Source organism: Aquarana catesbeiana, linkage group LG03 (genome assembly GCF_042186555.1).
Source record: "Aquarana catesbeiana isolate 2022-GZ linkage group LG03, ASM4218655v1, whole genome shotgun sequence".
Taxonomy (NCBI): domain Eukaryota; kingdom Metazoa; phylum Chordata; class Amphibia; order Anura; family Ranidae; genus Aquarana; species Aquarana catesbeiana.
The window spans coordinates 265,645,338-265,717,426 of record NC_133326.1 but is presented as its reverse complement, the minus strand read 5'-3'; the positions used below and the strand labels follow the sequence as shown (position 1 = coordinate 265,717,426).

Genomic DNA, 72,089 nt, shown 5'->3' with positions numbered 1-72,089 from the left:
CATTTCTGATGAACACATTTGCATCGCAGACAACCTGTATGTTTAGGGAGTGGTACCCCTGTCTGTTATGGTAGATGCGTTATCAGAGGTGGCAAAAAAGGGTACAGTCTAGGACACCCATGACATTGGTAATTCCAGCTACAGCATATAATTTGTTCTTAATCTCACCCCACTCCTGACGTGTGTTAGGCAGATAGATGTACAGTATTTGGGGGCAATTTGCCAAAAACCTTATAAACAAACGTGAGAAAGATGGCTGTGATACCACCATCACCTCTCCCATTACTATCTGATAGGAGGCCTTACCCAGAATGTGCAGGACAACCAGCAACTTGGTCATGTGTGGTATGGCATGACTACACAATGTGGGACACTGGAAAAAAGGTCTCAATTCCTCAAAGAGAAGCATAATCCTTAGAATCCATAATTCTTAGATAGACGAAATTAGGGGAACACTTCCTCTTCATGGAAATCATCCAGAAAGGTGCGCTGCTTAAAGTAACATGTATGCATGACAACCACCCTTCTTCTTTTCCTTACCCTCCTTAGAATGGCCTAAAACTCCAACAAATTGGCCTCAAATAGCTTCATTAGGGATGTAGGGAGAGGAACGTAATGTCCAGCTGCAAAATGAGGTCAGACTAGCCAAATGCTCATTAGAGTGCGATTAGATGCCCTTTTTTAAACATTTCCATGCCCTGCCCATTCAGGTGTGATGACCTAAGTCATCACTTCCATTATCACATGCATTTAATTATTTATTTCCTTCTGCGAATGGAGTTTAACGCCTGTTCATGCGGTATTTACCAAGTGTTTTTACCCCAAAACGGCATTGTGAATTAACAGTTACAGGATCACATGCGACATTTAGGGAAAATGTGTCTGGACAACTACATACTACATGCAATTTGGTTCTATGAATAGAGCCCAGTATTTCACAAACATTCAATCACATTTAATAAGCCATTTTCTGTCCAAAATGGACACAGGAACACACAGGGGTTGATTTACTGAAAATGGAAAGTGCAAAATCTGGTACAGCAATGCATGGTAGCCAATCGGCTTCTAACTTCAGCTTGTTCAATTAAACTTTGACAAAACTGGAAGCTGATTGGTTTCTATGCAGAGCTGCACCAGATTTTGCACCCTCCAGTTTTAGAAAAAAAAAAACAACAGAGTATATAGAGAATTTCTGATCTGTAATATGACCAATTCACCATGTTCTCATGATTGCCAGTTGCCAGTAGAGTAATTATATTCTCACACCTTGATGGTTTCTTGACCTAGAGAAAATTTAATTATGTGGGCTCAACCTTGTCCTTGTAATTGAAAATGGAAACATTTTGTTTTGCGGCAATGCACAGAGACATCCTTGATGAAAACCTGCTCCAGAGCACTTTTGGACCTCAGACTGGGGTGAAGGTTCATCTTCCAACAGGACAATGACCCAAAACACACAGCCAAGATAACAAAGGAGTGGCTATGGGACAACTCTATGAATGTCCTTAAGTGGCCTAGCCAAAACCCAGACTTGAACCCGATTAAACATTTCTGGAGAGATCTAAAAATGTTTTGCAAGCTCCTCAACCAACCTGATGGAGCTTGAGAGGTCCTGCAAAGAAGAATGGGAGAAACTGCCCAAAAATAGGTGTGCCAAGCTTGTAGCATCATACTCAAAAAGATTTGAGGCTGTAATTGGTGCCAAAGGTGCTTCAACAAGTATTGTGTATAGAGAAAAGGCTGTGAATACTTATGTACATGGGATTTTTTTCATTTTTATTTTGAATAAATTTACAAAGATTTCAAACAAACTTCTTGTTGTCATCATGGGGTATTGTTTGTAGAATATTGAGGAAAATAATGAATTTAATCCATTTTGGAAAAAGGCTGTAACAAAATGTTGAAAAAGTGAAGCTCTGTGAATACTTTCTGGATGCACTGTTTAAGTACCCTTCTTCCACCAATAAAAAATGAAACCTTGTCTTTTTTATTGGTGGAAGAAGGGTATTTATATAAATGTGTGCAATTTTTGATACTATTTTCCCCTGGTAACCTCTGGGGAAACCCTGGTTGAGAAACCCTGCTTTACCTAGGTTCACACTTCTGTGCTTGCGTGGGCAGGTCAGCCCATTCAAATGAATGGGTTGCTGTGCTCGGGTTTCTGCAAAAAAAGGTGCATGCACCTTTTCAAAAACACAACTGCAGGGAAATTTGTTTTTTGATGATTTTCCTGCAGTTCCCGCACCCGCAAATTCCCTGCGTGCTCAGATGCGTGGGGCTGCCAATGGCAGCCCCAAACAACTCCTAAGTGCAGCGTAATTTGGCTGTGGGTGGTTGCGGTTGTGGGAACAGATGTGATTCCCGCATCCACACACATAGGTGTGAAGATGAAAGACAAGATGCACCAATCTAAGTGCAGTATCACAATGTAACTTTAATATAGGTGTGAACCTAGCCTTAAAGTAATTTTTGCTGTGATATTTGGTGAAGTCATTGCTATGTCTTTGGACAGGTCTATTTTTTTTTTTATAGAATAGCCATTGTCATTCTCGGGTGTTCTTGAAAGTGTCACTCTGGTATCCATCTGTCAAACCTTCAAACTGATGACACCACTCTCCTAACAGCTCAAGTTCCATTCCTTTGTAAGAATACTTGTCTATTCCTAATCCCATTCTGTCTTGCAAATATTTGAGCCAAAGATATCTCTAAAAATAATTGTGAGTAAGGTATTCCCAATACATAAGACTTATGTTTCAACAAGGGATTAGACCATTGTGCTATGCATGGACATTGTATTATTTTTGGAATGATTGGCAGGTTAATGCAGAAAATGATGTACATGCTTGTATTCATACAAAAAAAGTCTAAAAAAATCTGAGAAAATGTATCTTTCACTATATGTAATGCAGTGGATTTACTAAATGCACAAAGACTGAGGACTTTGCAAGTACAGTTACTCCAGGGCTTAGTAAATGAGATGGAGCTCTGCTGACTTCCTTCACCCAATCATGTGCAAGCAAAAATGTATTTTTGTTATTTGCCTCGCATGTTATTGGGTATTCTTTGTAAAGTAAAGCTTTACCTTGTTAACTAAGCACTGGGGCAACTTGCAAATGGTCTAATTGCCTTAAAGTAGAACTATATGCACAACTTTGTTTGCATTTTGGAATGAGTAAGGCAGGATTATAACCCCTGTCAGTATTTTCTTTTGTTTTGTTTTTTGCCATCTCTGTTCTATTGGAAGATTTCCCCTCCATTACTTTTCTGGGGACAACCCAAACTTTGGGATTTACTTTTACTTTCAATTATAATGGTAAGCGAGGCAAATAGAGAGGGTGAATCTCCCTAATGGGGACACAGACAACAATAAAACTGACAGGTGTTCTAATCCAGTGGTTCTTATCCCTGTCATCAAGTACCCCCAACAGGCCATGTTTGCATTTTTTTCTTTATCTTGCACAGATGCTTTAAATCAGAGTCAATGGGTTGGTATTTTGGACAGCTATTTTATCTAAGAGAAATTCCCAAAACTTGGCCTGCTGGGGGTAATTGAGGATAGGGTTGAGAACCACTGTTCTAATCCACCTCTACTCTATCCAAAAAAAAAAAATTCCTTTAGAAATCAACTCCAATGATTTCCATATTTAGGTTTCTATGCATTACTGTTAAAGTGTTTGTTATGAGGGAGCGTGGCTACCGCGCTGCTGAATGGAAGCCTAATCCAGCAGCTCCTCCATCGCGCCAGGGATTTCATCTCCTAGAGGCGATATACAGTGCCATCAACGCCGCACTACTGTATCAAACCCTGTTACTGTATGGTGTGCCCATAAGGCCTTTATTAGAGGTATTCACATACAAATGTGCTCTCGTATCAAGAAGCAGAGGTCATCACGACTTGAAAAACTACTGGGAGACATTCAGACTCTTGAGTCCATCAACAAAACGAACCCATCCCAATCTACATGTACAACCCTATCCAAATTATGCACAGATCTGCGGTACCTACTCATAGAACAACACGACAAACACAATAGAGCTCTTAGATTGATGCAATACTCCTCGGGCAATACCCGGAGAACCACAAGGTGTCTGTATAAGAGAATAAATGAACATGTAACCAACATCAAAAATGGGTATAAAAAACATAGTGTTTCCAACCATTTTAGAACTCATCACCGAAAAAATCCATCCTTTTTAAAATTCTATGGTATAGACAAGGTTGTACCACACTGGAGGGGGAGTGATATGATCACCAGGGTTTCGCAGGCTGAAACCCGGTGGATCTTTGAGCTGGGATGTCTTGAGCCTGCTGGTATGAACATCGACATAGACCTGATTTTTTTTGTGACCGACTATTAAATAAGTATTTTTTTATGGTTTTGTCTTTCATACAATGTATTTGACCTAATAGTCTGATAGAGAGCCCCCCATATTTGAGGGTTCATCTTTTTATCAATTTTTAGGTCACTCTAAGAATTTGAATTTGACCTATTGGTCGGCAATGGCCCCTTTTTTTGAGGGTTAATTTTCTTATCCATATTCTGATTATAGTTGGTTTCGTAAGGATATAGATTGTTAGACCTAAAAAGAGAAGTATTAGTTTCCCCCAGTTTATGGGAAATGACATCCTTGTACATATATGTTTATACATATTTGTGCATGGTTCCTTAGCATAGAACATTTTTTGTTTGTTACAGTGGGGAGTTACTATTAATTTCCCACTGTAGGGGGAATAAAATTAATAACAAAACTAAAAATTAATAATAAATTCACACAGAAGTATAAGTTATTTTTATTTTATTTTTATTTTATTTTTAAATTAATTTATCATATGGTTCATTTTTGTATAAAAGAAAATCATTTTTTTATATAATTTTTAATGTTTGTGTGCACTTTTTTTAGGATACATAAACATATATTTCATATAATCATATATATAATCTTGGGGATTTAATAAACAGTTCTATAAAATAGTTTTATATATATATTTATATATATATATATATATATATATATATATATATATATATATATATATATATATATATATGGTTTATTAATGATCCGTGTATGTGTAGTTTATATGGGAAATGCTAACTGGTTGTATTTCCATAGCGTTCTTTTAAATACATATGGATATTGGTTTCGGATATGAGATACAGCAGGAAACTGCAGAGGCATGTGTGTATATACATATATAGTTTGTGGTCCACCTATGTGGGACATCAGGCTAGAAGAAAATGTCTGTATACATATATCCTTTTTATTAATTTATCACCATCTGTTTTTATTGAAAATATGATGTTTTATAAGTTTGCAGCTGAGAAGGCTAGCGGGGGTTTTTTTCTCTGCAAAGTATTTTTTTTCATTGCTTTGCAGAAATGGTTTCCCCAGGCAGCTGTTTGTTTGTTTTCTGACTAATCACAACAAAGGTAATACTATATAGGCTCCAGTAAAATGGCGCCGAGCCTATTTCCTGAAGACGCGTGCACAATGTGAAATATATTGAAAGGGAGGCTCGATATACTGTCACGAGTCCTCCATTCCTGGATCAGCTGGGACGCATGCCAAGACGCTAATCAAATACCCACAGAACACAAGGTATCGCTCAATCTCTGCTTTCCTTCTCAGCTGCAGCTTAGTCTGTTTCTTTCGTCCTGTACCTGCACACTTGTTCGGAAGTTTAGTTTTGTTGGAATAAAGACATTTTACACTATCCAAGTTTTGTGGCTATTATGGGGAGCCACTTTTTGCAGATTTGGCTGATGCATTGATGCCCCGAGGCTCAGATATATAAGTCATACATAATTCCTGCGGACTGGTGATTGGAGTCTTTCTGACAATTTTTTCAAAAAAGAGTCACTACCTATTGCTATCATAGGGGATAATTACATTCCCTGAGATAACAATAAAAATGATTAAAAAAAAATGAAAGGAACAGTTTAAAAATATAATAAAAAAAGCAAAATAAATAATTAAAAAACAACAACAAAAAAGCACCCCTGTCCCCCTGTGCTCATGCGCAAAGGCTAACGCAAGGGTCAGTCTGGTGTCATATGTAAACAGCAATTGCACCATGCATGTGAGGTATCACCGCAAAGGTCAGATCGAGGGCAGTAATTTTAGTAGTAGACCTCCTCTGTAAATCTGAAATGGTAACCTGTAAAGGCTTGTAAAATGTATGTAGTCTGTCGCCGCTGCACGTTTGTGCGCAATTTTAAAGCATGTTATGTTTGGTATCCATGTACTCGGCATAAGATCATCTTTTTTTATTACATCAAACATTTTGGCAATATAGTGTGTTTTAGTGCATAAAAATTTTAAAAAGTGTGTTTTTTTCCAAAGAAATTGCGTTTGAAAAATCGCTGCGCAAATACTGTGTGAACAAAAATTGCAACACCCACCATTTTAATCTGTAGGGCCTTTGCTTTAAAAAAATATATAATGTTTGGGGGTTCCAAGTAATTTTCTTGCAAAAAATATATATTTTTTCATGTAAACAAAAAGTGTCAGAAAGCGCTTTGTCTTCAAGTGGTTAGAGGAGTGGGTGATGTGTGACATACCCCAAAGCACCCTCCCCATGTTGAGGGCATGTGGCCTGGTACGGTTCAGGATGGGGGGTGCTCTCTCGTCCCCCCTCTTTTCCTGCGGCCTGCCAGGTTGCGTGCTCGGATAAGGGTCTGGTATGGATTTTGAGGGAGACCCACGCCATTTTTTTTTTAATTTTGGCGCAGAGTTCCCCTTAAAATCCATACCAGACCTGAAGGGTCTGGTATGGATTTTTAGGGGGACTCCTACGCCATTTTTTTAATTTGGCACAGGGTTCCCCTTAATTTCCATATCAGACCCAAAGGGCCCGGTGTGGATTTTAGGGGGACCCCCACGCAATTTTTTTTTTTAATTTTGGTTCGGGGTTCCCCTCAATATTCATATCAGATTCAAAGGGCCTGGTAATGGACTGGGGGATAATCCCATGTTCTTTTTTTCAATAATTTTTATCTATACATCTTTATCTTTACAGGCATACTATAGACACCCCCCCAGGCACGATATTTAAAGGAAATTTTAATTTTTATTGTTTCACTGTAAGCATTAAAAAAATCACTGCTCCCGAAAAAACAGACGTTTTTAAAAAAAAATTTTCATTGATACATGTCCCCTGGGGCAGGACCCGGGTCCCCAAACACTTTTTATGACAATAACTTGCATATAAGCCTTTAAAATTAACACTTTAGATTTTTCATGTTAATGTACCATAGACTTTAACGGTGTTCCGAATTTTCCCGAACACCGCATATTGTTCGGTGTTCGCACTGTTCGTATTGTTCGGCCCGAACTTATGCTCGGGCCGAACCGCTTGCCCATCCCTAATAATGAGCTAGTATGCAGCGCATACTAGCTCATTATGAAATACTCACCTTATAATGAAGCCACAGCATCTGATCCTGGTCCATGCCGAGGGAGCTGACATGTTCCCTCTGTATTTCTTCCGGGTTCGCGGCTCTGCCATTGTGAGTGGCCGGAACCACGATTATGTCACTCCTGCGCATGCGTGCGGGAGTCTTCTTCACGGCAGGGTCCGGCAGCATCTGCCAGACCTTCAGCCGGGCCTTCCGGGACGTCAGCGTCTGCATGCAAATTGAATATCTCCTAAACAGCACAGGTTTAGGAGATATTCATTTTACCTACAGGTAAGCCTTATTATAGTGGAGTTCCACCCAAAAGTGGAACTTCCACTCATTAGATTCCTCCCCCCCTCCGGTGACACAGTTGGCACCTTTCAGGGGGGAGGGGGGTACAGATACCTGTATATTACAGGTATCTGTACCCACTTCCGGCGTAGATAGCCGCAGAATCTGCGGGTATTTACGCCACATCCTGTCCCCCCCCCCCGCTGCCTGCTGGGAAACACACGGGTCCCAGAGGCAGCAGGGACCATTCGTATTGCGCTGCGCGACTCGCGCATGCGCAGTAGGGAACCGGGAAGTGAAGCCGCACGGCTTCACTTCCTGATTCCCTTACCGAAGATGGAGGCGGCAGCACCCGAGGACGGAGAGACGCTTCGGCCTCGGGTGCCGACATCGCGGGCGCCCTGGACAGGTAAGTGTCCATGTTTTAAAAGTCAGCAGCTGCAGTATTTGTAGCTGCTGACTTTTAAAAAAAAATTTTTCGGTGCCGCTCCGCTTTATAGGCTTACCTGTAGGTAAAAATAGAAAAAAGGGTATTACAACCACTTTAAGCTTTGCATAGAGTAGGGAAGGATTAAAATGCCCATAAAGTTTATATTGCTGTCTTTTCCCCTACTAGGTAGATTCACTCATTTTCTTTGTCTTTGTGACCACTGTCATCAAGAACGAAATCAATCTGAAATTGAAAGGTTTACAATGAAAGTTGTCCCAAGAGGTGAGGAACTCTTGAAATAAGCTTCAGGTTTTGGGGAACCATGATTAAACCAATTCATTGGGGGTCATTGGGGAAAATGTCTATTAAATTGGTCAGCAGTGGGAAGAATGCCCCCATAAAATTAGCTGATCACTGATGTCATGCTGCTGACTCTGCCAAGTGGAATTGGCCCTGGCTCTATGCAGGCTCCATTAAATAGGAGGTCAAGCAGTTACAGTTTAAGGAACCCCTAGCAATGTCTGGAGGAACCCTAGAGGTCCATGGAACCCTGGTTGAGACCGGCTGATACAGCTCCCTCACTTTGTAGAGATTCACTCTCACTTCCTGTCCTGGAGATTGATCAGGATGAAACAGGGGTTCTCCCCAATGGAAGACAGACACTAGAGGTTTTTCACCTTAATGCATTCAATGCATTAAGGTGAAAAACCTTTTGTAGTGAAGCAGCCCCCTTTTAATTTCCTGAACCCATCTTTCCATCAACAGGGATGAGCACAGTAGCTCCAACTGCTGCCTCGGGTCCTCATTGGATTGATATCAGCACAGCCATTTGCTCCTGCTGCTGTCAATCAAATCCAGTGACACAGGAGCCGGGGGTGGGGCTGAGTCCTGCTGTCTGTGTCAATGGATGCAGCAGCAGGACTCAGGAGCGCGCTCGCAGGGGTGTCCTATTGGAATTCGAGTGCCGCAGTGGCACTCATTGCAGGGAGGAGCCAGGAGCACTACTGGGGGACCCCGATAGAGGAGGATTGGGGTAAGTATAACATGTTTGTTATTTAAAAACAAATTACCTTTACAACCCCTTTAACTTTTCTTTACTCTGTCCAGAATATACATACACATATATATATATATATATATATATATATATATATATTTATAGTTTTTTATATATATATATATATATATATATATATATATATATATATATATATAAATGTTTGATTATATATACAATTTAATTAAGCATTACTCCTATATAGAAAATAGGGGAACTGAACATTCTTTTATGACCTTTTACTTTTTATAACTATTTGGAAACATTCAGTAGAAGTAGCACAATGTGAACATAGAACACATATAGATTCTCTTTTGATGTAATTTTTATGAATAAAGTTTAAAGCAGCCCAAAAGCGTGCCCTATGAGACTGACAGTTCAAAAGCAGGGACCTTAGGAGGCAACACTGACAACTGAACACTATCATAATAGTCAATCACTCACTGATAAAGTACTCATGTTATCACTCAATATACTTATCACCTTCCACAAGCATATGTTCTATTCTTTCCAGAAATATACTCTTGCATTTTTAGTGAGTTTGGAGAAATGGTTATATTCATAATGCTACCTTGTTTATCGTTTATTATTTTTTTTTTTGGACTTCTGTTCTACATAATCATAAACTTATACGGCTCCTTATGCAGTACTTCACTTGCAAATGCGGGATTACCTCTGCACTATTTATATAAATCTTGCAAAGCTCCACTTCTGATCACAAATAAGTTACTCTGTTCATCAGTGTTCCTTTCAAGAGCTCACAAGCTGTCACTCACACTTTTCATTTTTCTCTGAAGCATGTACATCAAGGAACCCTACTAACTCTCAGTAGCTGGCCTAATTCCAACACAGCTGGATAGGTACTAGCAACATGCACTACCCTGTATCCCACTAGATGGTGCTACAAAGTAGACAGATGCATATTTTTTTTTTTTTTTATGAAATGGATAATTATAAATCAGGTATTACTAATTAAAACACATAAATATGGAGCACATAGGACTGTTTAAAAAATTAAAAGCAAATAAACCTTTACTAGTTTTCACTTAATTCAGTTAGAATATAACAGAACGTTATGTATATCCATACTCTACACTGTATAGTTATTACATGCATAGATTACAATCTAATAAAGTAAAGTAATATTTAGCTTTTAAATGCTGCAGAGTTAAACATTAGTGGTTCCAGTGATGAAAACATTTTGTTTCACTCCAGTCTGAATTATCCATTTTACAGGAAAGAACAAAAATTAATGACCCCTTGTTTCCCAAGGTCCTGAATAAATTGCATGGTATTGATCTTTATACAAATGATCTGCTTCCTTAATTACAATGTATATCGGAAACTGGCTCTGCAATGAAACATTTTGCTATCCATTATTATCACAGAGGATGTATAAAATGCTGTAATATATGCAAGAAAAAAAAAGATATACAAAGCAACATATCTTATATGCATTTAAAAAAATGAAATGATGTAGCTTCTCCGAGTAATGACATCATTCCTTGTGGGAGTCATTAGCATTTATTAGCATTTATTGACTGCTGGAGCACATCAGGATTAATAGTCTAAAGGAAATATGTTTAAAGAACAGGACTTCCTGACCTATTTTTTTAGTTAAAAAAAATAGAAGGAGATATAAACTTAAATGTGCATGTAATTTAGGGCATAGACACATAATTTACATATTCATTTTACTTCTGCCTTTGTTTAAGCAATCTATGTTACCCACTGCAAATACTGGATTTTGTTTCCTTTTTTTATTTAAAGGAAACTTACATTGAGAGAAATATATAGTCTGCCACTGCTGACATCTTTTAGTGCAAAGACAGTTATTCAGAAAGTTATAAAGATGTATTACAGGTATGGGTATTTTATACATACTGTAGTTACATTGATCAAGCTTGGACCAATGTAACAATGTATATACCATACCTGTCTGATAACCCTGGAAACTAGAAATCATGGAAGTGTATACCACAACTGCACTGATCTTCACTTGTTTCCGGGCCCTGTGCTGAGTGGCTGCCCTGCCACATTTTGAACACAGGAGGTTGGCCACTCAGCACTGGTGCCTTTCAGACAACGCTTTGCATCTCCTAATGAATGCAAAGCATTCTCTGATTGGGTGAGTTGGAGAGGCAGGGTTGTAATGTCTCTCCTTCCACCTTGTCTAATCAGAGAATGATTTCCATTGCAAAATGAACTGCATTGCAAAGCATTCGCTGAACAGCATTTGTGCCGAGCAGTCACCCTTCTGTGTACTGAATGTAGCAGGACAGCTGCTCAACACCAGACCCGGAAGCCAGTGAAGATCACTGGAGTAACGGTGTCTACTACATTGATTTCTAGGGGGTCGGCCACACATGGTAGTCCATGGAACCATGTATCTCTGTCTAAAATATTCATACCTGGATTTCCTCCTTAAAGTATATAAATTATCTAAAGTTTTTTTCTTAGTTTTGGATAGAGCCAGAAAGGATTAGAATCCAATGGCGACTGCCCCCCCCCCCAGCCTGCATCATCTGTGTGGCCATGAACTGTGCGGGGTGCTGGACCAACAAGTCTCTACCATGTCCGTCACCCCCTCACAAGCACGTGACCACATCCAGAGGCCCCAACTAGCCAGTTTTTAATTCTGTCCTCGGGGTGCAGAGCACCAGCGAATTGGCATCGGCTTCCAGCTTCCCTGCCAATCAGGACAGGAAGACCCAGAACCTGGAAACAAGACTGGGTCAAGATATAAGATGCAGCACCGGGTGCCAGGGGAGCCGCATCAGCTGGAGGGCTTCGCTGTAGGGTGAGTGTAGTCCTAGAGGGGCCCGCCCAAGCCCCCCCCCCCCAAAATCCTCCAGCACCAGCCGCTACTGTTAGAATCCCTGTCAGGTTTTACTGCCATCCAGGGATCCTTGTCTTTCATTAAAGTAATTCCTGGTGATCCTATAATAAAAGTCCTTGTTCAGACACTTGCTTCCTCAGTGTGTCCCTGTTTCACAGTTACTCTCCTGCATTGTCACCCTATCACAAGTGCTGTTTCAACACACTACACAGTCATGGTCTGCTGTTGTCACTATCAGGAATGTTATGTAGTGGTCTCTGGAATGCATGCATGTAGATATGAAGGGGGAGATTTACTAAAACTAGTGCACACAGAATCTTGTGCAGCTGTGCATAGTAACCATTTTCCAGGTTTTATTGTCAAAGTGTAATTGAACAAGCTAAAGTTAGAAGTTGTTTGGCTACCATGCACAGCTTTTTAGTTTTAGTAAATCTCCCCCTAAGTGACTGCAAAAAAGCTTCAGGAAATCAGCAACAAACTACAGTATTTAAAAAAAAGGTGTAAAACAAATAGTTTGCTTAAAAAAAATGTAGTTGTCGATGGTGGGCAGTGCTTTACCAATCTAGATTTTTACAGCTACTTTAAGACACATTAAACATATAATCAGAGGAGATAGCTTCTTGTGAATGATTGCACATTTATAAATGTGTCACTGTCACCAGCTATAAATATTTACGTCCAGCTTCCACGTAATTACATGTTGTAGATGTGCAGTATTGTGTGCTTATGTTCAATGCATATTAACAAATTACGTGTGTCCCAAGTAACACAGCTGGGCAAATTAAGAAAATTACAGCAGGATGAATGTGGGTCAAAATCAAACAATTGGGCTTATTCAATAAAATAGTGTAAATAGCTTGGTGCAAACTGCAGTACCATAAGCAAGCAATCAAAACCTATTTTGTTTTTGCCTGGCTTCAATAAAATTAGATCTGATTGGTTTTCCTAGGCACTTAGCACATTGTTCCTTTTGCCTGTGAATTGAATGAGCATATTCATCTTTCCTATATGTTACACTAGCATTGAAGCACTATTAAATTGATACTAAACATATTCAAGGCATAGCTTTTGTTCCAAATTTCCATCACTAGTTCAAATTTTGAATTTGTTATTCACTTATGACTGCAGAGCTTTATTTTCAGCAGCCATTTCTCCAGTACCCAATGATAAACTCTTTTAGCTCATGCTTAAAGCCTACCATCAGGTTTCATTTTACTTTAAATTATTCATTTTGACCCAAATGTAATATTTCCACTACTAAGAAATTTGCCCCCTGTCAGCGCTGCATAAACTATATGCAGCTGATGCTACAAACAATATACAGCACTGTGTTCCAACAGCAGTACGGGGACTTTCTGTCCCATTCCCAGAACAAAATTGAGTCTTGCTGAGCACTGTTCAGTCATTCACAGGAAACTTTGCATTTTTATGACTAGATACAAGGAGACTGTGACATCATCCACCCACTTCTCCACCTCAGCCAATCAGAGGACTCCTTGTATTCATTCATAAAATACAAAGCTTCCTGTGAATGGTTCAGCAGTGCTCAGCCTTGCACAGCCAATGCTACATATTGTACAGTTTATAGAGTTGACAGCCACGTATATTAGTAATGGAAGTAGTTAATTTGAGCCAGCTTGGCCAAACAAAAAATTAAAATTAGGCTTTAAGTTTGCTTATTCTTGTGTTTAACCTCCCTGGCGGTATGATTATTTTGGATTTTAGGTGCTGAAAGCAGTACAATTATTTTGCATGGAAATTTGGCGTTTTATATTGTAGGTCTGTAATTCTTAACACTAACACACTTAAATCTGTCCAAACAAGAGTCTAGTAGATATCCTGGGTATGATAAAGTTTGAAACACAAAAACATAAATTATAATAAAATAAAAAAAAAATAATAATTAAAAAAAATAAAAATAAATAGTAATAAAATTAAATTCCACACGATTCACTATCGCTCAATTCTGCAAGTGTTCTAATTTACTATCGCTGTTTTCTAGCTGGTCTAAAGCCATTTTTGACGTAAAGGGACACTTTTTGGTTGCTATGGACAATCTCCAGTTTCCAGGCAGAAAGAACAGTAGATATAATATAAAACTGCATGCAGGGCATGGGCCAAAGCACTGGGGACAAAGGGGATGTGAAATCATTTCATACAGTACTGTATCGCTCAATTCTGCAAGTGTTCTAATTTACTATCGCTGTTTTCTAGCTGGTCTAAAGCCATTTTTGACGTAAAGGGACACTTTTTGGTTGCTATGGACAATCTCCAGTTTCCAGGCAGAAAGAACAGTAGATATAATATAAAACTGCATGCAGGGCATGGGCCAAAGCACTGGGGACAAAGGGTATGTGAAATCATTTCATACAGTACTGTAATCTGTAAGATTACAGTACTGTATGTGTTATGAGTTTACACTTTTTTTGAATTTGCCGCCAGGCTCCGTCCCCATGCATCGCGCCGCTCGCAGGGAACGGAGCCTGGCACAGAGAGGCTTCGGAGGAGGACGGAGCCCACGGACACTGCGGGGGACTTCGCAGGATCCCGGGGACAAGGTAAGGAGGCACCAGGATCCTGCGATGTAATCCCGAGTGTGGCTCGGGGTTACCGCTAATGGTCCTGAATTTTAACCCCGAGCCACACTCGGGAAAACCACCAGGGAGGTTAATGATAACACGAAAACCTTTGCAATTGTGCAAGCACATTCGAAGCCCTTTGTTTTGTTCCAAAAAAAAGCAAGATACTAGTATTCAAAAAGTTAATTTTGGAGCTCAAAATGGAAAGGAACACTTTACTGTATTGTTGTTTTGTGAAATCAAGGCACCAAAAACTGAAGACCCTAATGCTAAACTACACAAGAGGATAGATAAATCAGCATAGTCAGTTTGAGAAGAAAATGGTTGCTTTCTTATATAGTATATCCAAATACCAGCGTTGTTTACAACATTAAAAAAGTTGACTCTGGGATGCTGGCCTTGGAGGTAGATTTTCAAAGTAAAAGCCATATCTGAGGAGGGTAAATAAAAGGAAAAGATATTAATGACAACACATAGATATTGGATGGTGCAGGACTCGAAAGGAGTATTATTAACAGAGTCTGAAGTGTTTGGATCAAGTAGGTGTGAAATGTAGAACAAATAAAAGGATGCTGTTGGAGAGCATAGTGGACAAAATGTAACCGTATTGGGCTTCTTTGGTTACCATTCTAGTATATTCTATACTTAAATTATTCAAATATTATCCTGTAGCAGGATAATAATCCAAGGCATTTTTCCAATCTATGCAAAATCTATTTGAAAAATAAATCAGAGATCAGGGTCCTGACTGGTGGAGTGGCCAGCACAATTGACAGATCTCAATCCTATTGAGCTATTGCGGGAAGAGATTCACTGTAAATTCAGAAAAAAAATGCTCTAGGACAACAGCCCCCAACCTTTTTTGGCCCCCGGGACTGGCTGTGTGCAAGAAAATTGTGCCAAGGCCAGGGGGCACACGTGGGGGTAAGTGATTTTTTGCGGGCAATTTGTCAGGGCAATGGCTGGTGTTAGTGCTTCAATCATCCTGGCATCATGGTTGGTATGGTGTCAGGATGTTTGAAATGCATTATTTCTATCATTACAATGTAATTTAAAATTAAATAGTTAACTCACCATAATGCAGAATCAGTGGGAGCCTTGAGCGTGTCACTTGCCACCATCGCTTGTCACTTGCCACGTCACCTGCCACTATGCCTGCCACCAGATGGGGATGTCACTTGCCACTATGCCTGCCACCAAATGGGGATGTCACTTGCCACGCTGCCTGCTACCAGATGGGGATGTCACTTGCCAAGCTACCTGCTACCAGATGGAGATGTCACTTGCCACGCTGCCTGCCACCAGATGGAGATGTCACTTGCCACGCTGCCTGCTACCAGATGGAGATGTCACTTGCCATGCTGCCTGCCACCAGATGGGGATGTCACTTGCCACGCTGCCTGCCACCAGATGAGGATGTCACTTGCCACTATGCCTGCCACCAGATGGGGATGTCACTTGCCACTATGCCTGCCACCAGATGGGGATGTCACTTGCCACTATGTCTGCCACCAGATGGGGATGTTACTTGCCACTATGCCTGCCACCAGATGGAGATGTTACTTGACACGCTGCCTGCTAGCATCATGGGGTTTGTCACAGTTACCTGGCTGCCACCCAAAAAATATCAGTTAGTCATTAACTCATTTACATGTAAAATCAAGCTCCCCCAGCATTGCGGAGTACTTGCAGCCAAGTACAATGCTGTCAGCCTCTCCTCAGCATGGATAAACTAGCTGCAGGTGAAACACAGGCACATGCGAGGGAGAGATGAGAGTAAGGGCGGGCGGTGAGAGATGACGTCATTCTCTCTCTTCTGGGTCGCGGCTGCACCTCTGTGTAGAGCATCCTTCGCGGCCCGGTGGCCATGGATGTAAGTAAGGGCAGAATAGCGGAGTGTGCAATGAGAGATGATGTCATCTCTCTCCTCCGCTGCCGGACCACTGACATTACTAGTCTCCTCTGTGGCCCGGCAGCAAAGTCGCGAAGGCCCGGTGTTGGGCCGTGGCCCACAGGTTGGAGACCTCTGCTCTAGAAGACAGTCACACCTCAGAAGGTGTAGAATGACATTTCCCTGAATATCTTAAAAATAAAATGACAGCTAGAATGACAAAGGTCTGTAACTGTTACTAATAAAAGATTCTTTTATTAATGCATCATTTGATAAATAGAGAGGTCTTCTTCAATAAAAAGAATGTTATAACAATCTCAGTATATTGAATATAACATCTGATCAATTTTTATGGTACCTTGGTAAATCAAAGTATCAACTGCTATTAAAACATGAACATTTACTAGTGATTACAAACTTTTGAATAATAGGATAACTACCATTAAAACACACTCCACAATGTCGCAAATTTTTGCGACTCCTACATCCCCCCCCCCACTCTTCCCCATACCTCTTGATCCCCATCACCCTCCTCCTGACTTCTTCCTCTGTCACACTCACCTCTTTTACACTTCTTAAGTTTCTAGCTGCCTTTTCCTATCTTGTTTGATCAAACAAGCTACAACCACTATACATATGTAAGATGTTTAGATACAAAACCGCACTATTTCATTATTAGCCTTAGTGGCCCACCTGATGATTCTTCACTGACTGATGCAATACCCACCTCTGATGTTTCCCATCACGTATTCTTTGCACACCAAGTTTCACTTTACTTAACTTTATATAAGTGGTCCTTGCAACTTTAAGTACATTTTAATGTGTACTACTTCCTGCTGTTATTTTGTATACATTGCAAAAATGAAATAAAGATTATTAAACCAGGATAATAGAATAATAAGTAATACTGTATACTTTTTTACAAATGACAGAGACTGTTCTTAAACTTTCTTTAGTTTTATTAACTCCCCGATATCTCCACAGCACATAAAAAAGAACGTGTTCATCATTTTTCCTTCTCTTACCATGACCATAATCAACCAATATTCTACAAATGTTTTATCCACAAAATTCTCATTGTTGGACTCAGCACAAGATGCATGTTCCCCATTGTCTTGCAAGTGAAGCTTTCATTGAGGCTGATTAACCAAAGAAGCACAGAATGTTCTGTCTGCTAAGTGAATTTTCACTTTCTAAAGGAACTTTCATCTACCCCTGGGAGTGTATTGAAACTTCTCTTTGCAAATTTGCACCCAATTGTGTCCAATTTTTTTTGTTAAACAAACAAAAAAAAAAAAGATATGCTTGCATATGATTAGATGATAAAAGTTAGTACATTTTATCTCATTCAGTAAACTAAAGCCCCGTACACGCAATCAGATTTTCTGATGAACGTTCGTTCGTTTTTTGTTGCATGCAAGTCTCATGTCAAAAGTGAAGCGGTTACTCACCATAGGAAAATTCTTGTATGACAGAATTCAACTTCAGAAGTGACGAAATGTGTTAAATAGTTTTGTATGTATTTTTCCATTTCTGAGCACGCGTAGTCTTGCGCTTACAATTTTTTTGGACAAAAACCGTACTAATTAAATGAAAATCGGACATTGGGGGTTATTTACGAAAGGCAAATCCACTTTGCACTGCAAGTGCACTTGAAAGTGCACTGAAAGTGCACTTGGAAGTACAGTCGCTCTGAATCTAAGGGGTAGATCTGAAATGAGTGGAAGCTCTGCTGATTTTATCATCCAATCATGTGCAAGCTAAAATGCTGTTTTTTATTTTCCTTGCATGTCCCCCTCTGATCTACAGCGACTGCACTTCCAAGTGCACTTTCAATGCACTTTCAAGTGCACTTGCAGTGCAAAGTGGATTTTCCTTTAGTAAATAACCCCCATTGTGTTCACATCCGAAAAAAATTATATAGTCTGCACATCCAGCTTTTGTCGTACGAAAAATCAGAATCGGCTGCCGAAAGCACCATACTGACAGAATCGGCAGATTGTACATCGGACGAAATTTAACTTCCGATTTTCGTATCGTGTGTACGGGCCTTGAGTAGATATTCCCTTGCAAAGTGAGAATGCTTTAGACCTTTAGTTAATCACTCACATTGGGTGCAGGTTTATCTCTCCTTTAAAGTGATTATAAAGCTTTGAGTTTTTTTTTATCACTTGCCGCCCGCCATATAGCAAAATGACGTCAGCAAAGTGGTTGTGATATCCAGACCAGACGTCATATGACGTGGTCAGGATAACAAGCCCCCAGGGGCGCGCATCCAGACCGGACATCATATCCAGACCGGCCGTCATATGACGTGGTCAGGATAACAAGCCCCCAGGGGCACGCATCGCGGCGATCGTTGCTGCGGCGTGTCAGTCTGACACACCGCAACTCCAATCTAGGTAATGAGTCTCTGACGGAGACGCATTACCATGTGATCAGCTGTGTCCAATCACAGCTGATCACAATGTAAACAGGAAGAGCCATTTATCGGCTTTTCCTCACTCACGTCTGACAGATACGAGTAGAGGAAAGCCGATCGGCTGCTCCTCCGATGGGGGGTCTGCGCTGATTGTTTATTAGCATAGCCCCCCCTCGGATGCCCACCCAGAACCACCAGAGATGCCACCAGGACCACCAGGGATGGCCACCACTGATGACCACCAGGAATGGCATCCCTGGTGGCCATGGGTGGCAATGTGTGCCCACACATGATGCCAATGTGTGCCAACACATGATGCCAATCAGTGCCCACCAGCAATACCTGCCATTGCCTCCTAATCAGTGATGCCAATCAGTGCCATCTATCAGTGTCTATCAGTGCCACTCATCAGTGTCCATCAGTGCCACTTATCAGTGCCCATCAGTGCCACATCAGTGCCGCCTATCAGTGTCAATCAGTGCCACCCATCAGTGCCGCCTTTCAGTGCCCATCTGTGCTGCCTATGAGTGCCCATCTGTGCCACCAATGAGTGCCCATATGTCCCGCCTATGAGTGCCCATCAGTGCTTCATATCAGTGCCACCTGTCAGTGCCCATCAGTGCCGCCTATTCGTGCCCATCAGTGTCGCATTTCAGTGCCCATCATCAGTGCCCATCAGTGCTACCTCATCAGTGCCACCTCATCCATGCTCATCAGTGCCACCTTATCAGTGCCCGGAAGTGCAGCCTCATCAATGCCCATCAGTGAAGGAGAAAACATACTTATTTACAAAATTTTATAACAGAAACTAAGAAAAACGTTTTTTTTTTTCCTGAATTTTCTGTCTTTTTTTATTTGTTTAGCAAAACATAAAAACCGCAGAGGTGATCAAATACCACCAAAAGAAAGCTCAATTTGTGGGAAAAAAATGATAAAAACTTTGTTTGGGTACAGTGTAGCATGACTGCACAATTGTCATTTAAATAGCGTCAATGCTGAAAGCTAAAAATTGGCTTGGGCAGGAAGGGGGGAAAGTGCGCTCTCCTGGGGGGTTACTTTGCGGGCACACTCCAGAGTCCGGCATTTGCGTCCATAGACGCAGAATGCCGGACTCGGCCCCGCCCCCCCAGCGCCGCCTCATTGGATTTGATTGAGCCAATGGCTGCTATGCTTTCAATCTATCCAATCAAGAGCCGAGAACCCCGGGCAGAGGAAGAGCACGTCTCCACCGTGGGCATTTCCAGGGCTCAGGTAAGTAAAACGGGGGGCTGGGGGGGCCGGTCACTGCCAGGTGTTTTTTCACCCTAATGCATAGGATGCATTAAGGTGAAAAAACATGAGGGTTTACAACCCCTTTAAAGTATATCAGTGTTGCCAGGCTATGGACATTCAAGTGCTTACAAATTTCAACAAAGAAGAGCAAACAAAGAAGTACAGAATGTTGTGTCTGCTAAGTGAATTTTCATTTTTTAAGGGAACTTTCAATTACCCCTGGGAATGTAGTGAAACTTTTCTTTGCAAAAAATACCTAACTGTGTACACGCAAAAAAAAAAAAAAAAAAATGCTTGTATATGATTAGATGATAAAAGTGAGCATGCTTTAGTCCTTTAGTTAATCAGTCACATTGGGTGCAGGTTTATTGCTCCTTTAAAGTGTACCAGTGTGGCCAGGCTAAGGACATTCAAGTACTTACATATGTCAACAATAATATATTAAAAAAATTAAGGTCCACACTCATATGTGTAATGTCTTAAAAAATATGTAAAAAGTAAATGAGGATTAGAATAAGCTGTGGCTGCAGTCACGAAGAACAATTCATCCTCAAAGCAGAAGTACCAAAGTCTTATTCCAAGCCAACTTAGCCCACCCTGCTCCTCACATGCACTCTTACTGTAATGAATTAGCAGCCCTCTAAAGTCTAATGCATGCCATGGGTGGCAGGAATTAAATTAGCATGATTCATCCATCAACACAGACAGTGCTGACAAGGGAAACCCTCCTGCTGAGCAGGGAGAAGACAGTGATTATCGCTAGCGGCTATAGCAGCCGCTAACAATAATCATAAGAGAATCCGGCAGGCTGGTTGTATCCAAGTTAAACCGTGTATGGCCTGCCTTAGAGCCCATTCACACTTGGTCAGAAGCATTTTCAGGCAATTTTGTAGCTTTTTTGTGAGTTTGTGAACAATTTTTCTGACATTTTCGGGTTTGCGCTTTTTCGTTTTAGCCAATAGAAAGCTAGTTACTACAAGGAAGAGAAACATAAAAAGGGGCTTTTGGGGGGCGAGTTTCTGGCACTCTCATCAAAGTCTATAAGGGTCAAAAATGCATATACTTTTTTGAGCTTAAAGCGACAAATAAAAAATCTTCAAGTGCCTTGACCCACAAGTATAAACTTTTGGAAATGCAGTTCAAATCACTCAGGAATGGAAGGGGTCTAGAGTGAAACTAAATCAACTGGGAAGAAGGTGAAGGGGACTGGTAGGGTGAGCTGAGCTGCTAAGAGAAAGATATCAGTGTTTCTGTTTTGAACTTGGAGGATGACATAATCCACAGAGTCTGCATTTACAGAGGTCAGTGAGGGCTTGCTTTAAAGCTCATTTACCCTTTGTTAAGAATATGTAAATAATTGAATGTCCATACCATGGCTATGAGTTCACTTGAATGCAACCCTGCAGTAAGAGAAAAATGTAGGCTTCCATGTTTGACCATCCTCTGAAAACAATGACTTCTTGGCTATCTGTGAGTACAAATTAGGATATTTTCTAGATCTGCATACTTGTTTGATTTAAAAAGAAGAGGTCATCAATGGCAAATTTTATTCAGGACAGTTTTGCCCCGTACACATGATCGGATTTTCTGACAACAAATGTTGGATGTGAGCTTGTTGGTGGAAAGTCCGACCGTGTGTATGCTCCATCGAACATTTGTTGTCTGACTTTCCGCCAACAAATGTTGGCTATCAGGTTCTCAAATTTTCCGCCAACAAATGTTTGTTCGATCATGTGTACACAAGTCCGTCGGACACAAGTCCACGCATGCTCGGAATCAAGTATGAGCCGGAGATATAACTAGCGTTTGTAATGGAGATATCGTTCGTAATTGTTGGCCAACATTTGTGTGACCGTGTGTATGCAAGACAAGTTGGAGCCAACATCCTTCGAACAAAAATCCACGGTTTTGTTGTCGGAAAGTCCGATCATGTGTACGGGGCATTTCTGTTAGACTGGCTTCCTACCTATGTGTTACAGTAACTTGTGGCAAAATAAGTTTTACGGACTGTTACCAGAATGCAAGTTAATGCACGGCATTTTGTGAGGTGCCTTGCAGTGCCATTCATTTAGAATAGTATTCCAATGCACAATTGCAGTAGCCTGGAATACACCTGCCTTGTTGTGCACCACACCGCAATGCAAACTATTGTGGTGCCTTGTATTAAATTCTGCAGGGACTTTTTTTTTATCCATTTCCATGGATTTGCAGCTTATTTTAAATGAGTGGGCTGCTTTAATGCAAAATACAGTACAACATGGTAACACACCACAACAGAAGGTACACATCTAAAGGGACTACCAGTCATGATGAGAAAACATTATTATTATGTTTATTTATATAGCACTGATAATTTAACACTTCTGACTTGCAGCACTGGGGTCCTCCTGCTCAGGACACAACCTCATGAAGTTCTCACTGTGCTTGTGTAGGTTTCCTCCAGGTGCTCCAGTTTTCCTCCCACACTCTAGACATGCTGGTAGGTCTATTGGCTCCTTTTTAAATTGGACACAAGCTGGCCATACATTAAACAATTTTTATATTCATTTTCCTTTAGATTTACTGTCAACTATGTAGTACAAGGGCCTGCCTGGTTGCATAAAAAAATGAAAGTGTTTAGGTATGACCTTGAATTATTTGTTAGATTTACCAAAACCATATGAGGTCAAACCTAAACAGGTTCAATTTGTATGCAATTAGGCAGGCCCTTACACTACATAGTTGAAGGTGTGCTACAGTAACTTGTGGCAAAATAAGTTTTACTGACTGTTACCAGAATGCAAGTTAATGCACATTTTGTGAGGTGCCTTGCAGTGCCATTCATTTAGAATACTCTAGTCTTAAGAGCCCTTGCACACTGGGGCGGTTTGCAGGCGCTATTGCGCTAATAATAGCGCCTGCAAACCGCCCCGAAAGTGCCGCTACTTTCATTCCAGTGTGCAAGCCCAGAGGGCTTGCACACTGGAGCGATGCGCTGGCAGGACGGTAAAAAAAGTCCTGCTAGCAGCATCTTCGGAGCGGTGAAGGAGCGGTGTGTATACCGCTCCTTTACCACTCCTGCCCATTGAAATCAATGGGACGGCGCGGCTATACCGCCGGCAAAGCGCCTCTGCAGAGGCGCTTTGCGGTGGTATTTAACCCTTTCTCGGCCGCTAGCGGGGGGTAAAACCGCCCCGCTAGCGGCCGCATACCGACGGTAAAACGCCGCTAATAATAGCGGCATTTACCGCCGACGCCGCCCCCCGCCCCAGTGTGCAAGGGCTCTAAGTATTAAGAATGTCTCAGAATGATACCGCAATCAGAGTATTATGTTTTACACTTTAGGAATGACACATGAACCCGAGTTGGAGTAGGTATGTGCTCCAAGTCAGTAGTTAACATTTCAAAGGGTATTCCCATCCGCACCAGTAATCTTACGTATACAGGCCAGTTGTGTAGTTACAAAAATCAATCCCTTAACAACACCATTAGTAAACTTACTACAAAAATCTAAAGGACATTGAATAAGAATTTGTACATGTATGGCCAGCCTTCGAATGTTTATGGATTCATCTAAGGTAGGGACCTTAGATTGTAAGCTCCTTGAAAGCAGGGACTGATCTGAATGTACAGCATGTAAAGCACTGTGTAAATTGTTGGCACAATATTCCTATGCTCCACCTCCACTCTGGATGATCACCGGCATCACCAATCAATTTGCAGTGTGTACATTTTATCAACTATCTAAGTCTACATGCATTCTTGTTATGGTATATGCTGTTTCCTCTAGATGTTTGTACATGTACATTTGGCTATGTAGCATACTTATTGTCTGTGTTTACTTTAGAGAATCCTCCATTGTGCTATCCAAGGGCAAACCCCTGAAGAACACCACACTGGTCGAAACACGTTGGAGCCGCTTGGCAAAATGCATATTAGAGTATCTATTTGGATTTACTGTATTGTATTACCTTGTACATGTTTATTGCTATTTGTATTTTTAATGCTCAGTGATGCCCTCTACTCTAATAGAGGTGACATTTTAGCTTTTTTAATAAATGTTTGTTATATATTTTCATTACTGTGTATGACTGATTCTAATAATATCTGGGTGTTACAAAGCCTCAGTGCTCCTCACCATTTCCCCTTTCCTTTGTGGACCATGTTGTACACGAATTGGGGCTGACACCCACCATTGGTTATTGTTGGCTGTATATGGGCTATTGAACTTGATGTGAGTTAAACAGTAGAGGACTCTCACAAGACATGCACGGCCAGCTCAACGTGTCTCATTAAATGTCAGTATGGTCTTACATTTAGCAAAGTCAAATAAGCTTCATATACAGTATAGTGTTTACAATGGATATAATATTATTATTACTATGCTTCCTATAATATATTAAGACATATTCTCCAATGCCATTAGGATTCACATATCACTAATCAAACAACTGTCATCCCTGTAAAATTTCATCCATCCATCCATCCTGGAGATTCTCTTTGAAGAAAGTCATGTTCCCAGGCTCACTAAATGACTTTTTTTGTCATGGCTGTGTTCTAAGAGCACCGGTGATGAGCACATCTCCGTCTCTAACCTTTGGATGGCAGATGGAGTATCAGGCGGTCTCACTTAATTTTCTCGAACGCTGTTACATACATAATAGATGCATGTTTCATAACAATGCTGAATGTGGCAAAGAGCTATTAATAACCCTTACCATTGCAGGTTGGGTTGCATAATTTAACAGCTGGACAGCTGGCTTCACAGGAGAAACGTGTTATTATTTGATGGCTGAAGTTTGATAGAAATGTTTAGCGGGTATATAGTGGATGTCACTGTTAATAATGTTGAAACTCCCCGTGCACTTGATGTATCCAGCTCAGGGAAGTGGGAGATCAAGGAGTACAAGAAGCCGAACATGTTTTGTGATTTGACACATCATATCCCATCAGAAAATCATCAAGCCCTGTTGCTGAGAGAGATGCATCAGCAAGGAGCCTACGGTTTCCCCAGCTGCATATCCTGTTATTGGCAGACGTATGTACACGAGCTGGATATGGGGGGAGGGAGAGGATGAGAAAAACATTGATTAAGAAAAATAAATAGGGAAGAGGAGGATAAGTGGAGGGGCACAAGGGGACCTCTCTTTGGATTGCAATAGAGATGGTGGATTTGGAGGTCTAATTAGAATCCCACTCCATTAATCCTTGCAAATACCCTTGGCAATAAGACCTGCCTTCTGATCTGTCTTCTCCTAACATCTTGCTTGGCTCTCAAGCACTGCCAATGCAGCTTTGGCTAATGAAGGTTGCCATCCACAGATACACAGCACTGGCTATACATTACCTGGAAATCAATGAGCACTGGTCCACTCTCCAGCCCAGCACCTGGCACTGCTTTACATGTAGAGCAGCTGCTGCCAAAGGAATCTGCATACACCATGTAAAGTGTATGATCAGGAAAGCTGTGCTAGGCAGATGGGGATGCTCTAGGACATCAGCCTGCTGGAAGCACAGCAACTTCGCCTGGATCTATTGCTGTCTGAGTCTTGGATGTCTGCTTTTTTTTTTTTCCCAAAAGTGGGCACGCACCCAATCAGAAGTCGCTTTGGCTTCCTTGTGAACGATTGGAGTTCCGTAAAATGACATGCAGCCTTGTCACTTGTCCTCCCCCTCATACGCCAAGAGTTGCCCTGAATCTTCTTGTACAAGGTGGCTTGCCCAGAACAAGAGCCATTCCTTTTCAAGTTGCTGCTGCTTCTGTCCTGTGACAGCTAACACTGTGAGGAAAGGCATCCTGGCATCCCTGTGGATGTGCCTGCTGCCTGCTCGTCCCCCTGTCTCGCTGCATCAGTCCAGCTCCCACAGCACTGACTTCTTTCAGCATCAGCACCCAAACTTGTCTGGCTACAAAAGCCATTTACACTCATCAGAAACCATTTGTTGATTCCCTTTATTCTACTTACTGATCTAGCACAGTGAACCAAGCCTTCCAGACAGAATGAAACAAAGACACTCTAGGGCAAGATAATACAAGTAAATGGCAGCTGGCATTTTCACATGATAAAATCCACTTGCTAGCCTCAATTTATAAGATGTGCTCAGTAGTATGTGATATTCCTCAATACATTTCCTATATATCACAGAGCATTTAGGGAAATTGCATACAGCACACAGGCAGAATACATAGGGGTGCATGCCAGTTATCAATGGGGGCACTATGTAATAGAGATGATACAAAATATAAGATGCTATTATTACAGAGGATGTAATCAATAGCAGAATGATGTACAGTCAAGGTTTAATTCTAGGTAATATGGGTACTGATATATATTGGGGCACTATGTAATAGAGAGTATGCCAATTATACGATTCCTTATATCACAGGGAATGTAGAAGGGAATGTAGAAGAATAGCACATAGCACAAAGCGTCCCTATATACTATAACAGAAGATATGCAAAGTATAAGCTGCTTTATATCACAGGGCATGTAATAAATAGCAGACTGATGGACAGATATCATGGTTTATTCCAGGTAACATGGGTGCTAATATATATTGGGGGCACTATGTAATAGAAAGCATGCTAAGTAAAATATTCCTTATATCACACATGTAGGGGAATAGCATACAGCACAGAGCAATGGTACACAGAGGTGCATGACAGGTATCACAAGCAGTCCTTATATACTGTAATAGAGGATATGCAAAGTATACATTTTTTTAAATCAAATAAGATGTGGTAGGATGCTATAAATATACACAGTATCACACAAAAGTGAGTACACCCCTCACATTTTTGTAAATATTTTATTATATCTTTTCATGTGAAGAAATTACACTTTGCTACAATGTAAAGTAGTGGGTGTACAGCTTGTATAACAGTGTAAATGTGCTGTCCCCTCTAAAATAACACACAGCCAAAAGTGAGTACACCCCTAAGTGAAAATGTCCAAATTGGCCCAAGTAGCTATTTTCCCTCCCCAATGTCATGTGACTCATTAGTGTTACAAAGTCTCAGGTGTGAATGGGGAGCAGGTGTATTAAATTTGGTGTTATCGCTCTCACTCTCTCATACTGGTCACTGGAAGTTCAACATGGCACCTCATGGTAAAGAACTCTCTGAGGATCTGAAAAAAAGAATTGTTGCTCTACATTAAGATGGTCTAGGCTATAAGAAGATTGCCAAGACCCTGAAACTGAGCTGCAGCACGGTGGCCAAGACCATACAGCGGTTTAACAGGACAGGTTCCACTCAGAACAGGCCTCGCCATGGTCGACCAAAGAAGTTGAGTGCATGTGCTCAGCGTCATATCCAGAAGTTTGGGAAATAGATGTATGAGTGCTGCCAGCATTGCTGTAGAGGTTGAAGGGGTGGGGGGTCAGCCTGTCAGTGCTCAGACCATACGCCACATACGCCGTTTGCTGAAGACAAGCAGACTAAGGACATGGATTACTGGGACCATGTCCTGTGGTCTGATCAGACCAAGATAAACGTATTTGGTTCAGATGGTAGCACGCGTGTGTGGCAGTAACCAGATGAGGAGTACAAAGACAAGTGTGTCTTGCCTACAGTAAGCATGGTGGTGGGAGTGTCATGGTCTGGGGCTGCATGAGTGCTGACGTCACTGGGGCGCTACAGTTCATTGAGGGAACCATGAATGCCAGCATGTACTGTGACATACTGAAGCCGAGCATGATCCCCTCCCTTCAGAGACTGGGCTGCAGGGCAGTATTCCAACCTGATAATGACCCCAAACACACCTCCAAGACTAACACTGCCTTGCTAAAGAAGCTGAGGGTAAAGGTGATGGACTGACCAAGCATGTCTCCAGACCTAAACCCTATTGAGCATCTGTGGGGCATCCTCAAATGGATGGTGGAAGAGCACAAGGTCTTTAACATCCACCAGCTCTGTGATGTCATCATGGAGGAGTGGAAGAGGACTCCAGTGGCAACCTGTGAAGCTCTGGTGAACTCCATGCCCAAGAGGGTTAAGGCAGTGCTAGAAAATAATGGTGGCCATACAAAATATTGACACTTTGGGCCCAATTTGGACATTTTCACTTCTGGGTATACTCACTTTTGTTGCCAGCAGTTTAGACATCAATGTCTGTATGTTGAGTTATTTTGTGTGGACAGCAAATTTACACTGTTATACAAGCTGTATACTCACTACTTTACATTGTAGCAAAGTGTCATTCCTTCAGTGTTGTCACATGAAAGGATATAATAAAATATTTACAAAAATGAGAGGGGTGTACTCACTTTTGTGAGATACTGTATGTTTGGGCATTATATAGAAGAAAGTATACTAAGTATACGATTCCCTACATCACAGGACAGGTAGGGGAATAGCATATAGTATAGGATGGTACATAGGAGTGCTTTCAAGGTATCACAAGGCGTGAAGTAAAGCAAAGTAAAAGATGTTTCATGTTGCAGAAGATGTAGGAGGATGCAATATATAGCAGAGGGATGGACAGATATCATGACTCAATTCTAGGTAATGTGGGTGTTGATCTTTACTGGGGGCACTATGTAGTGGGGATATGCAAATATAAAATGCTTTACATCACAGGGGATGCAGTGGAGTGCAACATAAAGCAGATATGTCAATTCTGGGTAACATGGGTGTCATTATATGGGGATACTATGTATTTGAGAGTACACCAATTGCAAGACAATTTATATCACAGAAGGTGTAGGAGTGAATCATATGTAAAAGAGAGATATGCAGACATAAGCACTGAATTCCAGGAATGTCACAATGGATGTAGGGAAATATCTAAGGTAAATTCCAGTTATTGTGGAGAGCTGTTATATACTGGGACCCCATGTAATACCAAGTAATTCCAAGCATAAAATTATTTATATTTCAGAAGATCACAGTCAGATGGCATATATATGGGTAAATTCCAGGTATTAAGGGGGTTAAAAATACTAAATGCACCATATAAGTGCATGTCAAGTATAGCACATGATCTTTATTATATGGTGCATTTAGTATAGGGGTTAAAAATTACTAAATGCACCATATAATAAAGAGCATGTCAAGTATAGCATGCCTTATATCATAGCAGCTGTATATAAACACCATAAAGCATGTGGGGATGGCAGACATCAGCGATGAATGTTGGGTATTATGGGAAACTTTATATACTGGGGGCACTATGTAACAGAGAGCATGTCAAGTATAAGTTTCCTTACATCACAGAGGATGTAGGGGGATTCTATATGTGTATTACACAGAGATGGCGGATATCAAGAGGAAAGTCCAGATATCTCAGAGAGTTGGTAAACACTGGGTAAAGAATGTACAAGGCTTTAGAGGAAGATGGAAAGTATAAGAAGATGTTTATCACAGAGAATGTATCAAAGTAATTATATACAGGGGGGCTTTCATAATAGAGAGTTTGACAAGCATAAGATGCTTTGTATCACAGTTGATATAGGGGATGATATATATTACTGGGGTGAATTTTCAGTTATCATGGAGAGTTGGTATGTGCTGGGGCCACTGTGTAATGGAAAGAAGCCAGGCTTTAGGCCAGATGCCAAGTATAAGTTGCCTTATGTAGTAGGGAGGCATATGGGCGATACTACATTTTATAGAGAGTTGTCAGATATCAAGGTTGAATCCAGATATCATGAAGAATCAATAAATACTGAGGGTCAAAGACTTTAGAGATGAATTCCAGGTATCACAATAAGTCATTATAAACTGGGGACACTACGTAATGCTGAGAATTCCCATATTAGGATGCCTTAAATCACAGGAGATGCTGGATATTATGGAGTGGGTACCATCATATATCATGGGGTTGTCATCGGAAGTCTACTATTTAATACAACTGACCCTTTAGAAATAAAAAAGCTAAGCTGTATAAAATTTATAAAAACGTCATGATACCCGGGGGTGAGGGGGGTGGGGGTGGTGATGAGTATCTTCTCTGTTTTGTAGCATTCCCCATAATACAGAATATCTCTTTTATTTATTCTCCATTATTAGAGCAAAGTCTTTTGATATTTAGCATTTGGGGATATATGTGTGACACCCAGCTACCACCATTACCTAGAATTGAGTCATGATATCTGTCCATCCCTCTGCTATATATTGCATCCTCCTACATCTTCTGCAACATGAAACATCTTTTACTTTGCTTTACTTCACGCCTTGTGATACCTTGAAAGCACTCCTATGTACCATCCTATACTATATGCTATTCCCCTACCTGTCCTGTGATGTAGGGAATCGTATACTTAGTATACTTTCTTCTATATAATGCCCAAACATACAGTATCTCACAAAAGTGAGTACACCCCTCTCATTTTTGTAAATATTTTATTATATCCTTTCATGTGACAACACTGAAGGAATGACACTTTGCTACAATGTAAAGTAGTGAGTATACAGCTTGTATAACAGTGTAAATTTGCTGTCCACACAAAATAACTCAACATACAGACATTGATGTCTAAACTGCTGGCAACAAAAGTGAGTATACCCAGAAGTGAAAATGTCCAAATTGGGCCCAAAGTGTCAATATTTTGTATGGCCACCATTATTTTCTAGCACTGCCTTAACCCTCTTGGGCATGGAGTTCACCAGAGCTTCACAGGTTGCCACTGGAGTCCTCTTCCACTCCTCCATGATGACATCACAGAGCTGGTGGATGTTAAAGACCTTGTGCTCTTCCACCATCCATTTGAGGATGCCCCACAGATGCTCAATAGGGTTTAGGTCTGGAGACATGCTTGGCCAGTCCATCACCTTTACCCTCAGCTTCTTTAGCAAGGCAGTGGTGGTCTTTGAGGTGTGTTTGGGGTCATTATCATGTTGGAATACTGCCCTGCGGCCCAGTCTCCGAAGGGAGGGGATCACGCTCTGCTACTGTATGTCACAGTACATGTTAGCATTAATGGTTCCCTCAATGAACTGTAGCTCCCCAGTGCCGGCAGCACTCCCACTACCATGCTTGACTGTAAGACACACCTGTCTTTGTACTTCTCAGCTGGTTGCCGCCTTGACACCATCTAAACCAAATAAGTTTATCTTGGTCCCATCTGACCACAGGAAATGATTCCAGTAATCCATGTTCTTAGTCTGCTTGTCTTCAGCAAACTGGTTGCAGGCTTTCTTGCGCATCATCTTTAGAAGAGGCTTCCTTCTGGGACGACAGCCATGCAGACTAATTTGATGCAAAGTGTGGCGTATGGTCTGAGCACTGACAGGCTGACCCTCCACCCCTTCAACCTCTGCAGCAATGCTGACAGCACTCATGCGTCTATTTCCTAAAGACAACATCTGGAAATGATGCTGAGCACATGCACGCAACTTCCTTGGTCGACCATGGCAAGGCCTGTTCTGAGTGGAACCTGTCCTGTTAAACAGTTTCAGGGTCTTGGCAATCTTCTTATAGCCTAGGCCATCTTTATGTAGAGCAACATTTTTTTTTTTCAGATCCTCAAAGAGTTCTTTGCATGAGGTGCCATGTTGAACTTCCAGTGACCAGTATGAGAGAGTGAGAGCTATAACACCAAATTTAACACACCTGCTCCCCATTCACACCTGAGACCTTGTAACACTAACGAGTCACATGACACCAGAGAGGAAAAATGGCTAATTGGGCCCAGTTTGGACATTTTCACTTAGGGGTGTACTCACTTTTGTTCTAGCAGTTTAGACATTAATGGCTGTGTGTTGAGTTATTTTGAGGGGACAGCAAATTTACACTGTTATACAAGCTGTACACTCAATACTTTACATTGTAACAAAGTGTCTTTTCTTCAGTGTTGTCACATGAAAAGATATAATAAAACAATAAAATATTTACAAAAATATGAGGGGTGTACGCACTCACTTTGTGAGATGCTGTGTATATATATATATATATATATATATATATATATATATATATATATATATATATATGTATATATATATATATATATATATGTATATATATATATATATGTATATATATATATATATATATATATATATATGCCCTGCACTATCCCCTGTGATAGACAGCATCTTTGATGTGGATTTTTTTTTCTTCAGGGGTAATATCCCTCACAAAAACAGATCGATTGCCTACACTGTTGCCCTACAACAATAAACCACATTCTTTTTTTTCTGACTCCTATACTGCAAAGGGGAACTGGATTGGATACTGTAGAGAAAAACAGCATGAGACAACACCCGGGAAGGGATATAATGAAAGCCTGAAAGACTGTTCACGCTGTGCCAGTTTCCTCCATCCATGCTATTTTCACCTATTATGGCTAGCAGGATTCACTAGGCAATAATCTCTCAGTTGGAACTTACAAAATGCACCAGCTTGTACCAAAATTAGTCTTAAAATCTATGATGACCCCCAAAAAAAATAATTCCTGAAATCTGACCATTGCAAACCTGAGCCCTCTACGTCCGACATGTACATTTTTGTTGAATTACTAGGATACTGTCTAAGAATCCCCTTCCACAGATACTTTAATATTGTAGATGACTGCTTTTCTTCACCATATGTTCTTCGTTGACATTTTCCTGATTGACTAGAGTGTTTTCATCCACTCTAAAATGACATTTTGCTTATTTTAGACTTTTATGTCAATTTACATTTGTTGCCGTATCGTACTAAAAGAACCTGACCTGAAAGAAATACCATATCACCTGCTAACCTCTCCTTTTGAAGATGTCAGTTGCCTGGCTATCATGCAGACCATTGGACTATGGTACTTTGAGTTATTAACCCAGATCAATTGTGCAGATTTAGATGTAAACCTCAGCCCAATAACAATTACCTGTCATTTTATAATAATATACTGTTTTTACCTTTTTTTCATCCTTTGATGGCTGTGTAGCATTTCTCAGAGCAGATTTACTAATAGTGACAACAGTGGACCAAGTCTGTGCAATGTGTGTTGAAAAGGTCACATGTAGGAAGACCATGTGACAAAATGACAACACTGAAACACAGTTGGGAGATAGAAATTATTGTCACCCTATAACTGGAGGTGTCTGAATAAGGATAAGTTCATTTTTCATAACATGTTACTTGTTACACCCATATTCAGGGTGTAACATGTAACATGTTACAAATAGACCGGCCCCCGCACCTCCTTGATCCCCGCTGTGACAGCTAGCAGGGTTCTTCTCCATGTCACTGATTGACGGGGCTCTGTATATGGAAAACTACAAGGTCCAGCAGCCTTAGCGGCTGTTGGTTTGTAGTTTTCAATGAACTACCACAGTGCTGAATTCATGCTTCCTGTCAGATTGTATCTGCTTACTTGTACAGGATGTACGGGCAAGCAGATACACTGGCAGATCTGCTGGAGACCTGCATGGCACCATGGCATCTGCTGATTGCTGGTGCAATGCGTTACAGACTCCAAACAAAAATAAACAATATATTTTTTTTTTATTTCAAAAAGTGAACTTATCCTTTAAGGCAGGATCACCAGGTATCAATTTAAGAAAAGCTGACAATTTAGGAATTCTAAAAAATGAAGTGGAAACACTAACTATACTAAAATCTACTCCCATCCCTATTCTAAGCCTATTCTATCTACCCTGTAAAGGCAAAATCTGTATAATTACCTATGCTGAGGGTGTTCCAGTCTGATCACATGATCTCTCCAGCAGCCAGCTTCAGCATAGAGCAGAGGCAGTGATAAATGGCTGCAGAGCTTGTGTGATGACATTATTCATAGGCTTACTATGGGTTATCTGTTGGCAGCTTTTTCTCCTCTACACTGAACCCAGTGCTGGGACCTGATCATGTGACTGTAGGGACAGTAGGGAAGTATAAAGATCTCTCCTTTCACAGGATGGATAGATTAGGCTTAGAGTGGGGGTGGTAGTAGATTTAAGTTTTAACATTAAAATATTAAAGCTTAGATGAGATTTTAGTAATTGGGTTTACATATTGTTACATATAATTTATTGCTACAATGAATGTTTGCACTGTGCAAAAACTAGATGCTGCTGAAATAAAGGGTGTTAGGGCAAATTCAGACTATGTGCAGTGACAATAACAATTGTTTTCTGTGTGTCACATGTGAACGGGCTCTAAGGCCTGGTTCACACTGGAGTGATTTCAGGTGTGACTTGGGTCGCATAGGTGCCTATTCACATCAATGCAGTACAACTGTGATGGAACTTTGGGGCAGGGTCCTATGCTACTGGTATAATGCAGTGTGCTTTTGTGCCCCATAGGCTTCTACACCATCTACACATATCTTTTATGTGATTCATATGCGTTTATAAAAAAACTATCACTAAATGCTGTATCACATGCTGTACATACTCACTCAGTCACTATTTGTTTTCTGTATTTTGCAAAAAACTGGGTTGATCCTGCTGCTCTCTATCTCCACCTTCTGTTCATGTTCCCGATTCAGCTAGGGATTTTGCAGCTGTGGTGGCAACTCTGCACATGCTCAGTTTTCAGTCAGTTTCTATGCTGAACTTTTCCTCCCTATCACATCTGATGGTGAATAGAGTCACACATGTGGGTGCATACACAGTGGTGAATGAGAGCTTGCTCCCTTCCTCCTCCTCCATGCCCACTAACCAGCTAATTACAATGGGGGCGGGATATTACATGTAAATTAACCACTTCAGACCTGGAAGGATTTACACACTTCCTGACTGCGTTTCTTTAACTGACAATTGCACGATCATGCGACGCTGTACCCAAACAAAATTGATTTCCTTTTTTTTCTTCTTTTGGTAGTATTTGATCACCTCTGCAGGTTTTTTCTTTGCGCTATAAACAAAAAAAGAGCGACAATTTAAAAAAAAAAAAAAACAACATTTTTTACTTTCTGCTATAAAACATTTCCAAAAACAAAAGTAAAAAAACTAATTTATTCATCAGTTTAGGCCGATATGTATTCTGCTACATATTTTTGATCAAAATATCACAATAAGCGTATAGTGATTGGTTTGCACAAAAGTTATCACGTCTACAAAATAGGAGATAAATTTATGACATTTTTATTATTTTTTTTTACTAGTAATGGCGGTGATCCGTGATTTTTAGTGGGACTGCAACATTGCGGCGGACAGATCGGACACCAAAGTGTAAATTTTTGACACTTTTTTGGGAACCAGTGACATTATTACAGTAATCAGTGCTAAAAATATGCACTGTTATTGTACTAATGACACTGGCAGGGAAGGGGCTAACATCAGGGGTGATCAAGGGGTTAAATGTGTTCCCTCACTGTGTTTTCTAACTGTATGGGGGACTTTGAGACTGGGAAAACACACAGAACCATCTTCCTGCTTAGCAGAAAGACAGGATCTGTGTGAACTCCCCTGTCAGAATGGAGATGTGCCTTGTTACACAGACAGATCCCTGTTCTGTCACTGCAGGGGACGATCGTGGGCGGCCAGCGAACATCGAGTCCGCCGAACCCGCTGATTGGCTCCCCCGCTGGGCAATGGGAGCCCACAATAGCGAGTTCCCGAACCGACGTACAGCTACGGCCATTCACGGGATCGTGCCACCTTGCCGTAGGATAATGATGGCGGTTGGTTGGCAAGCGGTTAATGGTGGCTTCACCTCCCTTTTATACTAAGACACAGGCTTGAGGGACGTGATACAGCCTGTGACTCCCAGAAATCCACCCATACATGTTATTGCCACAAAATAATAAAGATTTCATTTCAAATATATATTTGTATAACAATTTAAAACAGTTTATTGATATTATTTATTTATTTTTACTCTGTATTTTTTTTTCTTTTTTAATATGTGACCAGCAGCAGAGAACTAGAAGCTCCTCCTGCTTATGTTTCCCTGCAGACAGGCTGGGAAAGATCTGGGTCATGTGACTGCTGTATATCAATTAGAAAAAAGGTACCGTATTTATCGGCGTATAACACGCACAGGGGTATAACACGCACATTCATTTTAAGAGGGAAGTTTCAGGAAAAAATCTTACATTTTAAATAAGGAACTTTAAAGCAAAATAAGGGTTAGTGCCCGTCTGCAGCCTCACCAGTGCCATTAATGCAGCCTGATCAATGCCCATGGGCAGCCTCACCATTGCCATCAATGCAGCCTGATCAATGCCCATCTGCAGCCTCACCATTACCTTCAATGCAGTAGCCTCACCAATGCCTTCAATGCAGCAGCCTCACCATTGCCATCAGTGGTGCCTGATCGATGCCCATCTACAGCCTAGAGGGGACAGGGAGGGGGGTGGGACGAGCACTGACAGATTACATACAGTGAGAATCTCCTATGATAGACAGAATAGTGGTCCAATGATGGCTTAGGAGACGGGACTTCCTATTACAGAGGTCGCCAAGTAAACAGGAGATTATCACTGTATGTAATCTGATGGTGCTCGTCCTGCCCCCCTCCCTGTCCCCTTCAAGGCAGCTAAAATTGAAGTATTGGCGTATAACACGCACACGCTATTTGCACCCAATTTTCATGGTGAAAAAGTGAGTGTTATACGCCAATAAATACAGTACTTACTTTTTATTAAAAGTATTACAGTGCCGTTATACACATACAGAAATAGAAGGGACAATGTAAATGAAAAAGTGTGTGTTTAGTATCACTTTAAATGCAATCTGTGCTGCAGTAACTCTAAACCTGTTTTTTGATTGAAAATGTATACTTTATTTTGCAAGAAAGTATACAAAAAACAAATACTTAAACAGGGTACATTCAGTGCTGCGATGCAGCGCATAAATACACTATATAACACTACATTGCCAAGCATACAAATAAATTACATTCATCCTGCGGTATGATGCCTAATGTGTTGTGCAGAGTAGTAATACCCCGAAACATCACATCATGCATGACGTCGCATTACCCTGAAAGCAGTACTTCAAAACCATTTCACAAAAAATCCGGTCATACAGTCAAATAACATTCAAATGGGCAACGGGTGTGATGGGGGGGGTGGAGAAGGTGGGGTAGGGGGGGAGTAAAAGAGTTCACAGGCCCGAAGCTTTATTTGAACTGCCAAAGGATACACGGGTGGGAGGGGGGGGGGAATGGGGAAATCTTCAGACCTCCTCTTCCTCCTTGAAGTCCATCAAGTGATAGTCTCTGAGCAGACTGTGAACCAGTCTGCGGCAGTCCTCGATGGACATCCTCTCCCGCTGGTGGATGAGGCACTTTCTGGCGCACCATAAAGCGTCCTTGAAGCAACACAGCACCCTCCAGGCACCGTCAATGTCCTCCTGTGAATGAGTTCCACAGAAGAGTTCATTCAACACACCAAAGTGTGTGATTGCGGTCTGTGGTACAAAGTCTTTGAGTTCAGGTTCCAAGGCCCTCAACAGGTCCTGTGCAAAGGGGCACTCCCAGAAAACATGCAGAGCAGTTTCCTCCTGGATGATGCAAAAGGGGCAGTGCCTGTATCTGCACAGGTTTCTGGCATGCATGAATGTCCTGAGTGGCAACCCCCCTTGGATTGCCATCCATGCCAGATCTTTGTGCCTGTTGGTGAGTCTCTTTGAAGAAACATTCCTCCAGACCACTTTACAAGTGGCTGAAGGGAGGCCTGGAACAGTCTCAACAATGTCCGATGCTCTGATCAACTTGTGGATAGTTTTTGGCTTCCACAAGTCGGGCTTCACTCCATGTAGCCCCAGCTCCTTAATAAACTTGAAGGTGTCCAAGTAGTACCAAGGGGTGTCCCAGTTGTAGGGGATGGAGCTGTCCCATTTGTCCCAGCCAAGGGTCCTCCATAGAGGCAGGAGGAAAAAACGGGACATAGAGTTACCACCAGAGTCCACAGTTCTGTCCACCAATGTCCTGCGGATGCAGTTACAAGCAAAGCACACCCTCAATAGTGTAGCGATGTCGGCCACGCCCTTACCGCCCTTGAGGGGTTCCTTGAACATAACCGCCCGCTTCACTCTGTCCATTTTGGAGCTCCAGATGAAGTGAAACACCGCCCTGGTGATGGCCTTACAGGTGTTAACCCGAGGGGGCCAGGCCTGGGCGAGGTACTGCAACACAGGGAGGATCTCGCTGCGGAGTACCAGTGTTTTTCCTTCGATGGTGAGTTCTCTGAGGCTCCAAAGTCCAAACTTCTGTCGCATCTTTGACAGTCTTTCTTCCCAGGACTTCAGGGCTGCGCCCTCAGCTCCAAACCAGACCCCAAGAATTTTGATGAAGTCCGTCTTGATGCTGAAAGGAATTGGTGCAGAAGAAGGCAGGAACCACTTTCCGAAGAGCATGACTTCTGACTTCCCGCAGTTGACCTTTGCCCCTGAAGCTTAGCCGAAGTCCTCACAGGTCTGGGCGAGTGTGTCGATGGAGCGCCGATCAGCACAGAACACCGTCACGTCGTCCATGTAGAGTGAGCACTTGACCTCCCGTCTGTCCGGTCCTGGTGCGGTGATCCCTCTGATCTCTGGGTTCCGTCTGATGCTTCGGGCGAAGAGCTCTATACAACAAACAAAAAGCAGAGGTGAGAGAGGGCAGCCTTGTCTGACCCCAGACAAGATTGGAAAGGGGTCAGTTTTCCAGCCATTTACCAGCACCAAACTAGAAATGTCAGTGTACATTACATTTACATACGAACAAAACATTTCCCCAAGACCAAACCTGCGCAGAGCTCTGCACATAAACTCATGGGAGACACGGTCAAAGGCCTTCTCCTGGTCAAGGCTGACCAGGGCCGCGTGCACACGGCGGCCATGAATGTACTGGACCGTGTCCCGGACAAGCGCAAGGCTGTCCGCAATCCTGCGACCAGGAATGCCGCAAGTCTGATCCGGGTGGATGATCTGTCCGATGACAGACTTCAGCCTGTTGGCCAGGACTTTGGCGAGGATTTTGTAGTCCACGTTCAGAAGAGAGATCGGATGCCAATTTTTAAGATCCGATCTCTCCCCCTTCCGCTTATACAAGATCGTGATCATCCCCTCCCTCAGTGACGGAGGCATTCTGCCCTCCACCACCATCTCCTCGTACAGCTCGAGCAGGTCCGGGCCCACGAGATCCCACAGTGCTACATAGAGCTCAACTGGGAGACCATCGCAGCCCGGGGTCCTGCCCCGCCTAAAGGATTTGGTGGCAGAGTGCAGCTCCCCCAGCACCAAGGGGGCGTTGACGGTTGATGAACCTGCAGGATCAATTTGGTTAGAGATACCTGACAGGAACCTGTCGGCCGCCTGTGTGTCCGTTTCTTTTGGGGAGTAGAGGTTGGTGTAGTAGTCGCTGACCACTTGCATCACAGCCTTCTTCCCCTTCTGGAGTGTTCCGGTCTCGTCACACAGCTCTGACAAGGGTGTGTGTCCTGAGTGAAGTTTCCTGAAAAAGAAAGAATTACACTTCTCACCTTTCTCAAGATTCTCCACCTTGGCACGGAAGACAATGTGCCTGGATTGTTCCTCGAAGTGTCCTTTCAGGCTCTTCTTGGTGTCCTCCAGGTCCTGCCTAACGTCCTAGCCGCAGTGATGAAGGTCCTGCAGGCACTGCAACTGACGCTGCAGTCTCCTGAGTTCCCTCCTCCTGGCGCACACACGCTGGCGTCCCCTTGCCTGAAAGAAGCTACGCAGCTTAACCTTCACAAACTCCCACCAGTCACTTACCCTTCCGAAGAATCTCTTTTCCTCCGTCCAGGTGGCATAGGCCTCCCGGAGTTCCCCCATCAGTTCCTCGTTTTCCAGCAGGGTGCTATTCAGCTTCCAGGAACCCGGTCCGCGGGCAAAGACCTCGCCCAGGTCACCCCGAAAGTGAATAGCCCTGTGATCAGAGAAAAAGCAGGGGACCATGGAGAACTCACGATGCTTGACTGTTCTTGAAGTGAGCACGAAGTCAATCCTGGAACGCACAGATCCATCGGGTCGGCACCACGAATAGTTCATGGTCCCTTTCCCTATGGATCTCACGGCGTCCTGCAAGGAGGCCTCCGAGATCATCTCCTTGAGCAGCCTAGAAGTAGCATCAAGTTTTGCGTATATGCTGGAGCTGCGCCCATCCTCCTCGATCGGACAGTTAAAATCACCGCCGATCACTACTGTTCTGGTGGTGACGAGTTGGGTCCGCAGGGTCTGGAAAAGTTCCAGCCGCGCATTCTTGTCTGGGGGGGCATACACGTTGATGAGCCTAACTGGCTCTTCCACCCACGAGCCGTCTATGACCAAAAGACGGCCACAGACTAGCTCATGGATAGAGTCAACCGTGAAACGCCCACCCCTGACCAGAATGGCTACGCCTGCAGACTTGCAATCGCCACCCCCGGACCAGTAGGAGGGACCAAGGGTCCACTGGGAGGACAGATGAGTGTACCTCATCAAGGGGGGAAGGGCGCACTCCTGAAGCATGTAGACATCACTCTGCTGACTTGAAAGGAAGGTCAGGACCGCTTGCCTTCTAGATGTATCCTTGATACTCCCCACATTAATGGAAAAGATTGAGATCTCAGCCATAATGAAAAAGGGTATGAGGGTCTAGTTAACAAGGGTCCGAACTTACCTCCCCGGAGGGGGGGGTGGTTCTTCCGTTGCGTCTTCTGCCTGTCCTGTGTCCTGGGCCAGGCCCAGCTCCTCAAGGACAGACTCCATCATCTGCTGGCTGATGTGGACGTTGGGGGGGAGGTCATGCTCAGGGTCGACCACAATCTCCTCCCCTTCCTCCTCCTCTCCTGCAGACTCTAGGTCCTCCACTACTTGCTCGGGTCCATCGCTGTCGCGTTGGACCCCGTTGGGCCGTTTGGTGGAGGTGGCAGGTTCCTCCGCTGTTGGGCTCTCTGGCTTACGTTTCCGGCTTCCTCTTGGGCCACTGGTGGGGGTGGAGGGGGGTGGGAGGGTGGGGAAGTCCTCCAGGGAGGACAGGTTGGGGGGGGAAGGGGTGGGGAGGGGCTCCTCTGGCACAGAGGGGGTGGGAGGGGGTGTGCTGGAGGTAGGGGATGGGGCAGGGGCAGGGGCAGGTGGGGCGGGGGTGGACTTACCTTTGGCCTTTCGAGGTTCTTTTGGTTTTTCTGGCAGCTTTCTCCCGGATGGCTTACCCTGGCTTACGGCTCCAGCGTAGGTCCGGGTTCTCTGCAGGCAGTGTCTGAAGACATGCTCTGCCAATCCGCAAAGGTTGCAGGCTTTGGACCTCGGACAGTCCTTGGTCTCGTGGCCTGTCACCCTACAGAACTTGCAAGCAAGTTCTGTACAATCCTTCCCTATGTGTCCCGGCTGCCCACACTTGTTACAGTTGTAGGGTATGCCGGGGTAGAAGAGGATTCCTGCGGAGGATCCCAGGGAGAAGAAAGGCTGCAGGTGCTGGATGTCCCCCGAAGGGTCTTTCCTCAGTTTGCAGAGCACAGACCACTTACCTATCCAGAAGCCATTGGCATCGAAGATTTGGATCGGGTCCTTTACCACGGTGCAGAACCTCTGGAGGTAGGTGGCTATGTCCTTTCCACTGGTATGGGGGTTCCTCATGGCCACTGTCACCCGCTTTTCATCCCGTGTTATGGGGCAGTTCGCAGTGAATTTCCGGAAAGGGGATTCAGGGCCACTGGTCTTCACCATCTCCCAGTATCTTCTGCAGACCTGAAACGACACAAAAGTTATAAAGAATATACCTCTTGTGAAGGCCTGCACAGAAAGCGTCTCCGCTTTGCTGAACCCCTGTTCCAGGATCATCTTCTTTCCGAAGATTTCCGGGGTCATGTTGGGGACTCTTCCGTCCACCTCCTTCAGCTGCAGCACGACCATCTGCTTCATCCATGGCTTCAAAGCTGGGAGCCCGTCTGCAGGCTGGTCTGGCTTGGCTGGTCCTGGTCGGCTGGTGCCGGCCGGGGTAGGGGCGGGGGCTGAGGCAGCGGCATTCCCGGGCTTGGAGGAAGTGGCTGGAACGGGGTTCTTCTTCTCTTTTCCGGTCTTCTTTTTGCTCTTCCCCATCGTCAAGGATTTGGATGTCGCTTCAGATGTTTCTTAGGCGGCTTCCTTCTGGTTCCTCGACGTCTTCGCTCTTTTTCGTAGCCTTTAAAAAGGCTCTAGCATCTACTGCCCGGAGGTAGTAATGCGGAGTGGGGGAGGAGGGAAGACCGCAATCTCGTTCCCTGTGGGGGCTAAGCCTCTAACCCAATAGCAGCAAGTAGGTGAAGCTGAATTTAATCAACGATCCTACCAGGCCGAGCAGAGGGTACCCCACAAGGACCAATTAGCTTGGATAGATGCAAGTGGTTCTCAACGTCCTAGCTGTGAAGCAGAGACACCCCTAAGGGCTAAAGTCGATACTACACTTGATCTTAGCCAAAAGGCCGAGAAGTAACTCTAAACCTGTTTTTTTTGTTTTTTTTTTAATCACTCTATCGAAAAGCCAGTGGCGTGCAAAACACACCTCAAAAACTTCCACCCGGTGCCAAAAAAAAGTGCCCACACATAGAGAGTGAAACACAAAAACGTGCAACGGGTGTACAGAGTCCTCCACTAGGGAAGGACCTTACCCTGATCCCCCGGGGCGTTAGGCTCCAGACAGGGACTGAGGTACTCAGACAAAGGGTCCATCCGGCCGAAACCAGGCGGACCCCCACAACTGGAAGGACTGCCGAAGCAGACCAACCCAAGTACAGTGGGGCTCTCCCGAAGAGAGACCCCTCAAAGGAGAGGGCGAACCAAGCCAAAAGGCCTATGTCCACCCCCTCCCAAGACTTTCAGAGTAGGCCCGAGGACCCACACCCTACTCGCCACACAGTGACAAAACGTGTATACAAAGACAACCAAAAAAAAGACAAAAAGGTGACAAACAGGGGTAAAAGAAAGAGTGGGGAAGATAGTGAGATGGGAGAGTGAAAGTGGCCATTGTGCTATACAATGGCCGGCCCTCCGGCCAGGCATAAAAATTTCCCCTGGTCCTGGCCAAAAGGCCCGGCCCAAGAGGCAGGTGCGAAAAACGTGTGTTGTGGTGAAGTGACCATGGTGCCATAAAATCAAGTGCTTTCACACCGTGACTATACGGCACCCCTGAACTGCCACTTCAGGGGCACATTCACCACTGGCTTTTCGAAAAAGCCCTGACCCCCCAGCCCAGACCACAGCAGACCCCACCACAGACAGGAAGGATATGGAGATCAGGAAGCTGGAAAGAGCCCTTTACCATCAGGCTCTGCCGTCGCTCCCATCACTCCTCCTAATTACATTCGGGAAGTACTTGCCACTCCCTCCCCCCCTTGCAAGGCAGGAGTAAGCGTTCTCTCCCAAATAACTGTCTGGAGCTAGATCCGCCCCAATCCAGGCCAGAAGGCCAGGGTCCCGACCCTCTGGTTCAGACCCCGTGGTTCTCCATCCCCATCAGAAGGCTTCCCTTTCAGCTACAAACCGCTCCAGGTCACCTTCACTCCAGCAGGTTTTGCATAGCAACCGCAATCCCATCTCTATTTCGCCATAGATCAGGGACGGAAGCAAGCGCCACCTCCTGGAAACTGATAAGAATAGATACTACACTTGATCTTCGCCAAAAGGCCGAGAAGCAATTAGCAATAATCACGCCTCAGTTGAACCTCATTGGCTATGATACTGCCACTGCGCAAAGGATTTGGATGTCGCTTCAGATGTTTCTTAGGCGGCTTCCTTCTGGTTCCTCGACGTCTTCGCTCTTTTTCGTAGCCTTTAAAAAGGCTCTAGCATCTACTGCCCGGAGGTAGTAATGCGGAGTGGGGGAGGAGGGAAGACCGCAATCTCGTTCCCTGTGGGGGCTAAGCCTCTAACCCAATAGCAGCAAGTAGGTGAAGCTGAATTTAATCAACGATCCTACCAGGCCGAGCAGAGGGTACCCCACAAGGACCAATTAGCTTGGATAGATGCAAGTGGTTCTCAACGTCCTAGCTGTGAAGCAGAGACACCCCTAAGGGCTAAAGTCGATACTACACTCGATCTTAGCCAAAAGGCCGAGAAGTAACTCTAAACCTGTGTTCTATTTAAAATAATTACTGTATCAACTGTAAAAACTTATATTAATACATGAACAAACTCTGTCCAAATCAAAGTGCAGTGCAGGGAAGTCAGTGAGACACTAATGCATTCCAATCTCAGAATTCCCCACGCCACACCTGCACTGAGGGGGAGGCACTGTGCCCCCACACATTGTAAAAGATGGCAAACATTGTTTGGTTCTCTAACTTTGCTGTAGCTGCGATCGTCAGCTTTTGTGATGGGGAAGAGATTGGGTGCAGTTCTGCTGGGGGGGGCGGTCTCTGTTTCCAGGAGGAGGAGGAGGACTGTCATTGGCCACTGCTAAAGCCAATTACAGTCCTTCAGTCCTGCTAGCCCCACCCACCATCTGGAGAAAGATGACTCTCTTGGTTGCCACTACCAACCTCAGAAAGAAGGAATATCACTGAGATTGAGAAAACCAGGTGACAGTTTGTGGAATTACTGTTGAGCTTCTGGAAACTTTTTTGAAATTATTCCTGAACCTTTGTGTCACTTACTACTGAACCCTGTGTCCCTTTAAGCCACAGCCAGTATTCGGCGCAATGAAAATCACACCCAACCACTTTTTCTCAGTTGTGGGGGCCCAATTTATGATCTTGCACACAGGTCCACTGCTTTCATAAAATGCCCCTGACCTGAGCTCATCATTGCGCATCCATTCCAGATGCTTGTATGTGACATCACATCACATATGGAGGGGCAGTGAAGACTCTTTGGACTCATTCATAGCGACTCTGAATGATAACCGAAGGGGGATCTTCCTGACCCATGAAGCCAGTCGGTCTAAGATCCATTTCTTGGATTTGGAGATTACACACAATAATGGCCATCTTGACACAAAAACCCATTTTAAGACCACGGACCGTAATGGCTATATTCCGACGGACAGCTGCCATCATGAGACATGGCTAAAATCCATCCCAAGAAGCCAGCTGATGAGAATAAGAAGAAATTGTTCCCATCTTTCCGATTATTTTCAACAAGCTGAGATTTTAAAATCACGGTTCTGTGAAAAAGGATATGATAGCTCCACAATCACCAAAGAGATTCGCCAAGTGGCCTTAATAGATCGTGCCTCTTTGTTGAAGACACAACCGGAAAGATCAAAGAAAACTGCAGATTTTAAACACAAATGGTCCTTTTTAACAAGTTTTTCTACCCAACATAAACAAGTTAAGGACATCATTAGAAAACACTGGAGAATATTAAAAAGTGACACCATTTTAGGCCCGGTACTACCAGAACAGGCAGCTACCATCTTTAGGGGTGCTCCATCAATTAAGGGACAAATCGCACCAAATGTGATCGATCCCCCAGAGAGAATTTCATTTTTCCATAACATGAAAGGATTTTATCCTTGTCGGAGATGCACAGTTTGCAAATGGAATGATTGTAAAGCACGCAAAATGGAAACATTCAAGTCCACAGTTACGGGGAAGGAATATAGGATGAAGGAATTCGCTACATGCAAAACCAAATACATTGTATATCTCATCACTTGTCCGTGTAAAAGACAATATATTGGCCGGACAAAACGCAATTTCACTACTAGAGTAAAAGAACACATCACAGCGATTAAAAAAGGTAAAACAAACCATAGTGTTTCCAAACACTATGCTTTGTACCATGACCGCAATCCAGCAGGGACCAGTTTTCAGGTCATAGATAGATTTATACCACACTGGAGAGGGGAAACTAGTTTAAGAGGAGTTTCTAGACTCGAAACGTGGTGGATACATCAGATTAAATGCTATGTACCCCACGGTTTGAACATAGAATGGGACATCAATGCGTTTATTAATCAGTCATAATGTCCTGGACTAGCCCCTTCTATCCATCCATGCATGCCCAACCCATACGAAGATGGCATTCATGGACTCTTCTTCATACGTTCTATACTTTCTTTCTTTTTTTTTTAATATGTTTTTTGATATACTTTTTTACATATACCTTTTAGTAGATATTCCCTGTGAGATATCTCTCCAAAAGTCACACATGGGATATCTCTCTAATAGCCATACATTTTATAAAAAAGAGTGTCATCTCTTTAAATGTTTGTAATCATCCTTTTTATTTTTATTTTTATTTTAAATTTGCTACATGTTTCTTATGTATACATATCCTGGGGTTGTAGAACATGAGTGATACATGTGTCTCCCCTTAGATATATGTAGAAAATAGATGGTTATTTTTATCACAGTGTAAAATGCACTTTCACTTTTTAATTGTGCCCTCTTTGGCTGCCCCCTGTTGACCACTCCTAATAGGGTTTTATAAGTGTTATGTGTAAACATAGGGGAATCTGTGCGACATGACCACTTTAGCTCTATAGGTAGGGGAGAATCCACCTTCAATGATTGGACAGTGTATGTGTGTATACCACTTCTGTGTCTCAATGATCATAGTTTCCTTGTGTTGTTGGTTAACCAGGTTACGATCAGGTGGCCCTGTTGAACGCAAGGAGAAAGGTGAGTGGCCTGAGTGGTATGGGTTGAGTTCCCATTAGATACTTGTTCGCATTGACTTGCTTAGGCGCACTGAAGGGGGAGAATCCTTCGGTTTCGCGCTGATGCGCATGTGCGATGGAACGTAAGTTTTATGGGACACACTCCCCAGACAATGAGAAGGTACGTCCCTCCCGTGTCATCGCGTAAACACGTGATGACGCTGTAACCACCATGGAGGAGTGACGTGCGATCTGCGTCTCTGCGCAGAGACGCTCTGATGTATTCATCACATGCCCCCATTACTTAACCATAATTGGCTGAATCCAAAGATCAGGCCGAGGCTTGGTTCCACAATTACTTCCTATCCCCTGATAGGCTGGATCGATATCCCCTATCTCTAGATAGGTCGGAAGGATAGTCAGCTGACTGTCAGCTGACTCTCACATGACGGGAAACCCGGAAGTTACGCCGCACAGGTGTCCCCGGTGTAAATTTTAGCATTTTCACATAAATAGCGCAGCAGATGAAAGGGCAACTTTACCCCAGTTGATGTCTTTTGAAGACGAAACGCGTCGGGTGTATGACGCCATTTTATCATCTGTTACTGCGCTAAATGTACCTCTGTCATTTTTAGGAACTTTGTTTTTACCTAAACTTTTACTGGAAATTTCTTTTTTGATATAATAAAATTTCCTGGTAATCCGGAATTCACACTATGTGGAGCCTTTTTTCTCCTTATCCATTTTTCCTGATTGCATGAGATACGAATGCTCGCTGGAGGAGGAATCCGGGACATCGCTTTGGATCGGGAACCTTTCCAAGACCCTCTTGCCAGAGACCAAGGACAACTGTTACCCTACCGTAATTAAACGGTGCAAGCTCATACGACTCACCGCCAACGGCCTGTGAGTCCACCGCGTCTGGTAAGGGCATTTTACATCATTTTCTTTGCCTGGTCAAGAGTTGGAAAAGCCTATTTGAAGATAGGAATAGATGTTATTGTGATACCTGCATCTACCCAGGATTCCTTTACAAAATTGAATGAACTGTTTAATACCCCAGGGACTCGCCATTTATCCCCACCTTATGTCATGTTGTAATATACACATTTGGGCTTTGGATTTGATGGTTGATGATTATATTGATTGTGTGCACACGATTCATAGGCTTTTTCATTATATGTTGATACCAACAGATATATTTTTCCATTTAATTTTATTTTTAAATAGGTCACTATTAATAGGTTCACCTGTTGGGTTTAACAGAACCTAACGTTCGCATTATACGTTGGCATCACTTTTTATATCACTCTATTTTTATAGAGGCCATCACTAGTAAGTTCCTTATTGGGTTTAACAGATCCTAACGTTTGATATGCACATAGGTGTTATACATGACACACCTTCTTTATGCACAATACAGCGCTACACTTTTCTATTCTTATCATCTAATACAATTAGTCTAATTGTTAGTGTTGGCGGCTTGATTTTGTTTGGTTGGCGCAGCAGTTTTTTCCTGATTTTACATACTGTACATCACGTACATCACATACATCAAATACAAGCAAGTGGGCTGGATGCGAAAGGTGGATCAGCAGGATGGGTGTGCCAGGACAGATAGATGTGTCTCATCTCTGCTTTCTTTCACCACTCTGCCTATCACCCATATCATAGATGAGAAGAGGGTACAGCGGTGGAGCAGATGAGCAGGAGGGTACAGCGGTGGGGAAAATGAGCAGGAGGGGTTCAGAGGTGGGACAGAAGAGCAGGAGGGTACAGCGGTGGGGCAGATGTGCAGGGAGGTACAGTGGTGGAACAGATAAAAAAAGGGGGTTCAGCAATGAGACAGAAGAGCAGGGGGGTTCAGTGTTGGGCCAGATGAGCAAGGGGGTTAAGTGTTGGGCCAGATGAGCAAGGGGGTAGAGCAGTGGGGCAGATGTGAAAGGAGGAGTGTTGGTGGGGCACATGAGCAGGGAGTTACAATGGTGGGGCACATGAGCAGGGGGAATAGTGGTGGGGCAGAAGAGCAGGGGGCTACAGAGGTGAGACAGATGTGCAGGAGGTACATTGGTGGGGCAGATGAGAAAGGGGGTTACAGTGGTGCGGCAGATGAGCAGATGGGTTCAGTGTTAGGACAGATGAGAAGGTGATTCAGTGGTGAGACAGAAGAGCAGGGGGATACAGCAGTGGAGCAGATGTTTAGGGAGGTACAGTGGTGGGGCAGATGAGAAAAGGGGTACATTGATGGGGCAGATGAGCAGGGGGTTACAGTGGTGGGACAGATAAGCAAGGGGGTTACAGTGGTGGGACAGATAAGCAAGGGGGTACAGTGCTGGGGCAGATGTGCAGGAGGTACAGTGGTGAGAAGGATGAGAAGGGGATTCAGCGGTGGGACAGAAAAGCAGGGGGGTATAGTGATGGGGCAGATGAGAAGGGGGTTACAGTGGTGGTAAAGATGAGCAGGGGGGTTCAGTGTTAGGGCAGAGGAGAAAGGAGGTGTATTGTGGGACAGGTGAGCAGGGGGTTACAGTGGTGGGGCAGAGGAGCAGGGAGTACAGAGGTGGGGCAGATGTGCGGAGGGGTGCAGAGGAGAAAGGAGTTACATCAGTGGAACACATGAGCAGGGGGTTACAGTGGTGGGGCAGAAGAGCAGGGGGAACAGAGGTGGGATAGATGTGCAGGAGGTACAGTTGTGGGGCAGATGAGAAAGGGGGTTACAGTGGTGGGGCAGATGAGCAGATAAGTTCAGTGTTAGGACAGATGAGAAGATGGTTCAGTGGTGGAGCAGATGAGAAAGGGGGAACATTGGTGGTGCAGATGAGCAGGGGGTTACAGTGGTGGGACAGATGAGCAGGGAGGTACAGAGGTGGGGCAGATGTACAGGGTAGTACAGTGGTGGGGCAGATAAAAAAGGGGATATATTGGTGGGGCAGATGAGAAAGGGGGTACATTGGTGGGGCAGATGCACAGGGGGTTACAGTGGTGGGGCAGATGATCAGGGGGGTTACAGTGGTGGAGCAGATGAACAGGGGGGTACAGTGGTGGGGAAGATGAGCAGGGGGGTACAGTGGTGGGGCAGATGAGCAGGGGGTACAGTGGTGGGGCAGATGAGCAGGGGGGGTACAGTGGTGGGGCATATTAGCAGGGTAGTACAGTGGTGGGGCAGATGTGAAGGGGGTTAGTGATGGGGCAAATGAGCAGGAACAGATTAGCAGGGGGGACAGTGATCTGAGGTGTGAAGGTGTATGAATTGGGGCTGATCTGAGGCATGAGAGTGCAGGATGTTAATTTCTCACTACTAAAGTAGTTTACAGCATTTACTTTATAAAAAATACTTTTCGTGATTGAGAGTGTGAAGTTGACATTTTTTTGTTATAAAATCGGCACGCTCCATTTCTTTGAAAACATTTTTCGGCACACTGTGCTCAAAAGGTTGCCTACCCCTGATATATACAATACATTGTTGTTGTGAACTGATACACATGTGAAAAAGTCTTTCTCTGAACAAGCAATCTCTGCCTTGTTCACACCATGGGCAGAAACATGAGTTTTTCTGCAATTATCTTTAGCATAGGGAACAAAGAACACAGTTGTTTTTGTTCTGCTTTTGTTCTGCTTTAGCCCGCTGTGGACCAATGTCACAGGGCCACTGCAGGGATTCCGAGTGGAATGTTGGGATCTACCCAGATGCCCAAATCGGCAGCTGGCTCAGCCTCTAAGCGCACCACTGTGAGTCTGAGCCAGCAGCTCCCGCCCCTTCCACAATCCGACACTCCAGTAAGCACTGGAGGGGCACAGCAGAGAGCCTCATGCACAAGGGCTTATGAAATGAAGCAGCATTTTTTCTTCCAGAATTCGGGGTTTGAGTGTAAATGCATTCTACTGGCCAGAATAATAATTTAGCAATTGAAATACATTTACGCACATACACCTGTGTTTATGCACATTTTTTCTGTTTAACCGCTTGGCAACCAGCCGCCGTCATTATACTGTGACAGGTTGGCACTGCTGTGCGAATCACCATAGGTGTACGTCAGCCGCTGTAAGAGCGATAAGGGGTGCGCGCTCATGGAGCCAATGGACATGGGAGCCAATGCGCGTGGCCCGTGGCTGCGATGTCCGCCGACCACCCGCGATCGCTCCTCAGAGAGCCAGAACGGGGATCTGTCAATGTAAACAGACAGATCCCCATTCTGATAGGGGAGTAGAGAGAGATCTGCCATTCCTAGTGATCAGGAACAACAATCACTATCCTCCTCCAGTCAGTACACTGCCACCACAGTTAGAAACAACTCCCTAGGGAACACTTAACCCCTTGATCGCTCCCTTGTGTTAACCAGTGGCGTCACTAGGGTTGGTGTCACCTGGTGTGGTAAAACATGGTGTCACCCCCCCTCCACCAACTATAGTCGCCCCTCAGTAAAGACCCCCCTCCACTAAGTATAGACCCCCTACACCAATTATAGTCCTCCCTCAGTACATACCGCTCTCCACTAAGTATAGACCCCCTACATCAATTATAGTCCTCCCTCAGTACAGACCCCCCTCCACTAAGTATAGACCCTCCTCCGGGTAATGAGCAGATTGTGACAGGCTTGGGCAGCAAAGCAGGAGTGAGAGACAGAGGAGGAGAACACATGCCAGGCATGGCCGCATCACCCTTGGGATGGTGTCACCCCTGTAGCCTATTGTAATTTTTGTACTCTTTATGTAAAAGAATACATATTGGCCTAAACTGATGAAGAATTTTGTTTTTTTACCTTTTTTGGGGGGATATCTATTATAGCAAAAAATAAAAAATATTGTTTTTTTTTTTTCAAAATTGTCGCTCTTTTTTTGTTTATAGGGCAAAAAATAAAAAACACAGAGGTGATCAAATACCACCAAAGGAAGGCTCTATTTGTGGGAAAAAAAGAACATAAATTTTGTTTGGCTACAACTTGCAATTCTCAGTTTAAACGACGCAATGCCGTATCGCAAAAAAGGCTTGGTCATTAAGGGGGCAAATCTTTCCTGTCCTTAAGTGGTTAAAAGCTCCTCTCAGAACGCAGAATTTTTTTCTACCTGTGAATCCTCCTCTTCAGATACACCTGTAAACACCTATGGGTGCATGGCGACATAGGCTAACATAGGCTTTTACAAGCAGAAAAAATTAAGCTGAATGCCTGTATAAGCGGCATTTTTAAGCTATGTGTGCATGAAGCCTCTATGTTTAAAATGTTTCCTCCTCCTACCTATGCTGCCTAACCTGTGTAAAAAAAGTGAATACTTACCTATTTCTAGCCTGCTCCAGTCCGGTTACATAATTTGCAGCTCTAGCTCCTCTGTGTCAGTCAGCGGAGTCTGCAGGGAAGAGGGGAGAGCACCATCAATGGGACATGGGAGCCTATGAGTGACATCACCGCTCCCAGCCACCATTGGGCACTCCCTCCTCTCCCCTGCTGCTGTCACTCACTGACACAGAGATTCACGTGACTGGACTGAAGTGGGCTGAAAACAGGTAAGCATATACATCTTTTTTAGACAGGTTAGTCCATTAGGTAGCAGGAGGGGAGTGGGGACTTTTTTGAGTGTTAGGCAGGAAGTCTGCTTTAAAGTGGTTCCAAAGGCAAAATGTTTTTTTAACTTAATTCTCTGCATTAAGGAAAAAAAACATCTGTGTTCTGCCCCCCCCCCCCCCCCAGCCCTTCCTTATACTTACCTGAGCCCGAGAGCACTGTGCCCAAGAGCAGCAGCTCTCTCCACTGTCTCTCTCCTTACTGGCCATGGAGTCAGCAGCCGAAGCCATTGGCTCCTGCTGCTGTCAATCACAGCCTGTGAGCAGAGAGCCGAGGGTGGGGTTGAGTCATGCTCTGTGCGTCAATGGACACACACAGCCAGGCAGGGGGGAGGAGCCAAGAGCACCAACAGGGGACCTGAGAAGAGGAGGATGGGGCTGCTCTCTGCAAACCCCTTACACAGAGCAGGTAAGTATATCATGTTTGCTATTTTAAAAAAATTCCACCAGATGTACATACTTACCTATTCTGAAGTTGAGCTGGTCTGGTTACATGACTGTCCTCCAGAGCCGGCTTCAATGTAGAGGAGGGACAGCCGACAACGGATGCCCAATAGTAAGCCCTATGGCTGACGTCACTGCTTTGGCTCTGCAGCCATTGTCACCTCCTCTCTTCTACACTGAAGCTGTAGTGAGTATGACTGAGCTCAGCAGTACACTAATTGGCTGAATTTGGAATTGCACATGTGCAGCTCTGAATTGCTGACAAGAACATTTTAAAGTGTGTTACCACCAGCGCGGTGTGCTTGCGAGACGCCCAACATAGACAATTCCTGCACTTCCTGAAATCCCACAATCAAACTGGTGAGTGCCTGGACTTTCGGCTAAATTACATATACTGACAGTACAAATTCCAAATTCTCTTTTTGACCTCTGGAGGATGTAACGGGGTACTCTGAATGCACTAAGGGGGCATGCTGAAGGACTGACTCTGGAGGCACCAAGGGGGCACGAGGGGGACACTCTGGAGGATGCCAGGGGGCACTATTTTAGTACCTCCTTTTATCCTCCAGTGTGCCCTCTTACATCCTCCAAAATTCCCCCCTAGTAAGAGTAAGGTGTCAGTGGTGGAACTACAAGGGTCGCAAAGGTGGAAATTGCAACTGAGCCTTGGTGTTTCTCCACCATGGAGGGCGCCAAGACAGCAGGAAGGGTCCTGCTGTTGGACCATAATAAAGGGCCCTACAACGAGAGTAAAGGGCCCCAAGACTGATGGAAAGGGCCTTGGTAACAGTGGGAACAGCTCCTGGACCGATGGAAATGGCCCTGTGATGGGGTCAGGGGGGTCCTTCCTGTTTTCTTGCACGGGGGCCCAGAAGGTACTAGTTATGCCTTTGGTATAACAGGTTTGTTATTTAAAAAAAGAACAAAAAAACAAAAACAAAGTGTTTACAGACACTTTTAGGCTTAGTTAGAGTATGACTGCAATGGCGCTTTAAAGCAGTTATAAACCACTGGACCTTTTTTTTTTCTTACCCTGCATGGTAATGTCATAATGTGCTAGTATGCATTGCATACTAGTACATTATCTTAAAGGGGTTGTAAAATCTCATGTTTTTTCACCTTAATGCATTCTATGCATTAAGGTGAAAAACCTTCTTTGCTACAGCTGCTCTCTTTTCCTTACATGAACCAGTCCGTTCCAGTGATGTGCACAAGCCCATCGGCTCCAGCCGCTGTCTCTGTCCTCACTGGATAGATTGATAGCAGTGGGATCCAACAGCTCAACCAAATCCAGTAACACGAGAGTGGGGCAGAGTCCCTCTGTTTGTGTCAAGGGACGCAGAAGTGGCACTCGAGAGCATGCCCGCATGGGTGCCCACAGGGAAAGCGGCTTTCTGTGGGGCACCCGATGAAGAGGAGGAGCCAAGAGCGCCAATAGGGCACCCCAGAAGAGGAGAATCGGGCCCGATTTGTGCAAAACTCTTGAACAGAGAAGGTAAGTATAACATGTTTGTTATTTTTATTTTTTTCAAAAAAGCAAACCTTAACCTTTACAACCCCTTTAACCACTTCAGCCCCGGAAGGATTTACCCAGTTCCTGACCCGGACATTTTTTACAATACGGCACTGCGTCACTTTAACTGACAATTGCATGGTTGTGAAACGCTGTACCCAAACAAAATTGATGTCCTTTTTTTCCCACAAATTGAGCTTTCTTTTGGTGGTATTTGATCACCTCTGCGTTTTTTCTTTTTTTTTGCACAATAAACGATAAAACAATAAAAGAGCAACAATTTTGAAAAAAAAATGTAAAAAAACAAATCTATTCCTTAGTTTAGGCCAATATGTATTCTGCTACATATTTTTGGTAAAACAAATGCAATAAGCGTATATTGATTGGTTTGTGCAAAAGTTCTAGCGTCTACAAAATAGGGGATAGATTTATGGCATTTTTATTATTTATTTATTTTTTTACTAAGAATGGCGGTGATCTGTGATTTTTAGCTGGACTGCAACATTGCGGCAGACAGATCAGACACCTAACTGACATTTTTGACACTTGTATGGGAGCCAGTGACATTATTACAGTAATCAGTGCTAAATATGTGCACTGTTATTATACTAATGACACTGGCAGGGAAGGGGTTAACATCAGGGGTGATCAAGGGGTTAAATGTGTTCTCTCACTGTGTTTTCTAACTGTATGAGAGACTGTGTGACTGGGGAAACACACAAATCCGTCTTCCTACTTAGCAGAAAGACAGGATCTGTGTGATCTCCCCTGTCAGAATGGAGATTTGCCTTGTTTACACAGATAGGCCGCTGTTCTGTCACTGCGGGGAAGGATTGCGGGTTGCTGGCAGACATAGAGTCACCCCCATTCACTGATTGGCTCCCCTGGTGGGCAATAGAAGCGTGCATGCCCACAAATCGCCGCATACGAGCCGACGTACACCTACGGCGATTTAAAGGTGACCCGACACAGTGCTTTATGAAAAAATTATCGTCACTATTAGACAGCGAAATTACAGCTGGCATTTTTTCAAAAAAGGAAAGAGAAATGTTTATCCCAGAACATCCTATTAGACCCATCTTCCATTTTTTACCCAAAGTTCACAGGGGATGGAATCCCTTAACAGGCAGGCCAATTGTAGCTGGCATAGGCTCATTAAATGAACATTTGGGTCAATGGATTGACCACCAGCTACAACCTTTAGTAGTTGCACTCCCGGGGTATCTCAGAGACACCAAACTTCTCTTAACTAAACTTAAATATTTTAAATGGAATAATGAGTTGAGATGGGTGACATGTGATGTCGCAAGTCTCTATTCATGTATCCCTCACTCCCTGGGATTGAGAGCAGTGTCATTTTTCTTGTCTAAAAATAGCAGTTATTCATTAACGCACCAAGAATTCATTTTACAGTGTTTCGAATATCTCCTCACACACAATTATTTCATGTTTGACAGTGATTATTACCTGCAAAGATATGGGGCCTCGATGGGGGGCCTCCCCGTCCCTTGCCAACCTTTACATGGGATGGTGGAGAGGTCCCACATCTTTGCGATAGTCTCCGCCACAAGGATACCCTTTTCTACTGTCGCTATATAGATGACCTGCTATTTGTTGTTTCAGATAAAGCTGGTAGTCTAGACGAATGGTTGTCATATTTGAATAACAACGATTTAAACCTAAAACTTACTGGTGATAGTAGTTTCACATCCATTAATTATCTAGATGTCCACTTAGAAGGGAAAAATGGTAAAGTTATAACTAACATTTTCAGAAAACCTATGACGGGTAACACGCTTCTGCGAGCTGACTGAAGTCACCCAAAACACACTTTAAAAGGAATCCCTGTGGGTCAATGCTTGAGGTGAAAGAGGATTTGTAGTGAGGACAGGAACTACAAATATGAATCGGAAATAATGTTCAGATGGTTTAAAGATAGAGGTTACCCTAATGCAATACTACATAGAGCAATGGACATCTCTAATAACACCCCACAAGAGCATTTACTGAAAGATAAAATTGTTATTAAAACCAGAAATCTATCTCACATCAGTGTAACTCCTCAAACCCCCGTTTTCTCTACTCCTTTCAGCACTGAATACAATAAAATTAAAAACATTGTTTTAAAATATTTACCCGTCTTATCCCATGACCCTATGTGAAATCTTGTCCAAAGGAGTGAAAACCGTATCTATATATGAGGAAACAACCACAGCAACATTGGCTGCAATTTAAAGCCACATTTTGCTGTGGGTCCAATGGATGTTCATGTTGCAAACATGTTTTTAAGGGAGACACCATACAGGCAACAGCTTCAGATAAGTCATCAAGAATTACATCACTTGTTAATTGTAACACTAAATATCTGGTGTATGCTATTACATGTAAGTCATGTCACATGCAGTACATAGGTCAGACGACATGCAGGCTGCGTGATCGGCTTCAAGATCATCTGTATGATATACATAAAGACCACAATACTAACGTACAGTACACCACAAAGGTGTCTCCAGCCTAGCTATTCAGGGTGTTGAGAGAATAGTGTTACTCACAGGTGTGTGCAGCCTATTGCATTAGGGTGTGCACCCCAAAGCTCAAACACACGTGTGTGTGTGTCTACATACATATGACCCCGGTACAATAATCTCCCTGCTGGAACAGCGAAAGTGAGTAAGCAATTCTCTTATGGAAGTGTAGGTAAGAGGAAGATCTTTCCAATCTCCCCACTGGCACACAGGCGACAATGCTAATGTGCACTAGGTGATTAGGGAGTGCCCAGGCACACCCAGCACACCCTGTGCGCACGCCTATGGTGTTACCCATTAGAGGAGGAGATAAGATCAAGGCTTTATGTAAACGTGAGGTTTACTGGATCTTCTTTTTTAATACTAGGATACTGGCAGGCTTGAATTTTGAGTGGGATGTCACTCCTTATTATGAGTGACAATTCCGATGTCAACCCTATCCACTCATGTCTCCTTCCTCTCTCCTCCCCTCTCTCCCCCACTTTCATAAGAATACAAGCTTGCTAATGATAACTATGATAGTTGTCGCTGTTTTAGGACAACAATGTTTATTTACTATGACTCACTCTGTGTGCATGTCAATGCGACCTTCTTTAAATTATCATCTGAAACAGATATTTTTCAATAATATCCAGCATACCATGCACATAGAGATATAATATATATATCTATCTATCTATCTATCTAGATATATATATCTATCTATATATATAGATTATATATGATAAAATCAGCAGAGTTTCCCCTCATTTCAGATCTTTCCCCTTAGATTTACAGCGACTGCACTGCAGTGCACTTGTAGTGCAAAGTGGTTTTGCCTTTCGTAAATAACCCCCATGGTTTGAGTTTCTTGTTTTTGTTTTTTGATTTTTGATGTTTTTACTTCCTATCTATGCTTTTAGAGGTTTATACATATGTCATCAGCAATTACAAACAACATGAAATGTACATATTTTTAGCGATGTGGGTTACCATTGTCGGAATTGCATCAAAGTAATGACATTGTGTAGGATATGGGTCTCAGCGGATATAATGAGGGGTCAAGCAAAGCCAAGTTACCATGTGCAACACAAATCTGTCAATTTACCAATCTTCCAATTTTTCAATTAAACCCATATTGTCTATTTTGTTAATTTGTACTAGCATGTGTTTATAAATCATTGTCATTTGTCTAAAAAGTTAGCTATGAGTAAGCACCAGTAGTTACGGTGTGAAACATGTTAGCAAGTGATTTCATCTTTTGTTGTATGGATTTTAACCAATAAAGAAATCTTTGATGGAGTGCAGCCATCCAGATTGAATTCTTTTTATATGCTAATTGCATACTGAGCCATTACCTGTACCTTGTGGAGGGGGAGATCTTGTGACTTGGACACCTGGAGCAGGCTCTTTTCCTGGTAAGGATGTAAGTTGGAGGTAGGTGACAGTGGTAGGGACGTAAGTTGGTGGTAGGTGGAGGTAGGTGCAGTAGCGTACCAAGTGGGGGGGCGGGCCGCCCCGGGTGCCACACACCGGGGGGGTTTAGGCCGGCACCGTCCGCGACTGAAGTGGTGACAGCGGGCGGGTTTAGGCAGTGGCACAGTGACAGGGCAGGTTAGAGCTGCAGTGGCGTTGCAATGGGGCCGCGGGCTGTCTGAAGCTGCCTCCCCCTCCTCTCTGTTTATGTCTACACAGGGGGAGGGGACCTGCTGTGAAAGTTCTGCGCTGATCTGATGTACTGAATGGGGGGTCTGTACTGAAGGGGGGTCTGTACTGAATGGGGGGGTCTGCACTGAATGGGGGGGTCTGCACTGTAGGGGGGTCTGTACTGAATGGGGGGGTCTGTACTGAATGGGGGGTCTACACTAAATGGGGGGTCTGTACTGAATGGGGGGTCTGCACTGAATGGGGGGGTCTGCACTGAATGGGGGGGTCTGAACTGTAGGGGGGGTCTGAACTGTAGGGGGGGTCTGCACTGAATGGGGGGGTCTGCACTGAATGGGGGGGTGGGCACTGAATGGGGGTCTGTACTGAATGGGGGGTCTGCACTAAATGGGGGGGTCGGTACTGAATGGGGGGTCTGCACTGTAGGGGGGGTCTGTACTGAATGGGGGGGTCTGCACGGAAGGAGGTCTTCACTGAATGGGGGTCTGTACTAAAGAGGGGTGCCTGTGTAATCAGCAGGAGGTCCAGAACTGTTAGGGGGTCTGTGTAACATGCATGGAGTCCAGAGCTGTTAGGGGGGTCTGTGTAACATGCAGGGGGTCCAAAACTGCTAGGAGGGGGGTCTGTGTAACCAGCAGGGGGTCCAGAACTGTTGGGGGTGTCTGTGCAATATGCAGGGATCCAGAGCTGTGGGGGTTGTGTAATGTAAAGGGGTCCAAAGATGCAGGGGGCTGTGTAATGTAAAGGGGTCCAGAGGTGCAGGGGGCTGTGTAATGTAAAGAGGTCCAGAGGTGCAGGGTGCTGTGTAATGTAAAGGGGTCCAGAGATGCAGGGGGCTGTGTAATGTAAAAGGGTCCAGAGATGCAGGGGGATGTGTAATGTAAAGGGGTCCAGAGATGCAGGGGGCTGTGTAATGTAAAGGGGTCCAGTGCTCAGGGGGCTGTGTAAGGTAAAGGGGTCCAGAGATGCAGGGGGCTGTGTAATGTAAAGGAGTTCAGAGGTGCAGGGTGCTATGTAATGTAAAGTGGTCCATAGGTGCAGGGGGCTGTATAATGTAAAGGGGTCCAGAGATGCAGGGGGCTGTGTAATGTAAATGGGTCTAGAGATGTAGTTGTGGGGAGGGGTTACACAGTAGTGACAAAGAGCTATTGAAGGATGCAGAGGTATGCAGGGGGCACAGTGGGGTGTTTTTACATTTTAATGTGGGGGGTGCCTGATATAGGATCTGCCCCAGGTGCCAAATGCTCTAGGTACGCCCCTGGGTAGGTGACAGTGGTAGGGATGTAAGTTGGAGGTAGGTGACAGAGGTAGGGATGTAAGTTGGAGGAAGATTACAGCGGTAGGGATGTAAATAGCAGTAGCTGGAGGTAGGTGACAGTGGTAGGGATGTAAGTTGGAGGTGGGTGGAGGTAGGTGACAGTGGTAGGGATGTAAGTTGGCGGTAGGTGGAGGTAGGTGACAGTGGTAAGGATGTAAGGTGGAGGTAGGTGACAGTGGTAGGGAAGAAAGTTGGTGGTAGGTGACAGCGGTAGGGATGTAAGTTGGCGGTAGGTGGAGGTAGGTGACAGTGGTAGGGATGTAAGTTGGCAGTAGGTGGAGGTAGGTGACAGTGGTAGGGATGTAAGTTGGCAGTAGGTGGAGGTAGGTGACAGTGGTAGTTGGCAGTAGGAGGAGGTAGGTGGCAGTGGTAGTTGGCAGTAGGTGGAGTTAGTTGGCAGTAGGTGGAGGTAGGTGACAGTGGTAGTTGGCAGTAGGTGGAGGTAGGTGACAGTGGTAGTTGGCAGTAGGTGGAGGTAGGTGACAGTGGTAGTTGGCAGTAGGTGGAGGTAGTTGGCAGTAGGTGAAGGTAGGTGACAGTGGTAGTTAGGAGTAGGTGGAGGTAGGTGACAGTGGTCGCTGGCAGTAGGTGGAGGTAGGTGACAGTGGTAGTTGGCAGTAGGTGGAGGTAGTTGGCAGTAGGTGGAGGTAGGTGACAGTGGTAGGTGGACGTAGTTGGCAGTAGGTGAAGGTAGGTGACAGTGATAGTTGGCAGTAGGAGGTAGGTGACAGTGGTAGTTGTCAGTAGGTGGAGATAGGTGACAGTGGTAGGTGGAGGTAGTTGGCAGTAGGTGAAGGTAGGTGGCAGTGGTAGAAGGAATGAATGAATGAATGAATGATTTGTAAAGCGCTGCAAATGCGAACTGAATCACTTCAAGGCGCTAGATCCGTTCTGTGTTGTCAGCTTCTTAGAAGAGATAGGTCTTGAGTTTTTTCCTGAAGGCCTGATGGTTTTCTTCCAGTGGTAGTTGGCAGTAGGTGGAGGTAGGTGACAGAGGTAGTTGGCAGTAGGTGGAGGTAGGTGACAGTGGTAGTTGGCATTAGGTGGAGGTAGTTGGCAGTAGGTGGAGGTAGGTAACAGTGGTAGTTGGCAGTAGATGGAGGTAGTTGGCAGTAGGTGGGGGTAGGTGACAGTGGCAGTTGGCAGTGGGTGGAGGTAGGTGACAGTGGTCATTGGCAGTAGGTGGAGGTAGGTGACAGTGGTAGTTGGCAGTAGGAGGTAGGTGACAGTGGTAGTTGGCAGTAGGTGGAGGTAGGTGAGAGTGGTAGGTGGAGGTAGTTGGCAGTAGGTGGAGGTAGGTGACAGTGGTAGTTGGCAGTAGGTGGCGGTAGATGGCAGTAGGTGGAGGTAGTTGGCAGTAGGTGACAGTGGTAGTTAGCAGTAGTTGGAGGTAGGTGACAGTGGTAGTTGGCAGTAGGTGGAGGTAGGTGGCAGAAGGTGGAGGTAGTTGGCAGTAGGTGACAGTGGTAGTTGGCAGTAGGTGGAGGTAGGTGACAGTGGTGGTTGGCAGTAGGTGGAGGTAGGTGGCAGTAGGTGGAGGTAGTTGGCAGTAGGTGACAGTAGTAGTTGGCAGTAGGTGGAGGTAGTTGGCAGTAGGTGGAGGTAGGTGACAGTGGTAGTTGGCAGTAGGTGGAAGTAGGTGGCAGTAGGTGGAGGTAGTTGGCAGTAGGTGACAGTGGTAGTTGGCAGTAGGTGTAGGTAGGTGACAGTGGTAGCTGGCAGTAGGTGGGGGTAGTTAGCAGAAGGTGGAGGTAGTTGGCAGTAGGTGGAGGTAGGTGACAGTGGTAGTTGGCAGTAGGTGGAGGTAGTTGGCAGAAGGTGGAGGTAGTTGGCAGAAGGTGGAGGTAGTTGGCAGTGGTAGTTGGCAGTAGGTGGAGGTAGTTGGCAGTAGGTGGAGGTAAGTGACAGTGGTAGTTGGCAGTAGGTAGAGGTAGTTGGCAGTAGGTGACAGTGGTAGTTGGCAGTAGGTGACAGTGGTAGTTGGCAGTAGGGGGGTAGTAGGTGGAGGTAGTTGGCAGTAGGTGACAGTGGTAGTTGGCAGTAGGTGCAGGCAGTAGGTGACAGTGGTAGTTGGCAGTAGGTTACAGTGGTAGTTGGCAGTAGGTGGAGGCAGTAGGTGACAGTGGTAGTTGGCAGTAGGTGACAGTGGTAGTTAGCAGTAGGTGGAGGCAGTAGGTGACAGTGGTAGTTGGCAGTAGGTGACAGTGGTAGTTGGCAGTAGGTGGAGGCAGTAGGTGACAGTGGTAGTTGGCAGTAGGTTACAGTGGTAGTTGGCAGTAGGTGGAGGCAGCAGGTGACAGTGGTAGTTGGCAGAGGTGACAGTGGTAGTTGGCAGTAGGTGACAGTGGTAGTTGGCAGTAGGTGGAGGCAGTAGGTGACAGTGGTAGTTGGCAGTAGGTGATAGTGGTAGTTGGCAGTAGGTGGAGGCAGTAGGTGACAGTGGTAGTTGGCAGAGGTGACAGTGGTAGTTGGCAGTAGGTGACAGTGGTAGTTGGCAGTAGGTGGAGGCAGTAGGTGACAGTGGTAGTTGGCAGTAGGTGACAGTGGTAGTTGGCAGTAGGTGGAGGCAGTAGGTGACAGTGGTAGTTGGCAGTAGGTGACAGTGATAGTTGGCAGTAGGTGGAGGCAGTAGGTGACAGTGGTAGTTGGCAGAGGTGACAGTGGTAGTTGGCAGTAGGTGACAGTGGTAGTTGGCAGTAGGTGGAGGCAGTAGGTGACAGTGGTAGTTGGCAGAGGTGACAGTGGTAGTTGGCAGTAGGTGACAGTGGTAGTTGGCAGTAGGTTGAGGCAGTAGGTGACAGTGGTAGTTGGCAGTAGGTGACAGTGGTAGTTGGCAGTAGGTCACAGTGGTAGTTGGCAGTAGATGGAGGCAGTAGGTGACAGTGGTAGTTGGCAGAGGTGACAGTGGTAGTTGGCAGTAGGTGACAGTGGTAGTTGGCAGTAGGTGGAGGCAGTAGGTGACAGTGGTAGTTGGCAGTAGGTGACAGTGGTAGTTGGCAGTAGGTGGAGGCAGTAGGTGACAGTGGTAGTTGGCAGAGGTGACAGTGGTAGTTGGCAGTAGGTGACAGTGGTAGTTGGCAGTCGGTGACAGTGGTAGTTGGCAGTAGGTGGAGGCAGTAGGTGACAGTGGTAGTTGGCAGTAGGTGACAGTGGTAGTTGGCAGTAGGTGACAGTGGTAGTTGGCAGTAGGTGGAGGCAGTAGGTGACAGTGGTAGTTGGCAGAGGTGACAGTGGTAGTTGGCAGTAGGTGACAGTGGTAGTTGGCAGTAGGTGGAGGCAGTAGGTGACAGTGGTAGTTGGCAGTAGGTGACAGTGGTAGTTGGCAGTAGGTCACAGTGGTAGTTGGCAGTAGATGGAGGCAGTAGGTGACAGTGGTAGTTGGCAGAGGTGACAGTGGTAGTTGGCAGTAGGTGACAGTGGTAGTTGGCAGTAGGTGGAGGCAGTAGGTGACAGTGGTAGTTGGCAGTAGGTGACAGTGGTAGTTGGCAGTAGGTGGAGGCAGTAGGTGACAGTGGTAGTTGGCAGAGGTGACAGTGGTAGTTGGCAGTAGGTGACAGTGGTAGTTGGCAGTCGGTGACAGTGGTAGTTGGCAGTAGGTGGAGGCAGTAGGTGACAGTGGTAGTTGGCAGTAGGTGACAGTGGTAGTTGGCAGTAGGTGACAGTGGTAGTTGGCAGTAGGTGGAGGCAGTAGGTGACAGTGGTAGCTGGCAGTCAGTGACAGTGGTAGTTGGCAGTAGGTGGAGGCAGTAGGTGACAGTGGTAGCTGGCAGTCAGTGACAGTGGTAGTTGGCAGTAGGTGACAGTGGTAGTTGGCAGTCGGTGACAGTGGTAGTTGGCAGTAGGTGACAGTGGTAGTTGGCAGTCGGTGACAGTGGTAGTTGGCAGTAGGTGGAGGGGGTGATTTGGGAAGAAGTGATGGGCAGCACATCGCACACACACACCGCGCCTGGAAGGGAGGAGCGAGCCCGTCTAAAGGGAGGCGGAGGGTGCCGGTGGGCTCAGAGCCCGCTGATGACAAGCGGGAGGCAGTAGAGGATTTCATGGGATGATGCTCTTGCCGTGGCAGGCGGAATGAAGTGTGCGGTGAAGCCCCAAGTCCTAGAAGAGGACATTAGCTGTGCAGTGTGACCTCTCCTCCCACCATGCACTGCTATGGCTCTGGACAGTAAACGGCAGAAGAACAGCTTACTTCTTCTCAGCTCCGAGGCGATCCCAGACTCCGGTATGAGGAACGGCAGAGGAGTCCAGGAGCAATGGGCTGACACGGTGAGACCCCGGAGCACCGAGCGACACCTGACCGTACACAGAAAACTGCTGCTGGCCTTTGCCATCTCCATCCTGGCTCTCATCGTGGTCACCGTCATCGCCGTCCTGCTCAGTGTGCGCTTCGAGGAATGTCCTGATGCCGCCGGGAGGACCATTAACAGCAGCGTGGTGGAGGCGGCCAGGTTCAACCAGAACCTGGAGGTGGGGAAGGAGCCAGGGGATGGGGTAGATAGGCAGGAGCTAGAAGAAGACTGGAAGCCTTGGACTTACCTGAGACTCCCCACACACCTTAAACCCCTCCACTATAACCTCATGATTACCGCCTTCATGGACAACTTGACTTTCTCGGGAGAAGTCAATGTGGAGATCGAGTGTATGAACTCCAGCAGGTACATCGTGGTCCATGCTCACAGGTTGACGGTGGAGAAAGTCCAAGTGGCAGAAGATCGAGCGGCCGGGGACGTCAAAGTTTCCAGCTTCTTTACTTATCCGCCCAACCAAGTTCTGGTAGTCATCCTCAACCGGAGCCTGGAGGTGCACAAAAGTTACAACCTCAAGATTATTTACAATGCCATCATAGAAAATGAACTGCTGGGCTTCTACCGAAGTTCTTATGTTATCCATGGAGAGAGGAGGTAATGCTTTCCGCACTTTCATACTGCACTGTCACCTAGACCAGGTTCCACCTAACAGCTTGTCTGCCCTATAGATTGGGGCAAGGGGCTGCAGACATTTCATTAAAGCGGCATTGAACTCAAAAGCAGATGTGTAATGTGTGTTATATTGCTGCTTAGCAATTCTTAGATTCTTAGATGTGATGGCTGCATTCATTTTTTTCTTTTATCCCACCAGTAAGCTCTCCAGCAGACATAGCAGTTACACAGAGGAGGCATTTACCACTGCCAGGGGTGCTTACATTGATCAGGTTTTATTTACTTATGTAAAACCTTTATCTCAAACAGAACACAACTGTTGCTGCAACTGCTTATAAAGTGTTAGCTGGAGTTCAACTTCAATTTGTTAGTGTATACAAATCTGCTATCTAATACCCCATTCTCCCAGACTGACAATGCTGTCTGCTGCGCCCCCTGTGCTCCTTAATTCAGAGTGGAGGCACTCTAAGGCTCCGTTCACACCTACGCATACTGCAGTGACAGCTGCTCCACCGCGTTTTTTTGTGTATTTTTATGGCTGTGCCATTCATTTGAATGGGCATCCCTCTGCTCCAAATAGGTGCCAAAGATGCTAGTGTACCAAATTTTGGCACAGACCCAGGCCCGTTATGCATTGCGATTTTAGAAGTGATTTTAGCATGTTTTATTGCTCAACAATCGCGGTAAAATTGCACCGCAAATAACAATAATGGCATCACAAATGCGTCCTGTGATTCCAGAAGTCAATGGAGCCGAAGGCTTCATGTATGCTAGCAGCTTGTAAACTTGAGTTTAGGAGTTTTTGGTGTGTTTTTTTTTTTTTTTTTTGCCAAAGCTCCTAAACTCAACTCCATAAAAACCCATTGTGTCCATGTAGACATAGGCTGTTAGCAGAGTTTAGGAGCTGCCATGTTTAGGTGAGGTTAGATATCCCTCTCCTGAACACAGAGGAATCATGTTCAGGATTTGAACATTTTTGACCGTCGGTCACGGGAAAACACAAATTGCGGTACAGACACAGTTTGTGCTTTTTGCCAAGTTTTTCCGCTCTTAGGGTAGGCTAGTGTACTTGTAGCCTAATACAGGAGGCATGTTACCCAGCAGATAAACAGAGGGGAAAAGCCTAAAAAAAGGGAACTAAGCAGCCACTACATCTAAGGCTGGCCATACATTCATATTACAGTTTACCAATTTTTAAATGTGGTGGCTGCATTAGGATTCTCTTATGGGTCTGTTTTCTTTTTATCGTCATCCAGTGATCCTGCCAATAACACCTTTCCTCTGCTCCACTGGAGGAGATGCCTTTGGACAACAGCATTGTCAATCTGGGGAGAGGGTAGTGTTAATGCACTATTTAGTTATGATCACTGTACACATTATCTGATGTACATTCAACTTTAGAGCTACCAAAACTATGCAATATGAGAACTTTCCCGAATCATCCAATCAGTCTGTAGCCATTCAGGCAGGACCTTGCATTACATACTTGTTGGCAGATTTAAGGAAGATTGTAAAATGTATAATGAGGGTCACTATACATCAGCCATTCTCAACCAGGGTTCCTCCAGAGGTTGCCAGGGGTTCCTTGAGCCGTGGCTTATGAACCACCTATTTGATGATGCCTACAGAGTTCAAGGTTCAGCACCACTTAGCAAAGCCAGCAGTATGACACCAAATATCTTTTTAGCTGTCTTTTTAAGGGTGGCATTCTAAATACCACTTTAAGGGGGACATTCTTCCTATTGACCACTAATATAAGGAGCATTGTTCTTATTGAGCCCTGATGATTTGGGTTTAGTAAGGGTTCCTCGAGACATGAAAATTATTTTTGGGGTTCCTCTAGGGTTAAAAGGTTGAGAAAGCCTGCTATACACATTACAATCTGACCATACATTCTCTGTACAATCAACTTGAAATTTAGAAAAACTGTAATATGAGGACCTACCCAAACTATTAAATCAGCAGATATCCGATTAGCCAGGACTTTCTACTATATAGTATTTGGTAGATCTAAAGGAAATTTGTGTATGATGACTTTAGGATAGCTTGACTAACACGTTTAAAGCAACAAAGTTACAGCAGCAGTTTTGTTCCTTTTAGGATCAAATATGATCATTGTAAGCACTCCTGTCATCGGTAAATGGTTCGTCTCCATCCTCTAACTGCTACTTTGTCTGAACAGCCTGGTCTGTTAAATTAAATGAAAAAATAATGGAAAAAGGGCAAAAAAATGAAAAGTAATGCAGCCAGCATGTCTAAGGATTGATGAGTTGCAATATGTTTCATGTTTGTTTTTGGATTTAATATTGCTTTAAAGGACTTGTGATTACTAGGGATGAGCACCTAAGATTGCACCTAAATGAATTTCGCCACAAAATGCATGGTTTCACTTTTGGCAAAGTTTTATAGCAAACTTTCAACGACTTATTTCTTTATGAATTATATACCGGTATTTATATAGTAATGACAATTTATGCATCACTTGATGTATCGCACATTTTTTGGTAGGGGGGTTGTATTTAGTTTGTTTGTTTGGTTTCTTTTATTTTATTTAGGAGCCAATATATAAACTTTCAGCAAGGTTTCAAACATCCTCTTGCCAATTGAATCCAATTATAAAAACATGTGAGTCTTTGGGAGAAGGTGTTGAATCTTCTATGAGAATATTTATAAATAGATTCCTTAGTGTTCTTTGTGTTGTTTTACCATTTATTGTTTTTTTTTTTTTTTTTTGTAAAGTTACTTAAAATATTTGTGTTGCTCTACATTTTCCACTATCTTATGGAAAAAATCAAACAAGACATAAAAGAATAAAGCTTATCTGGGTCTGTTTTAACAAAAGAACAAGTTAGAGATAGTTTACAGCAGTTTGCGTAACCCCTGGGAGGCTCAAAGCTCACTGTACATGCACCTTTTCCATTGGCACCAATAAGTTTCACCAAAGTTTTGGTGCAATGAAAACTCTCCATTTCACTCATCCTTAGTCCTGTATACATTTGTACATTCTGCTGTAGAAATTCAAGTGCCCTTTTTTTTCCTTTAAAGCTGTACTGAATTTAAAACTTAAAGTGTAATATATTGAAGATTGACAATCATTCAATCAATGTAGTGGCTGCATTCGTTTTCTTATCCAAAAAAAGAACAAAACTGGTGCTACAACTGTTTTATAAAGCGTTAGTTGGAGTTTGCCTTCAAATCGTTAGTGTATTTAAATATGCTAGAGCACCTAACCCCCCCCCCCCCCCCCTGAATGACCATGATGCTGTCCAAAGGTGTCTCTTTTGCTTCTTCATCCAGTGTGTAAGCACCCTAATACAGACCAGATCACCAGGTAAAAATAGAGGGAAACATGCCTAAAAAAAAAAGGTTTTACATAAATGAGTAAAAGCTGACTATTGTAAGCACCCTTGTCAGTGTTAAATGGCTTGTCTCAGCCCACTAACTATTACATCGGCAGGACATCTTGCTCTGTTGAAAAACAACAGACTTATTGGCCGGATCACCAAGAAAACCTAAAAAAGAAAATAGTGCAGCCATCATATCTAAGAATTGGTAAACTGTAATATAATACATGTTTGCCTTTGGGTTTAATACCACCTTTAATGACTGGTAATAACCATATACACACTGGTTGCTTTAGGTACGTTTAGTGATGCTTATGTATGAATAGATGAAAGTGTCAGTGCTTATCTGAACTGAAACAATGTAAAATTAAATTTGGTTTAGGTGTTAGGAGGATAGTGGAGATAACAAATATCTACATTTTCAAATGATCAAGGTAGATGGCTTATAATTTAAGAGGATATGCAAAAGTGTTAAACCTCAGATCCAATCAGCAATCATTTAAACTGTTTAACAAAATTAAACTGGTTACTGGATTAGCGTAATTAGTACGTCTTCATTGCTGTTATTGAATAAGCATAAATAACTGTTAAGTATTGTCCAACAACAGATAATAAGCCAATAGTATTGTCAAACGTATTGATTTCTGTCCATGATCAGTTGCTGTAAGTAGATTCATGACTTTTATTCTTAGGTCTTTTACATACACAATCATGCATTTTACATATACTGTTTCTTTAAATCTATCATTATAGTTCTTATTATAGTTAGTGTGTTTTATAGCTCCCAATAGCCCCTTCCTTGGATAGACAGACTCTTTTTTTTTTTTCTAGCCTGTCACTTTTTTCTAGCCTGGTGTATAAACCTCAATAAATCAATACACTCTTTAACTATCAACTTTTCACCTTTTTATATGAATACATATATATTTTTAACTCTAGTACAAAGCAAAAGTAATGTAAAAGTGGGTTTCATTGATCACTTATGAATTTTTCATGTTCTCCTTAATTGGAGGGTGTGCAGGTTGTCCTTCTCTGACATATCTGGTGCTAAAAGGTGTCCCCTTTTTCCCCATCTCAATAAAATTGGGAGGTATGTTTTATACATTATTCAAAAGCAAAATGTGTTCAGCAAATTTTAGCGTAACTGGTGCAGCAGCATTGCATAATATACTTTCAAATGCCAAGCCGCTTTGAAATTGATATACTCTCTGCAAGAGGCTCGATAAGTTTCCTGGACTTGAGCATGAAAATGAAGAGAGCAGATTACTTAGTGGGACCTCGTGGTCTGCCAGCGGTTCTATGCTAGCTTTATTCCCAGTTTCCCACTGATGTGAAAGATCACGTGTTGAGCAGCAGCTGAGACACATACAGGCAGTTAATTATCTTGTTTATCATGGCTTCAGTTAGGGGAAAAACAAAAATTGCACATTTATTGGGCTATTTTCCTAACGTTTTTAGATCGTCATATGTTCAAGGGGATGAAAGAGAAGTGTCTGTTTTCTTTTTACTTTAACTGCCAGCTCCCAGCTGACAGTGAAATACAGGCATACGTCTTCCTGCAGAATCTCATTAGCATGCATTTTATTTGCTATGTCTTTCTTTTAATTACTGCACTGGGGTAGACTCTCCAAATCTGCATAAACTATTCCTAATTTGTATAATTTGCATATAATTGAAAAGCCTCCAGCACAGTATCACACAGTGCATGGCACAGTGTGTTAAAATGACAACCACTGTAAATTGCATGTGACAAACATAGGTACCATTTACACTACCTTGCCCTAGTTTTGCAACTAATAGCTGTTTTGTCACATTATTAACTCCGTGAACTTGTTTGGAGAGAAGGAAATAGAATCAGGTGTTTGATTCCAAACTCAACAGGCATGTTGTTGCAATTACACGTGTATTAGGCAACCTGGGCTGGTGAAGAGTAGACGTGGGGTCAATCTGCTTTAATTGCAATCTACAGCAGCGTTTCCTATTCACGCTCCTCCAGTATTACTTGCAGGTGTTTTCCAGACGTATGCAGGTGTGTTAATTACTACCATTTATTCAAATGATCCCAATAATTTGGAAGCCTGTGATTTTATGAAGCTGGCTAGAAAAAAAATGAACTGTTCTAAAATGTTGTGTGTAGATATAGATAGAGAGAGATGTACATATATATCTATATATGTAAATAGTTCCTGCTGACTCCTGCAATGTGAATAGGTACATTATTATCATATCTCAGAACTGAGTTGCTATGAGCTTATTTTTAAATTGTGATAAAAGTAACACACACACAACATCTCATGCGACATCACCCTAATGCCAACAATAAATTTAAAACATTGCTTGGGAGTTTCAACTACTTTCAAACAGCTTTTAATGCCAAAATGGCCAAACTGACCCAAGCAACTTACCACCAGAAAACTTTTGAGATTAGGTTGCCTTTGTTCGTTTAATACATTTTGCAATCAACAGCTGGTTGCAATTGCCTAGAGAATGTCTGGCCAGTATAAAAGGATGTTAGATGAGCGATCTTGCATGCTGCTGTTCTATTAGAGCAGAGCTGATCTCTTCTATCAATTTACAGCCAATAAAGCTGCCATCTTAGCCGCTGTTTGATCTGCATTTGTCATGGTGTTGCACATGTGATCAGTTATGACAGCAGCCATTTGATGGCTTGACGGTTCGGTTGAGAGCACAAGTAACTGTGACCGCTATCATTCACAGCATGCCTTGAATGTAACTGTTTTGGGAAACCGTTAATTCAATGAGTTTAGCTCCGCTTTATCAGCTAAACCTTGTATTACTTGGCATGGTGGAACTGCATCAACCCAGAAATGAATGGGGCTGGCACTCTCCCATCACTTGATCATGAAAGCGAAAGCTCAACTTTCAAAACGCAGCAGGCAGCACTTTTGCCAACTTATCACTGGTTTGACACAAGGAGTTCCTTTTGACATGCAGCATTTTGTGCTTAATAAAAAATGGCAGTTTGATATGAACTATAGTGACAGCATTTTCTACAATCTTCAGCAATACATTTTAGTAACTACTTTGTTGAAAAATCTACTTATTGTATGTGGGCCGGTTATTTGTCTGTAAAATTCAACTGCGTGCAAAAAGCCAATATTCCTACTGAGTTTTCTATATAAATGGAAGTGTTTCTCATAGCATGTGTTCAGGTGATAGCTTTCATGTTTATTTATCTAGCAGAGCAATTATTAGTTACCAGCTTTACAATTCCAAATGTGAGTTGCAATACATTTGTCACTCTAGAAGTAGAGTGCTTCCTTGGTGAGATAATGACTGTATGTGGTCTTGCAGATTTGTACTTCAAATACCGCTCATCTGTGACAAAAAGGTATATGTATTTATTTATATATTTTAATTAGAATATTTAAATAATTGTACTTTAAAAACAGTACTGACTGGAACCTAGCATACTCCTTTAATTTCAAGGATATGATCAGCTTATTTTCTGTTGGAATTTTTTTTTTTTTAAGTACAATAATCATGGGGTGGTTATTAATATTTATTACATTGATAACAGAACACAATAGGGCTTAATTTATCACAGTGGACAGTGCGCGTTATGCCCTTAGGGCACTTTCACACTGCCAGTGTCTGGGCGTCGGCGGTAAAGCGCCACTATTTTTAGCGGCGCTCTGCAGACATTTTTTCGGCCGCCAACAGGGCGCTTTTAACCCCTGCTAACAGACGAAAAAGGGGTACAAAGCGGCGCTGCCCATTGATTTCATGAACAAGGGTGCTTTAGGAGCGCTGTATACACAGCTCCTACAGCGCCTCAAAGATTCTGCTTGCAGGACTTTTTTGAGCGTCCTGCCAGCGTACCGCTCCAGTGTGAAAGCACTTGGGCTTTCACATTGGAGTGAAAGGAAAGGCGCTTTACAGGGGCTATTTTTAGAGCTATAGCATCTGTAAAGCGCCTCGGTGTAAAAGGGGTCTTACTGACCAGCTAAATGTCCTCTTTCATTTGCGGATCTGAATTGTTACACTTGCAGTTTGATTTGTGTTGTTACTGGCAGCTGAGATGCTTTACTTTTAAAAAAAAAAAAAAAATCTACCCGAATATTACTAATCAGGTTTGCACATGCATGGCTTACCTTAAGGCTACTTTCACACTGAGGCATTTTTCAGGCATTTTAGCGTTAAAAATACTGCCTGAAAACTGCCTCCTATACCACCCCAGTGTAAAAGCCCGAGTGCTTTCGCACTGGGGCGGTGCACTTGCAGGATGTTACAAAGTCCTGCAGGCAGCATCTTTGGGGCAGTGTAGGAGCG

General features: G+C 43.8%; 1 protein-coding gene and 1 pseudogene across 1 annotated transcript in view; one reads left to right on the top strand and one right to left on the bottom strand.

Moving 5' to 3' along the window:
• Positions 1–43,622: 43,622 nt before the first annotated feature.
• Positions 43,623–43,687, bottom strand: LOC141135495 (U4 spliceosomal RNA; annotated as a pseudogene).
• A 19,818-nt stretch (positions 43,688–63,505) lies between these two features.
• Positions 63,506–72,089, top strand: part of TRHDE (thyrotropin releasing hormone degrading enzyme) — a 1,580,966-nt gene continuing 1,572,382 nt past the window's right edge. The window contains exon 1 of the mRNA XM_073620033.1: positions 63,506–64,434. Within this exon, the coding sequence (XP_073476134.1) occupies positions 63,686–64,434 (749 nt within the window). The 5' untranslated portion in view covers positions 63,506–63,685. The remainder of the gene's footprint in view (positions 64,435–72,089) is intronic.